Source organism: Hevea brasiliensis, chromosome 7 (genome assembly GCF_030052815.1).
Source record: "Hevea brasiliensis isolate MT/VB/25A 57/8 chromosome 7, ASM3005281v1, whole genome shotgun sequence".
NCBI lineage: Eukaryota > Viridiplantae > Streptophyta > Magnoliopsida > Malpighiales > Euphorbiaceae > Hevea > Hevea brasiliensis.
This window is the reverse complement of record NC_079499.1, coordinates 85,175,246-85,247,334: the sequence shown is the minus strand read 5'-3', so window position 1 is coordinate 85,247,334 and position 72,089 is coordinate 85,175,246. Positions and strand designations below refer to the sequence as shown.

The 72,089-nt window shown below is 33.3% G+C and overlaps 1 protein-coding gene across 1 annotated transcript; it reads left to right on the top strand.

The window, feature by feature from the left end:
* Positions 1-34,830: 34,830 nt before the first annotated feature.
* LOC110648263 (uncharacterized) lies at positions 34,831-47,503 on the top strand. Its single transcript, XM_058150134.1, has 12 exons — positions 34,831-35,098; positions 35,929-36,090; positions 36,674-36,739; positions 36,928-37,071; positions 37,280-37,393; positions 38,317-38,418; positions 38,518-38,703; positions 43,463-43,585; positions 44,823-44,908; positions 45,375-45,960; positions 46,092-46,169; positions 46,295-47,503. The coding sequence occupies exons 1-12, from the start codon at positions 34,871-34,873 to the stop codon at positions 47,327-47,329; spliced, it is 2,910 nt and encodes a 969-aa protein (XP_058006117.1). The 5' UTR covers positions 34,831-34,870; the 3' UTR covers positions 47,330-47,503.
* The last annotated feature ends 24,586 nt before the right edge of the window (positions 47,504-72,089 follow it).

Below are 72,089 nucleotides of genomic sequence, written 5' to 3'. Positions count from 1 at the left end.
ACCAGCAGCTGAGGCACCTGCCTAACCTCAGTTTGCGTTATTTCAACAAATGACTGAATTTTACTGGCAAATGATGGGGGCAATTCCACCACCACAACCTCCATCAGCACCACAGAAGTCCCATTTAGAGAAACTGCGAAAACATGAGGCTGTGGATTTCTTTGGAAAGAAGGAGGATGACCTTATGACAGTGGAAAACTAGTTGGATAGAACAATCAGAGTGCTGAAACAGCTTCATTGCACCCTCGAGCAGAACCTAGAGGGTGATGTGTCCCTACTTCAGGATGATGCATACCAATGGTGGGACACAGTAACCAGTGAGGTGCAATCAGATCAAATCACTTGGGACTACTTCCTAACAGAGTTCAGAAAGAAGTATGTCAGTAAAGTGTATTTAGAAGAGAGAAGAAGAGAATTTATCAGTCTGAGACAGAGGCAACTATCAGTGGTGGAGTATGAGCGTGAATTCGTCAGACTGAGCCGGTATGGGAGGGAGATAGTCCCTACAGAGGTAGAGAGGTGCAGAAGGCTTGAAGAAGGGCTCAATGACAATATCAAATTCATGATAACAGCATTGGAGATCACGGATTTTGCCAAATTAGTAGATGCTACATCAAAAGTAGAAAGAGTCCGAATAAATGAGCAAAATAGAAGGGAAAGACAGTAGAAGAGGGGTCCAGGTCAGTCCAGTTCATTCTCTGCTCCCAGTAAGAAGAGTAAGGGTCCTCCTACTCAGGGTTCAGGACAACCACAAGGCCAGGGTCAATCCCAAGGGCCCAGACCATTGTTCACACCTAGGAGAGGTCAGTCAACACCATCAGTGGGCAGCTCTCCAGGGACAGTGTTTAGGGGACCAGCCCCAGCATCTTCTGCCTGTCTATACTACCAGAAGTGGCACAAGGGGGACTGTTGGCGAGTGACTAGTGCATGCTTACGATATGGATCTACAAAACATCAGATCAAAAATTACCCAAAGAGGACTACTACAGTTGCCCCAACACAAGCTGATAGGCCTACCCCTGCACCTTAAAGGGGTAGGAAGCCCGGTAAATCTGAGGCAGCTGGTCCATTACTGAGGCCTACATCTGAGTCAGCTGAGAGGCCAGAGGCCAGAGTACCTGCTAGAGCTTATGCCATGAGAGCCCAGGAGGAGCAAGATGGCCCAGATGTTATTAGGGCTACGTTCTCCCTCTACAACACATTTGTGCATGCATTGGTGCATCCAAGATCCACTCATTCATACATCTGCATCAAACTACCCGTAGAGGGGGGAGTTTCAGTATAGGAGAGTGATCAAGACATTCTGGTCACAGATCCACTAGGCCATAGTGTGGTAGTGAATAAGGTGTATAAAAGTTACCCGTTGAGGATTCAGGGTTATGAATTCTCAGTAGACCTAATTGAATTGCCCTTCCACGAGTTTGACGTGATTTTGGGAATGGACTGGTTGTCACGTCATCAGGCAATAGTTGATTACAAATTGAAGAGGATTTCTCTGAAAACTTCTAAGGGTAATGAGATTACTGTTGTGAGTGAAAGGACAGATTTCCTGTCCAATGTTATCTCAGCCACAGTTGCAAGAAGATTGATGAGAAAAGGCTGTGAAGCTTACCTAGCACACGTGGTTGATACTAGGCAGGCTAAGCCGAACTTGTGTGATATACCCACAGTAAGAGACTTACCAGATGTGTTTTCTAAAGAATTGCCTGGTTTACCACCAGAAAGGGAAGTCGAATTTGCTATTGAGGTAATGCCAGGTATAGCACCAATTTCTATTGCTCCTTATAGGATGGCAACCACTGAATTGAGAGAGTTGAAAATTCAGTTACAAGAGTTGCTTTATAAGGGGTTCATATGCCCCAGTGTGTCACCATGGGAGCTCCGGTGCTATTTGTGAAGAAGAAGGATGGAACCTTGATATTGTGTATTGATTATCAGCAGTTGAACAAAGTAACTGTGAAGAATAAATATCCATTGCCCATAATTGAGGATCTGTTTGATCAGTTAAAGGGAGCTGGTGTATTTTCAAAAATTGATCTCAAATCAGGGTATCATCAGTTAAGGGTAAAGGATGCAGATGTGTCAAAAATTGCATTCAGAACCCGGTATGAGCATTATGAATTTCTGGTGATGCCGTTTGGGTTAACAAATGCACCAGCAACATTTATGGACCTTATGAACCGTATCTTCCATCCATATTTAGATCGGTTTGTAGTGGTCTTTATTGATGATATTCTGGTGTATTCCAAGACCAGGAAAGAACATGATGAACATTTGAGGATTGTTCTGCAAACCCTATGAGAAAAGAAGCCGTATGCTAAGCTGTCCAAGTGTGACTTCTGGATGAGTGAAATCTCTTTCCTTGGACATATAGTATCAGTAGAGGGGATTAGAGTGGATCCCAAAAAGATAGAAGCAGTGATAGAATGGAAGCCTCCCAGAAATACAACTGAGGTCATAAGTTTCTTGGGGCTAGCTGGGTATTACAGAAGATTTGTGAAGGGGTTTTCTCTTATAGCTGCTCCAATGACTAAGTTGTTACACAAAAATGTAAAATTTGGCTAGAATGACAAGTGCCAAGCCAGTTTTGAGAGGCTAAAGGCTATGTTAACAGAAGCACCAATGTTAACACAGCCAGTGTTGGGAAAAGACTTTGTGGTCTACAGTGATGCCTCGCATAATGGGTTAGGGTGTGTGTGACACCCCTTACCCGTGTACAGTATACCCGAGTAAGTAATACCACACGGTGTACCGGCACACTCTAATATACCTTAATTAATTTATATCATGCTTGTGAATATAATTTATGAAATATAATTTATTTTAGCCATTTATCAAAAGTATTATTTATTTGAGGTTCCGAAAATTTTAAAGAAAATCCGGCGGAGTACCGGCTAAAAATGGAGAAAACAGTTCTTCGGAACCTGTTAAAAACACTTCCAAATAATTTCCAAACAATCCCAACTTCAATTCATCAACAAAGTCTCAATATCAAAATCTCAACATTTTTTTCAGTTTCAGTTCTCAATCATCATTTCTCAAACATCCATTTCTCAGAATACTCATATACAAACAACAAATAAATGCTCAAATTTTGCATTCATGACCATAACTTTCATTATTTACATGAACATCAAAATGCATTACATAGATCTAAATACATATGAGAAAATAAAAATTTAGTTACAAAATGACAAAATGACACCTAGTGCCCTACCAATGCACTGAAGGTAGTGAGGTGACACGGACACTGTGCAGAACTGCAGGATGGACTCACCCAGTCTGCGGTCTACTGGGCTCACGATCAGTATCTCCAGTACCTACGCGTGGCAAAACCAACGCGCTAAGCAATAATGCTTAGTGGTGCAATAATAAAATAACATGAAATAACAGAAAATAAATATGTATTGCATGTGCATGTTTTGTTTGTCTTGTATTTGTATATCCATTCATTTATTTCTTTTACTTTGCCCATTTTCATTCATTTGGTTGCCCAAGTAACCTACACTAGACGACTGGACTGGATAAGCGGGTAAACTGGCACTGGGTATCAAGTACCTCGGGCCGTCACACCATCGGTCACATATGCATCTCCCGGTGTGCATGAGCACTAACAAGTGTAAATAATATCGAGCACAAGGCCAAATCTCAATACAATGTCGAATGGCTAAAAGCCATAAAATCACAGAATGGCATATTGCCATGTGCGATCGCTAATGAACCCTATTGGCATGCCAAACTATCCAAACCAATCTTGTTAGGTATACTAGGGCATTTGAAACCTTTAAATTCTCCAATTTGTGAATTTCAAGTTTTTGGTGTCACTATTCACCTCATTGATCAACAAAAATGTTGACTTTTGGATAGAAAATATGTACATTGACTTTGGCACTCCCAATATACCACATTTGGCATTCAAAACTTGTTGGCATTAAGCATTTATACCATTTCAAAGTTTAAACCAAGGGAAGCAGAATTTTTAGTTTTTGTAGCTCAACTTTACTGTTCCATTGGACACTGTTGCAGTGGGAATTTGAAGAAATGGAAAACATAAAAGTTGTTCCTTATTTTGTCTAGTTGAATTTTGATTTTTTGAATCACTCCATTTGGAGTTTTGTAGCTCTAGATATGGTCTAAAAACCACAGCTGGCCGGATTGCCAATCTGCAGAATTGACCATATCTACAGTAACATGAACAGTAATTAGAGTCACTTGGTTGAATGGGTTCTGGACATAATTTGAGGTAGGTTCCTTCACGAAAGTTGTTTTTCTATGTCTTAACTTGTTGCTGTAAAAATTTCAGGTCAATTGACCATATCTACAGTGAGTTATGGCCAAATGAACAGTTACTGTTCATTTGGTCATTTCTGCAGTCTTTATTCTGGTATCCGGATTGGGGCCAAGTTTTGGTCCTCTTGCTTTGGTCTTTTGGGCATGGTTTCTTCAGCAAAATTGTGCCATTATAAGCCTAGTTTCATGTCCAATTGGCCAAACACCAATTGGACCAACACAGCCAAAGATATGGCTGTGCAAGTGGACTGAAATTTCAGTCACCTTGCTGCTGTCTTTAGGCAGCCTACACATTCACTTTGCCATGCATTATTTCAGTCCAAATTGTGGTCAACTTACCTAAAATGGTCACTAATTGACCATTAAAATATTCTCTAATAATTTCCTAAGCCAAGTCAAATTTTCACTTCTCAAAACCCTAATTTCCATATGAGTTTTCACAACATGCTTGAATTAACTATCTCATTCACTATCCACATGCATATATGGTTTAAACATAATCTCTAATCCACTTTAAGTCCATCAAAACACTCCATTATTGTTCCTTCAATAGGGCAGCCGAAATTTATGGTATGTATACACATAATTATTGTTCATTTAAGTTACAAATTCTTACTCAATTCAAGTTACTAATCATGAAAATAAAGAGTTTTAGGTATCTAATGCACTAACCTTTAAGTGGCACTTTTTTCCCAAGTTTAATCTTCACTTTTCTTGTACTCTCTTGGCTGCCAAACACTTCCTCTAAGTCCAAGGATTCATTTTAGTGTTGGGGTCTTGAGGAAATATGGTGAGGAAGCATGAGAATGAAAGCTTGCAAAGAATGGCTATGGTGGAAACCCTATCTTCTCTCTCTCTACGCTTTGGCTGGTTTGAAGGAGGTGGCTGCTGTATTTTTGGTTAATTTGGTCTTCTATTATCTCTTTTATTAGTTAGTCAAATGGTTACTTAATTGTGATTGGTTATAATTTTCTTAATGACATCACCATGATGTCATAAAAAGCATTTTCCTCATTTTCTTTTCTTTTCTTCAGTACTCATTTTCAATTTAATTTCTAGTAATGTTTATTCATATTTTATGTCATATTAATTATTTACTCAACTGGACAAGTCGGCCAAAAATCACCTCTGAAGGCGAAATGACCAAAATGCCCTCTGTTTGGCTTAACGGGTCAAAATTATGCATCTGGATTGAAAAATTTTTCTAGGTATTTTCTTGGCATTCTAATGCCATGGGAACCTCAATAACCCTTCTCTGGAGTCCCAAAAATTATTTTATAATTTTTCCCCTGGGTCTAGGGCTCCTCGTTGTGAGAACCGCAACTTCCCTCTGGTTACCCCTCGCTAGGGCACCGACTCGTTTAATTTGGTTGTATTTTATTTCTAAAATTTTTATTAAATTTTTCTTATTAATATTTGAATTGATTATGGTCTCTCACTTAAGTTTAAATATTTTTCCGAACATTCTAGCTGTCCGGATCGACACTGGTCACCGGAACAGTAGAACGTACGGAATTGCTATCGGGAGGGTGTTACAACTCTTCCCCTCTAATTTAAATTTCGTCCTCGAAATTTACCTGATGCAAACAGTTGAGGGAACTGTTGCCTCATCGTCTCTTCACTTTGCCAAGTTGCCTCCTCGGTGTTGTGGTGCCTCCAAAGCACTTTCACCAGTGGAATCTGCTTGTTCCTCAACTCTTTCACTTCCCGAGCTAGGATCCGTAGAGGTTCTTCTTCATATGTCAAATCCGGTTGTATTTCAATTTCTTCCCTGGAGATGACATGTGAAGGGTCTGAGCGGTATCTTCTAAGCATGGACACGTGGAACACTTTGTGGATCTTGTCTAGCTCTGGTGGTAAAGCTAGCCTATAGGCCACTGGACCCACACGTTCAATGACTTCATATGGGCCAATGAACCTAGGACTTAACTTACCTTTTCTTCCAAACCTCAGTACCTTCTTCCACGGTGACACCTTGAGGAACACTTTGTCGCCAACCACATATTCTATTTCTTTTCTCTTCAGGTCGGCATAAGATTTACATGCATCCAAGCAACCTTCAAATTGGCTTTGATTAGTTTCACTTTCTCCTCAGTCTGTTTCACCAGGTCTGGCCCTACCAATTTGTCTTCGCCCAATTCAGTCCAGCACACTGGAGTTCTACATTTTCTCCCATACAGTGCTTCATACGGGGCCATTTGGATACTAACTTGGTAGCTATTGTTGTATGCAAATTCTGCCAGTGGGAGGTATCTGTCCCAACTTCCCTCAAACTCAATGACACAACTCCTCAGCATATCTTCAAGGACCTGACATATATTTCACGTTATTGGTATCATTTTAATTCAATATTTGTATCAATTTCATTGGTTTCAATTGTTTACCTGGATTACTCTTTCTGATTGCCCATCCGTCTGAGGATCGACAACTGTGCTGAAATGGAGTTGTGTACCCAAGGACTCATGCAACTTCTTCTAAAATCTCGATGTAAACCTTGGGTCTCGATCAGATATGATGGAAAGTGAAATTCCATGTAGTCTAACTATCTCACTGATATACAATTCTGCTAACCTTTCCAGTGAGTAGTCAGTCCTAACTGGCAGAAAGTGCGCTGACTTCGTCAATCTATCTACTATCACCCATGCTGCATCATGTTTCTTCTGGGTGAGAGGTAGACCACTTACAAAATCCATGGTGACCCGATCCCATTTCCATTCAGGTATGCGTATAGGCTGTAGCAAACCTGATGGAACTTGATGTTCTGCCTTGACTTGTTGACATGTCAAGCATTTAGTCACGTAGTCAGCTATGTCTTTCTTCATACCAGGCCACCAATACTGAAGCTTCAAATCATGATACATTTTTGTACTTCCTGGGTGCATAGCATATGCACTGGTGTGTGCCTCTTTTAGAATACTGGCCTTCAATTCCCCATCATCTGGTACACACAGTCTTCCTTTATGTCTGAGACACCCATCTGCCTTCGCCTCATAGTCAGTTGCTTTTCCTTCTGGGATTTTACTCATAATAGCCATTAGCTTCTCATCTACCTTCTGCCCATTTAAAATCTGCTGTAACAGGTTTGGCCTCAATTGCAACTCAGCCAAAATAGCTCATCTCGAATCAAAGATAGACGAGCATTCAATGATCTCAAAGCTGTCATGGATTTTCTACTCAAAGCATCAGCAACTACATTTGCCTTCCCAGGATGGTAGTCAATTACACAGTCATAGTCCTTCAGGAACTCAATCCATTGCCTCTATCTAAGGTTGAGCTCCTTCTAGGTTGGCAAGTATTTCAGGCTTTTGTGGTCTGTAAATGTAGCACTTTTCACCATACAAGTAATGCCTCCATATCTTCAGTGCGAAGATAATTGCTGCAAGCTCTAGATCGTGGGTAGGGTAGTTCTGTTCATGTGGCCTTAGCTGTCTGAAAGCATAAGCGACCACCTTCCCCTCTTGCATCAATACACACCCTAACCCATTATGTGAGGCATCACTATAGACCACAAAGTCCTTTCGACCTTTGTTTGTGTTAACTGCGGTGCCTCTGTCAACATAGCCTTCAATTTCTCAAAAGCTGGTGCGACACTTCTCATTCCATCCGTCGACATTCTTGTGTAACAACTTGGTCATTGGAGCTATTAAGGAAAATCCCTTCACAAATCTTCTGTAATACCCAGCTAGCCCCAAGAAGCTTCTGACCTCAGTTGTATTCCTAGGAGGCTTCCATTCCATCACTGCTTCTATTTTCTTGGGATCCACCCTAATCCCATCAGCTGACACTATGTGTCCAAGGAATGCAATCTCATTCAACCAAAAGTCACACTTGGACAGCTTAGCATACAGCTTCTTTTCTCTCAGGGTTTGCAGAACAATCCTCAAATGCTCATCATGTTCTTCCCTGGTCTTGGAATATACCAAAATATCATCAATAAAGACCACTATGAACCGATCTAAGTGTGGATGGAAGATACGGTTCATAAGGTCCATGAATGCCGCTGGTGCATTTGTTAGGCCAAAGGGCATCACTAGAAACTCATAATGCCCATATCGGGTCCTGAATGCAGTCTTTGGCACATCTGCATCCTTCACCCTCAACTGATGATACCCTGACCTGAGATCAATTTTAGAAAATACTCCTGCTCCCTTCAACTGATCAAACAGATCATCAATTCTAGGCAACGGATATTTGTTCTTCACTGTCACTTTATTCAACTGCCGGTAATCAATGCATAGCCTCAAAGTCCCATCCTTCTTTTTCACAAACAGCACTGGAGCTCCCCATGGTGACACACTGGGGCGTATGAACCCCTTATCAAGCAACTCTTGCAACTGAGTTTTCAACTCCCTCAATTCAGTGGGTGCCATCCTATAAGGAGCAATGGAAATGGGTGCTGTACCCGGCAGTGTCTCAATAGCAAATTCAACTTCCCTTTCTGGTGGCAAACCAGGCAACTCTTCAGGAAATACCTCTGGGAAGTCTTTTACTGTGGGTATATCACTCAGGTTTGGCTTAGCCTGCCTAGTATCCACCACATGTGCTAGGTAGGCTTCACAGCCTTTTCTCATCATTCTTCTTGCAACTGTGGCTGAGATAACATTGGACAGGAAATCTGTCCTTTCACCCACAACAGTGATCTCATTACCCTCAGAAGTTTTCAGAGAAATTCTCTTCAATTTGCAATCAACCATTGCCTGATGACGTGACAACCAGTCCATTCCCAAAATCACGTCAAACTCATGGAAAGGCAACTCAATCAAGTCTGCCAAGAATTCATACCCCTGAATCCTTAACGGGCAACCCTTGTATACTTTGTTCACCACTACACTGTGGCCCAATGGATTAGTGACCAGAATGTCTTGGTCACTCTCCCCTACTAGTATCCCCTGCAGATGTATGAGTGAGTGGATCCTGGATCCACCAATGCATGCACAGGAGTATTGTAGAGGGAGAACGTACCCCTGATGACATCCGGGGCATCTTGCTCCTCCTGAGCTCTCAAGGCATAAGCTCGCGGATGGTGCGTTATCGGCCTCTCTGCCGCTCGGATGCGAGCCTCTGTGATGGTCCAATCGCCTCAGATTTACTAGATTTTCTACCTCTCTGTGGTGCAGGAACAGGTCTGTCTGCTTGTGTTGGAGCAGCTGTAGTAGTTCTGCGTGGACAGTTCTTCAATTGATGCTCTGTTGACCCACACCTTAAGCAGGCACCAGTCACTCTCCAACACTCCCCCTTATGCCATTTCAAGCAGTGTGGACATGCAGAAGATGCTGGGGCTGGTCCCCTGAACCCCATCCCTGGAGAGCTGCCCACTGATGGTGTGGACTGACCTCTCCTAGGGGTAAATTGTGGGCTGGGCCCCTGAGACTGACCCTGACCTTGTGGTTGCCCTGAACTCTGTGCAGGAGGACCCTTGAACTTCTTCCCAGGTGCAGGAGATGAGCTAGACTGACCCGGTCCCCTCTTCTGCTGTCTCTCCCTTCTGGTCTGCTCACTTATTCTTACTTTTTCAACCTTTATTGCAGCTTTCACTAACTTGGTAAATTCTATGATTCCCAGGGCAGTGAGCGGGATCTTGATGTTGTCATTTAGTCCCTCTTCAAATCTCTTACATCTTTCAGCTTCATTAGGGACTATCTCCCTTCCATAGCGGCTCAATCGAACAAATTCTTTCTCATATTCGGCCACTGACAGCTGTCTCTGCCTCAGGTTAATAAACTCTCTTCTTCTCTCTTCCAGGTATACAGTACCCACATATTTCTTCTTGAATTCGGAGAGAAAGAAGTCCCAAGTTACAGCTTCTGGCTGCACTTCACTGGACACCGTATCCCACCATTCATAGGCATCATCTTGTAACAGAGATATGGCAGCTTCCAGGTTTTGCTCTGGAGTGCAGTGGAGTTGTTTTAGAACTCTGCCCGTTCTGTTCAACCAATTTTCGGCTGCAACAGAGTCATCTTCTCTCTTGCCATAAAAGTCCACTGCTCCAAACTTCCTTAGCCTTTCCAGGTGTGATTTCTGCTGTGGAGCTGGTGGTGGTGGTGGTGCTGGCATTACCCCGGCCATTTGTCTAAAGAAGTCAGCCATTTGCTGAAACATGGCCTGTGGAGGCTGAGCAGGCTCTGCTTGAGCTGGTGGAGTAGGTTCTCCCCTACCCCCAGTCTCAGCTGCTGCAGGTGGAGCATGACTCTCCACTTCCTCCTCGACTGCTCTCTGCGATGAAGAGTCCATATCCTATTCAAAATAAGAAAAAACAAACAGATCTGCATTAGTGTCACCTCGACTCTTACAAATGCAATGCATGGTATGGACTCAATCTAGGCCCAGAAACGCCTAAACCGTGCTCTGATACCACTAAATGTGACACCCCTTACCCGTGTACAGTATACCCGAGTAAGTAATGCCACACGGTGTACCGGCACACTCTAATATACCTTAATTAATTTATATCATGCTTGTGAATATAATTTATGAAATATAATTTATTTTAGCCATTTATCAAAAGTATTATTTATTTGAGGTTCCGAAAATTTTAAAGAAAATCCGGCGGAGTACCGGCTAAAAATGGAGAAAACAGTTCTTCAAAACCTGTTAAAAACACTTCCAAATAATTTCCAAACAATCCCAACTTCAATTCATCAACAGAGTCTCAATATCAAAATCTCAACATTTTTTTCAGTTTCAGTTCTCAATCATCATTTCTCAAACATCCATTTCTCAGAATACTCATATACAAACAACAAATAAATGCTCAAATTTTGCATTCATGACCATAACTTTCATTATTTACATGAACATCAAAATGCATTACATAGATCCAAATACATATGAGAAAATAAAAATTTAGTTACAAAATGACAAAATGACACCTAGTGCCCTACCAATGCACTGAAAGTAGTGAGGTGACACGGACACTGTGCAGAACTGCAGGATGGACTCACCCAGTCTGCGGTCTACTGGGCTCACGATCAGTATCTCCAGTACCTACGCGTGGCAAAACCAACGCGCTAAGCAATAATGCTTAGTGGTGCAATAATAAAATAACATGAAATAACAGAAAATAAATATGTATTGCATGTGCATGTTTTGTTTGTCTTGTATTTGTATATCCATTCATTTATTTCTTTTACTTTGCCCATTTTCATTCATTTGGTTGCCCAAGTAACCTACACTAGACGACTGGACTGGATAAGCGGGTAAACTGGCACTGGGTATCAAGTACCTCGGGCCGTCACACCATCGGTCACATATGCATCTCCGGTGTGTACAGAGCGACTAACAAGCTGTAAATAATATCAGGCACAAGGCCAAATCTCAATACAAGGTCAGAATGGCTAAAAGCCATAAAATCACAGAATGGCATATTGCCATGTGCAGTACTGCTAACTGAACCCTATTGGCATGCCAAACTATCGAAACTAATCTTGTTAGGTATACTAGGGCATTTGAAACCTTTAAATTCTTCAATTTGTGAATTTCAAGTTTTCGGTGTCACTATTCACCTCATTGGTCAACAAAAATGTTGACTTTTGGATAGAAAATATGTACATTGACTTTGGCACTCCCAATATACCACATTTGGCATTCAAAACTTGTTGGCATTAAGCATTTATACCATTTCAAAGTTTAAACCAAGGGAAGCAGAATTTTCAGTTTTTGTAGCTCAACTTTACTGTTCCATTGGATACTGTTTCAGTGGGAATTTGAAGAAATGGCAAACATAAAAGTTGTTCCTTATTTTGTCTAGTTGAATTTTGCTTTTTTGAATCACTCCATTTGGAGTTTTGTAGCTCTAGATATGGTCCAAAAACCACAGCTGGCCGGATTGCCAATCTGCAGAATTGACCATATCTACAGTAACATGAACAGTAACTGGAGTCACTTGGTTGGATGGGTTCTGGCCATAATTTGAGGTAGGTTCCTTCATGAAAGTTGTTTTTCTATGTCTTAACTTGTTTCTGTAAAAATTTCAGATCAATTGACCATATCTACAGTGAGTTATGGCCAAATGAACAGTTACTGTTCATTTGGTCATTTCTCAGTCTTTATCACGAGTATATCGGATTGGGGCTAAGTTTTGGTCCTCTTGCTTTGGTCTTTTGGGCATGGTTTCTTCAGAAAAAATGTGCCATTATAAGCCTAGTTTCATGTCCAATTGGCCAAACACCAATTGGACCAACACAGTCAAAGATATGGCTGTGCAAGTGGACTGAAATTTCAGTCACCTTGCTGCTGTCTTTAGGCAGCCTACACATTCACTTTGCCATGCATTATTTCAGTCCAAATTGTGGTAAACTTACCTAAAATGGTCACTAATTGACCATTAAAATGTTCTCTAACAATTTCCTAAGCCAAGTTAAATTTTCACTTCTCAAAACCCTAATTTCCATATGAGTTTTCACAACATGCTTGAATTAACTATCTCATTCACTATCCACATGCATATATGGTTTAAACATAATCTCTAATCCACTTTAAGTCCATCAAAACACTCCATTATTGTTCCTTCAATAGGGCAGCCGAAATTTATGGTATGTATACACATAATTATTGTTCATTTTAGTTATAAATTCTTACTCAATTCAAGTTACTAATCATGAAAATAAAGAGTTTTAAGTATCTAACGCCCTAACCTTTAAGTGGCACTTTTTTCCCAAGTTTAATCTTCACTTTTCTTGTACTCTCTTGGCTGCCAAACACTTCCACTAGGTCTAAGGATTCATTTTAGTGTTGGGGTCCTGAGGAAATATGGTGAGGAAGCATGAGAATGAAAGCTTGCAAAGAATGGCTATGGTGGAAACCCTATCTTCTCTCTCTCTACGTTTTGGCTGGTTTGAAGGAGGTGGCTGCTGTATTTTTGGTTAATTTGGCCTTCATTTATCTCTTTTATTAGTTAGTCAAATGGTTACTTAATTGTGATTGGTTATAATTTTCTTAATGACATCACCATGATGTCATAAATAAGCCTTTTCCTCATTTTCTTTTCTTTTCTTCACTACTCATTTTCAATTTAATTTCTAGTAATGTTTATTCATATTTTATGTCATATTAATTATTTACTCAACTGGACAAGTCGGCCAAAAATCACCTCTGAAGGCGAAATGACCAAAATGCCCTCCGTTTGGCTTAACGGGTCAAAATTGTCTATACAGATTGAAAAATTTTTCTAGGTATTTTCTTGGCATTCTAATGCCATGGGAACCTCAATAACCCTTCTCTGGAGTCCCAAAAATTATTTTATAATTTTTCCCCTGGGTCTAGGGCTCCTCGTTGCGAGAACCGCAACTTCCCTCTGGTTACCCCTCGCTAAGGCACCGGCTCGTTTAATTTGGTTGTATTTTATTTCTAAAATTTTTATTATATTTTTCTTATTAATATTTGAATTGATTATGGTCCCTCACTTAGGTTTAAATATTTTTTCGGACATTCTAGCTGTCCGGATCGACACTGGTCACCGGAATAGTAGAATGTACGGAATTGCTACCGGGAGGGTGTTACAGTGTGTATTGATGCAAGAGGGAAAGTGGTCGCCTATGCTTTCAGGCAGTTAAGGCCACATGAACAGAACTACCCTACTCATGACTTAGAGTTAGTAGCAATTATCTTCACATTGAAAATATGGAGGCATTATTTGTATGGTGAAAATTGCTACATCTATACAGACCACAAAAGTCTAAAATATCTACCAACCCAGAAGGAGCTCAATCTTAGACAGAGGCAATGGATTGAGTTCCTGAAGGACTATGATTGTGTGATAGATTCCCATCCTAGGAAGGCAAATGTAGTTGCTGATACCTTGAGCAGAAAGTCCATCACAGCTTTAAGATCACTAAATGCCCGTCTGTCCTTAGCTCAAGATGGAGCTATTTTGGCTGAGTTACAAGTGAGGCCAAACCTGCTACAGTAGATACAAGATGGGCAGAAGGCAGATGACAAATTGATCGCTATTGTGGGTAAAATTCTAGAGGGGAAGGAAACTGATTATGAGGTGAAAGCATATGGGTGTCTGTAATACAGAGGAAGAGTGTGTGGATGATGGGGAACTGAAGACTAGTATTCTGAAACAAGCACACACTAGTGTTTATGCTATGCACCCGGGAAGCACAGAAATGTATAATGATTTGAAGCCTCATTATTGGTGGCCTGGTATGAAGAAGGATATAGCTGACTATGTGACAAAGTGTTTGACATGTCAGCAAGTAAAAGCAGAACATCAAGTTCTATCAGGATTGCTACAGCCTATAAGCATACCTGAATGAAAATGGGACCAGATCACTATGGATTTTATTAGTGGTCTACCTCTCACCCAAAAGAAGCATGATGCAGTATGAGTGATAGTGGATAGATTGACAAAGTCAGCACATTTTCTGCCAGTTAGGACTAACTATTCACTGGAGAAGCTAGCAGAATTGTATACCAGTGAGATAGTTAGACTACATGGAATCCCTTCCTTCATATCTGATCGAGACCCAAGGTTTACATCGAGATTCTGGAAAAAGTTGCAAGAAGCCTTGGGCACACAACTCCGCTTTAGCACGGCTTTTCATCCTCAGATGGATGGACAGTCGAAATGAGTAATCCAGGTAAACCTAAAACTAATTGAATTTTCACAATTAATAAATTGAGATGATAGTAATAATGTGAATTATGTGATAGATCCTGGAGGATATGCTGAGGAGTTGTGTCATTGAGTTTGAGGGGAGTTAGGATAGATACCTCCCACTGGCAGAATTTGCATATAATAATAGCTACCAAGATAGCATTCAAATGGCCCCTTATGAAGCACTGTATGGGAGGAAGTGTAGAACCCCAGTATGTTGGACTGAATTGGGCGAAGATAAGCTGGTAGGACCAGACCTAGTGAAACAGACTGAGGAGAAAGTGAAAATAATCAAAGCAAATTTGAAGGTTGCCTCAGATAGACAAAAATCTTATGCCGACTTGAAGAGAAAAGAGATAGAGTATGCAGTTGGCGACAAAGTGTTTCTCAAAGTCTCACCATAGAAGAAAGTACTGAGGTTTAGAAGAAAGGGTAAATTAAGCCCTAGGTTCATTAGCCCATATGAAATCATTGAACGTGTGGGTCCAGTGGCGTGCAGGCTAGCTTTACCACCAGAGCTGGGTAAGATCCACAATGTGTTCCATGTATCTATACTATTAAGATACCGTTCAGATCCTTCACATGTCATCTCCATGGAAGAAATTGAAGTACAACCGGATTTGACATATGAAGAAGAACCCATATGGATCCTAGCTCGGGAAATGAAAGAATTGAGGAATAAGCAGATTCCACTGGTGAAAGTGCTTTGGAGGCACCACAACACCGAGGAGGCAACTTGGGAAAGTGAAGAGACGATGAAGCAACAATTCCCTCAACTATTTGCATCAGGTAAATTTCGAGGACGAAATTTTTATTAGAGGGAAAGAGTTGTAGCATCCTCACTTTAGCTAGTCCGTACAGTCTACTGTTCCAGCGACCAATGTCGGTCTGGGCAACCATAATTTTTGAAATTATAATTAGACTAGAGTGGGGAGTTAAAAAAAAAAAACAGGGAGTTGAAAAAAAAAAAAACTAAACAATGCTCATAAAAATCAAGGAAAATTTTTAGGAACGAAATACACTAAGGTTAAACGAGCCGAAACCCCAATGATGAGTAACCCAAAGGGGAAGTAGCGACGAAGGCCGTTAGCAATCCTAAACCCGGGGAAAACTTCATAAAATAATTTTTGGGATCTCAGGAAAGGATTATTGGGGTTCCCATGATAATAGAATGTTAAGAAAACATAAGGAAAATTTAATCAATCGGTACACACAATTTTGGCTCGTTAAGCCAAACAAAGGGCATTTTGGTCATTTCGTCTTCAGAGATTATTTTTTACCAACTTGTTTATTTATGTAAGTGAATTATATGACATAAAATATGTACAAATATTGATGAAAAATTATTTAAAAATGAATAGGAAAAGAAAGAAAAGAAATTGTAAATAAATGAGATTTATTACTTCATGCTTATGTAAGCATGAGGTAATTAAAAAGCTATGGCCAATCAAATTAAAGAAAGACAATTATAATACATTAAAAGATGAGGAAAAGAAGTAAAATTCTAGAAAAAGTTTAGCAGCCACTCTCTTCTTCTTCTTCTTCTTGTCGTCCCATACTCACTCCCTCACTCCTCCATTTTCAAATCAACAAAGCTTCCTTTCCTTAGTCCTCTCTCAATAAAACCCTAACTTAGCAACATAAAACCTTGATATTTCATCTTGGTGAAGCTTTTGGGAGCAAAAAGAAGTGTAAAGGAAGAACTCTAGCAAGTTTGAAATTTCCTCCATTAGAGGTTAGTGACTAAACTCACTCATTCTCTTTTGATTCATGTTAAAGGAGTGGAGTGGAATGTAAATTTGCATGAAAATTAAAAATATACCATGTGTAAGCTTTTATTAAAATTTCGATAGTTTTGGGATAGGTAGGGTTTGAAGATTTTCCTTGAATGGAAGTGGTACTCTAGCTGCCCTTAACACTAATATATTGATTAGGATAGTGAAGTGCAAGTGAATGCAAAAATCTGAAATGGGAGGGCTAGGGTTTGGACCCAAATTGAGACTTTGTCCATGTACTTGGTGAAAGAGAGTTTTAATGGTCAATTACTGACCATTTGGCTATGTGTGAATAAGAAATGAAGTGGTTTGTTTAGTGGGAATTGAAGTTAGTATGGCTGCCCTTGGTGACCTGCAGGACTGGGCATGAGTCCAGCAGGTTTGGGCAGCAATAACTGGAGTTATAGAGGTTCAATTGGTGCAAGGCCATTTGGATATAAAACTAGATACAAAATGACACAACTTCGAGTGAAGAAACCATGCCCAGAAAACTAAACTAAGTTGACCTAAAGATTGCCCTAATCTGGGTGACCTGCATTCTGCCAGGGCAAAATGACTAAATGAATAGTATTTAGTCATTTAGTCATAACTCAGTGTAGAAAGGTCTAATTGACCTAAAATTTTACCAGCAAATAGCTGAGACATAGATCTACAACTTTCATGAAGAAACCTAACCCAAATTTTGACCATAACATGTTTTAAAGGTGACCTAAAATTACTAAACAAAACACTGTAGATTTGGTCAGTCCAGAAAATCTAGGAAGTTGGCAATCCGGCCAGTCATGGTATTTAGGCCATAACTTGAGCTACAAAACTTCAGATGGAGTGATTCAAAAAAATAAATGTAACTAGACACAATAAGGAACAACTTCCATTGACAATTTTGCCAAATTCCCACCGCAAAAATGACTAATGGAACAATAAATACAAGGCTTAAAATCTGAAAATTTTGAACTAACATTAAGCTTAGAAATGGTATTGGAAACAATACCAACAATTTTAGAATGCAAAATGTGGTATGTTGGGAGTATTAAAACTAATGTACCTATTGTTCATGTAAAAGTCAACATTTTTGTTGACCAATGAAATGAATAGTAACACCCAAACATAAATTTCAAGAATTATATAAATTATGAGCGTAACATACCCTAGTACACCTAGCAAGATTGCTTTGGATAGGTTGGCATGCCAAGAGGGTTCTATTAGCAGTACTGCATATGGCTTCATGCCATTCTGTGTTTTATGGCCTCACGTGCCATTCTGTGATAAAATAGCCTTTGGCTATGTTGATTGAGTTATTATACTTGAGTTTTATCCCTGATAATTATTACAGCTTATTAATTGTTCTGTTGCACACCGGGAGACACAATGTGATCGATGGTGTGATGGTCCGAGGTACTTAGTACCCAGCGCCAGTTTACCCATTTATCTAGTCCAGTCGACTAGTATGGGTTACTCAGGCAATGATAATAAATCTTTTCAAATTTTAATCGAATAATACTATAATAAATGCTAGATATTAAGTCTACCAAAGATGTAAACATACATTCTGCATATTCACTTTATTTTAGTTATTTTATTTTATATTGTCACCACTAAGCAGAATTGCTTAGCGCGTCGCTTTTGCCACACGCAGGTACTAGAGACATAGCTGGGGAGTCTAGCAGACCTCATACCAGGTGATCTTTCAGATTTGCACACAGAGTCCAGAGTCACCTCACATTTGCAGTGCATTGGTAGGACGTTAGGCTACTTTTGATATTTTGTATTTTGTAAACTTTTGTAATGTATATTATAAACTCATGTAATTATGCTTTAGATGTAATTATCTATGAACCATGTTCAGTAATAAATTTGAGCACTTCTTATTGAATTGAGTATGATTTGAAACGAATTGAATTTTGAGATATTGAAGTCATTTGAGAAATTATTGAAAATATGTTGGTCGTTGACTGAGATTGAAATTATGAGTATATTGGAAGTGTTTTTAACAGATTTAGAAGAACTGTTTTTCCAAATTACAGCTAGCACTCTGCCGAATTTTCTATAAAATTTACGGAAAATTCAAATTAATCAAAATTATAAATAAATTAATTAAAAAGGGTAAATTGTAATGAAAATATGGTTTAGTGCTCCGGCACACTGTGTGGCATATCTTGCTTGGCTACACTATAGACGAGTAAGGGGTGTCACACATATGATATATGTATTCATCAAATCATTTATGTTAAGTACATATCACATTTCAAGTCATTTTTGTGAAAGTTTAATGAATTCCAGAATTGATGGTTTAACTTTCCCTAGCAATTTGGCCAAGGTGTAGAATCAGTTTGGCTTCACTTTCTTCATGAAAGTTGTTCTCCTATGTTTTAACTTTAATTCCCTTTTTCAATCATTCAATTTGAAGTATTGTAGCTCTAGTTATAGTACTAAACCTTGCACTTTCCTTGTTTTCCAGAATTTCACCAAATTTTGCAACTAATATCTGAGCGCCTTAGGCTCAAAATTGGCTTTAGGTCCCTGAAACAAAGTTTTAGGCCTTTGTCTTAGGTTTCCAAATCATTTTGAATCACTTCAATTGGAGTTTTATAGAGAAAGTCATGGCAACCATTCGAAGCTCATAAGACAAAATGCTTTAGGTGCAGGAATTCCAGATTTGGCATTCTTGACTTATCCTAACAAATACCATACTTTGCTCTAAGAACTAAGTTCTGATCCAAAGAGAAAAGTTGTAGTCCTATGTTTCAGGAGAAATTTAGCTTTGGAATTACTACATTTGCAATTTTATAGCTTGAGTTATGGCAATTTTTCCCTAACTGATCGGGTACCTAAATGATTAGGATTTCAGGTTCAGTCTAGAACCAGAATAGGTTTTCTGGACCAAATTTGTCTAGCAATTTAGTTGAGTTAGGATCATAATTTGGCTTTAATTTCATCATATGAAATGTTCTCCTATGTCTCGGAATTCCATAGGTTCAAAAATCACCTAAATTGGAGTTTCCTAGAGTGAGTTATGACTAATTTACTAAGTACTGTTCATTTGATCATTTTCTTCAGGTCCAAAATTTCAATTCTGGATTCAATCCTTAATTTGGATAACTTATGGTCATTTTCTGAGTAGGCTCTCTCCATGAAATTTTTAGTATTGTGTCTAAGATTTCATCTCCAATTAGTTTCACACCAATTGGAGCTATGTAGCTCAACTTATGGCCAATTAACCATACTGGACTCAAGCTGTCTAGAATCAAGTTCACTACATAACTTCACTTTCCATCAACCAATTTGATATCTTCTCAACATACTCAAATAATTAACACATCTAAGAGTTATAATAAACATTCAATTGCATCACTTAGGGCATAAATAAGAAAATTCATAATTATAGCAAACCCTAACAAAAATTCATAAAACTTTAAAATTGATCGGGATTGTTAGCTCTAACCTTGTCTTCAAGCTCTCCCTTGCCTAAATCAACCTTTAATCCAACTAAATCTTCACTCCCCCTTATGGAACCCTCTTAGCTAAAATTTCTTCTTACTCTTACTTCAAAATTCTTGTGGTTTCTTTGGTGTTCTCTTCAATTTAAGCTTTGGTTTATGGTTGGCTATGGATTTTCTAAGGAAATTTTGGTTGAAACTTAGGATTTTAAAGCTTGGCTTATGAGTTTTAATGGAGAATTTAGAGAGAAAAGGAAGAAAGCATGGGTGGACAAGAAACAAGGAAGAAGATGGCAGAATTCTTTGATCAATTATTGATATATATTAATTTAATATTCAATGGCATATTTGTAAATAAGTGAAAATAGCAATTTTATAATTATTTTGAAGTTTATAATCATTATAATTTGACTTTTCAATAATTATATTTAATTTTTATAATCTCAATTAATTAAACTATTCCAGCTTTATTAAATTAATAACTCTCATTTTTTTATCAATATTGGACCTTTAAATTTTATTGACCAAATTTTGCTCTTACTGGGTTTATGTCCATACTTCCCATAATACCCGATAATTCTTTATCTTCCTTTGCTTTGTGTTTATTTCTTTTCATTTTCTTGGCCTATTAACTCATAGAAATCCCCTTAATTAAGTCTTCATTAAGGGTCTTATAGGATTCTGCTTGAATTTAGAGTTACACCGAACTCATTGTCATTTCCCATTGAGTTCACCCAACACTGGGACTTGTGCTCATTTAACCGATTCCTACTTCACTTCTTTTATTTTTCTACACCCTTAATTGATCTTTATTTGATTTAATTATGATTTCTCACTCTGATTTAAGTGTGGTTCTATACATTCTAGCTATCTGAACAGACCTTTGTCACTGGAACAGTGAAATGTATAGAACTGCCTACAGTGAGGTTCTTCCCCTCTAAAAGAAAATTTTGTCCTCAAAATTTACCTGATGTAGATAGCTGAGGAAACTGTTGCCTCATTATTTCTTTGCTCTCCTATGTCACCTCTTCAGTGTCTGGATCCGGCTCCTCTCAAGCCTTAATGGCATATACGCGTGGTGCTACTCTGGCTTCAGGCCTCTTAACTATCTCAGAAGTAGCTTTCTGTGAAGTACCAGCCGCTTCTGTCCTAGCAGGTCTTCTACCCCTATGGGCTACTGGGGCAGATCTCTTTATCTGTGGTAGAGCAGTGGGAACACTCATCTATGGACAATCCCGCAAAAAATGGTCTACAGCTCCATAACGGAAACATCACCCAGTCGACAGTCAACATTCCCCTCTGTGTCTCCTACCACAGTGTGTACATTCTAGCACTAGGGCGGATCCCCTTGCTACTATGTTCAGAGAATTGGCCACAGATACTTCAGACTGGCCTCTCTAGCCCTGTGAACCTTTAGGCCTCTTACTAGCAAAAGTTGGCATGCTAGACTGCCCCGATCCAGATCCTCTCTTACGCTGCCTATCTCTCTAAGTCTGCTTACTATCCCTGACTCTCTCCACATTTAGGGCTGCTACCACTAACTGGGAGAAATCAGTAATCCTATGTGCCATGATTAGAAGTCTAATATTATCATTTAGCCTATCCTTAAACCATCAGCACCTATCAACCTCTATAAGCATCATCACCTAAGCATATTTGTTTAGCCGTACAAACTCTCTTTCATACTCAGATACAGTTAGTTGCCTCTGCCTTAGGGCCAGGAACTCTCTCCGTCTAGCCTCTAAATAGACATGGCTGATATACTTCTTATTGAATTCAGCCTAGAAGAAGTCCCATGTAATTTCTGTGGGCTGCACAACTCTGGACACCATAACCTACCACTGGTAGGCATCCTCTTATAGTAATGAGAGAGCACACTCCAACTGCTGCTTAGGTACACAATGTAGCTGTTGTAGTACTCTCTCAGTCCTCTCTGACCAGTGCTCTACAGCTACTGGATCATCCTTCTTTGTACGCTTAAAATCGATGACCTCATACTTCCTCAATTTCTCCAGTGGGGACCTCTAAACTGGCTGTGTCTGTAGTTGCGGCGGTGGCTATGGTTGTGGTATAGCTCTGATAACCTGACGAAGCATCTAAGTCATCTACTCTAAAAATGCCTGTTGTGCCCTACCAATAACACCCTTCGATGACTTCTCTCTCCTGTCCCGATCCTGATTATGGGCAAGTACATGACTCTGAACCTCTTCCTCCACATGTCTAGGACACCTGTGCTCCAAAGGATCAGACTCCATCTAACCTATAAAACAGACAGAATAACATATCTGTATTAGTGTCACCTCAACTCCTAATTAAAGGCCCATGCATGTCATGCACACTATTTCTTTCTAATTATCTAAGTTTAGGAATGCCTAACCTCTGTTCTGATACCACTAAATGTAACACCCCTTATCCGATCTACAGTGTAGTCTAGCAAGGAATACCACATTCTGTGTCAGAGCACCTTATCTTATCTTGCTTTATTCATTAGTAATTTTAATTCCATTATTAATTAAATCATAATATTTAAATAGAGAAACTATCAGAGTTTTCCCTATTTTATTAACATTTGACGTGTTAGAATCAATTACCTGTTTAAATAAATCCATATCAATCTCGATTTCCATCATAAATTTTCAATAATTTCAAATCATGTATCATCTTCATCCATAACATTTCCATCTTTTCCATCTCAAGTTTGCAAACTCATTTCATGCATAAAATTTACAAAATTTACTGACTTACATAATGTATAAAATTATTATACAAATCCAGAATTTACATTACAAACTTAATGATTAATTACAATGTACAGTGATAAAATTTCCTGTAGCTCACGAGCCCTACCAAAATATAGTGATGAGGTGACACGACACTTCTGCAAATCAGATCTCCACCCTCAATTCAATGCCTCTACTGGACTTTGTCTCTAGTACCTACGTGAGGGAAAAATCCTTCGCGCTAAGCATATTGCTTATTGGTGCAATAATAAAATGAAAATAAACTAAATAATTAAATATAAATGTTTCCTGTGTGTACTGTCAATAAAAAAAATGCATTTTCATTAATTATGAATCATAGCACGTTTTTATTGATCTTTAGAAGCAATTTAGTTCATTGGGATCTTTTCCATTCATTTATTGGATATCCAATCTTCTTAATTCATTACAATGCCTAAGTAACCTATAACAGACTGTTAAGACTGGATACACGGGAGTATACTAGTTAGACACCCCATGTGCCTATCAGGTATACATCTGTCAGGCATAAAGCCAGCGGGTAGGCATAAAAGTCAGTAAAACGTGTCAGACATAAAGCCGGTGGGCAGGTATAAAGCCAGAAGAATAACCATATCAAACATACATTGTCTATCAATGATCATCCATGAAGTAGGCTCGAAAGCCATGGGCAGTACTGCATCTTTGGTCCCTAATTGGCATGCCAATCGATCCAACCCATACACTAATGTCTAGGCATACTTGGGCAATTAAGTATCATTATGTATTCATAAGTCTCATTATTTCATTTCATGTGTTATTCATGCTCATAGCATTTTCATTCCATTCATGATGGGAACATAAGTCCCAATTACATATTCATATGATATATGTGTTCATCAAATCATTTATGTTAAGTACATATCACATTTCAAGTCATTTTGTGAAAGTTTAATGAATTTCAGAATTGATGCTTTAATTTTCCCTAGCAATTTGGCCAAGATGTAGAATCAGTTCGGCCTTACTTTCTTCATGAAAGTTGTTCCCCTATATTTTAACGTTAACTTCCTTTTTGAATCATTCAATTTGAAGTTTTGCAGGTCTAGTTATAGTACTAAACCCTGCACTTTCCTTGTTTTCTAGAATTTTACCAAATTTTGCAACTAATATCCGAGCACTTTAGGGTCAGAATTGGCTTCGGGTCCCTAAAACAAAGTTTTAGGCTTTGTCTTAGGTTTCCAAATCTTTTTGAATCACTTCAATTGGAGTTTTGTACATAAAGTTATGGCCTATAAACCATTCGAAGGTCATAAGGCAAAATGCTTCAGGTGCAGGAATTCTAGATTTAGCATTCCTGACTTATCCTAACAATTCCTCTACTTTGCTCTAAGAACTGGGTTCTGGTCTAAAGAGAAAAGTTGTAGTCCTATGTTTTAGGAGAAATTTGGCTTTGGAATTACTACATTTGCAATTTTGTAGCTTGAGTTATGGCAATTTTTCCATAACTGGTCGGGTACCTAAATGATGAGGATTTTAGGTTCATTCCATAACCAGGATAGGTTTTCTGGACCAAATTTGTCTACCAATGTAGTTGAGTTAGGATCATAATTTGACTTTAAGTTCTTCATATGAAATGTTCTCCTATGTTTCAGAATTCCATAAGTTCAAAAATCACCTAAATTGGAGTTTCCTAGAGTGAGTTATGACTAATTTACTAAGTGCTATTCATTTGGCCATTTTCTTCAGGTCCAAAATTTCAATTCTGGATTCAATCCTTAATTAGGGTAACTTATGGTCATTTTTTGGGTAGGCTCTCTCCATGAAATTTTTAGCATTATGTCTTATGTTTCATCTCCAATTGGTTTCATACCAATTGGAGCTATGTAGCTCAACTTATAGCCAATTAACCATACTAGACTCAAGCTGTCCAGAATCAAGTTCATTACATAACTTCACTTACCATCAACCAATTTGATGTCTTCTCAACATACTCAAATAATTAACACATCCAAGAGTTATAATAAACATTCAATTGCATCACTTAGGGCATAAATAAGAAAATTCCTAATTATAGCAAACCCTAACAAAAATTCATAAAACTTCAAAATTGATAGGGATTGTTAGCACTAACCTTGTCTTCAAGCTCTCCCTTGTCAAAATCAACCTTCAATCTAACTAAATCTTCACTCTCCCTTATGAAACCCTCTTGGCCGAAATTTCTTCTTACTCTTACTTCAAAATTCTTGTGGTTTCTTAGTTGCTCTCTTCAATTTAAGCTTTGGTTTAGGGTTGGCTATGGATTTTCTAAGGAAATTTTGGTTGAAACTTAGGGTTTCAAAGCTTGGCTTATGGGTTTTAATGGAGAATTTAGAGAGAAAAGGAAGAAAGCATGGGTGGACTGGAAACAAGGAAGAAGATGGTAAAATTCTTTGATCAATTATTAATATATATTAATTTAATATTCAATAGCATATTTGTAAATAAGTGGAAATAGCAATCTTGTAATTATTTTGAAGTTTATAATCATTATAATTTTACTTTTCAATAATGATATTTAATTTTCATAATCTCAATTAATTAAACTAATCTAGCTTTATTAAATTAATAACTCTCATTTTTTGTCAATATTGGACCTTTAAATTTTATTGACCAAATTTTGCTCTTACTGGGTTTATGTTCGTACTTCCCATAATTCCTGATAATTCTTTATCTTCTTTTGCTTTGTGTTTATTTCTTTTTATTTTCTTGGCCTATTAACTCATAGAAATTCCCTTAATTAAGTCTTCATTAAGGGTCTTATAGGGTTCTGCTTGAATTTAGAGTTACACCGAACTCATTGTCATTTCCTAGTGAGGCCACCCATCATCGGGACTTGTGCTCATTTAACCGATTCCTACTTCACTTCTTTTATTTTTCTACACCCTTAATTGATCTTTATTTGATTTAATTATAATTTCTCACTCTGATTTAAGTGTGGTTCTATACATTCTATCTGTTCGAACAGACCTTAGTCACTGGAACAGTAGAATGTACAGAACTGCCTATAGTGAGAGTGTTACAAATATTGAGAGGGTTTTCAATTCCTAGTCTTTGTTGCTTTAGTAAATTGTTAGTTTATGTTGCTTTAAGTCACCTTGTTCACTAGCTCTGCACATTGCTTGGCATTTGGCTTAGGTGTTGGGAATCCTATCTATGTTTATCATATCCATATATTATTATGGTGACAAATTAGTCACTACATCATAAGTTGAACTTGATTTTCAAAATATTATTGATATAGGCCAAACCCATAATATGAGGACAAACTTCGAGTCCAAACAAGGGATTGAGTTTCACCCATCAAGTGGATAGCTATCAGCTACTCTAGATCAATTATCAAACAAAAGAAGAGTGTCGGAAACATACAATATGATTAATAAAATAAAAGCTAGATGTTTTCTCTCGGTCAATAATGAAAACTTAATGATATGTGAATAATTTTTTGCTCTATTATTTGTTGCTATTTTCTACTCTAAAAATAAGATTCCAAATTGCTCTATTTTTGCCATTTGCTAATAGCTGTAGTTTTCTCCTCTAAAAATAGACACTGGTGTAGTTTCAATTTCTTACGTGGCCTTTGTGGTTTCTGGCTCTCTCCTCTTCTTCTCACCACTAGCATTTTCTATATTCCTGGGCCCTAATATTGCCATTTGCCAACCTACTTTCCCTAATTAGCCTATGAGAATGAGAGTTACTTGGTTTGGTAGTTTTATTGCTAAAGCCTCGAGCTATGTAAACAACACTCTTCTCCTTTTCATTTACAGTGATTTTAGAATGGAAACATATTTTTATGTGTAGTTAGTAATGCAATTTATTCAAACCCATTTACCCAAACAGAATTGGCCTTTTGGTAGACATTGTCAAGTCAAAGTCATTTGTATCTCACTTTCGGGGCTATCTTCAATTTTGTGCTTATGTGTCATTTTTTATTGTTTTCTTAAGTTGAAATGTGTGATGGGTCACGAAAATAGTTCATGTATCTAATATGTAAAAATGTAATAATACAACTGTTTAAGGATGTAATTGGCCTTATTATTATTAGTAGTAGTTATTGTTGTTGTTGAAGCACGTGCGATAAATAATTTATAACTATAAATATAATTGTTTTATTTATTTATTAAATTTAATTATTTATAGTAAAACATTAATTTTAATGTTAGTTAGTTAGTTAATTCAATAAATAAAATATTTATTGATTTAAAAATTATTATAATTTTATAACAAGTTATATGTTAATCTAATTATAACATAAAATATTAAATCAATAAATAATTTAAATATTATAAAATAATATAATATAATATAATATAATATTAATGCTTAAAAATATGAATGTGTAAAAGTATTATTTAAGAATTAAAATGATAAATAATATTGTATGCAAGTTTTTTATTGTATTAAATTTGTTTAAACTCTTTTTTTTTATGTTTTGTTTACTTATATTTTAATATTTTTAATAATTTAAAATTAATATGGATTTTTTTGTATTGGAACTATATATATGTGTTAATCTAATTGTAACATAAAATATTAAATCAGTTATTAATTTAAATATTATAAAATAAAAAAATAATATAATATAATATTAACGCTTTGAAAAATATGAATGTGTAAAAATATTATTTAAAAATTAAAATGATAGATAATATTGTATGCAAGTTTTTTATCGTATTAAATTTATTTAAACTTTTTTTTAATGTTTTGTTTACTTATATTTTAATATTTTTAATAATTTAAAATTAATATGGATTTTTTTTTTGTGTAGGAAATATATATATATATATATATATATATTATTTTGATCGATATACTCATACTTTCATCAACTTACATCTATAATAATATTTTCTTAATTCCAAAAAGGAACTATATACTCTTATAATAATTTTTAGGAGCAATTTCAAAAATATACCATATAATTAGTGCATTATCATTTAAAGGATAAAATTTTTATTTTTTATTGAATTAATAGCATGAGATTTTTTTTAATGTCACAGTAATATTAACTTTCTGTTAGAAATTATTATGTGAATATATTTTTATGTGATTTATCGAAATTTATTTTTATAATAATTAAATTATCCAAAACTGAGAATAGCTCTCATTGCATTCAAATTGGAACAGGATACATATGTCTGTCATGATATTTTTATATTTATATTTTAATATTTATCTTATTTAGATTTAATAATGTACTTTTTTTTAATAAATAATAAGATTTTCTTATAATGGCTAAGAATAAAACATTAAAAGCAATGAAAATTGTCTTAAATTTTTTTTTTTTAGTAAAATCCTTCACTAATTAAAATTTAATAATTTATAATTACATATATATTTGTAAATATAAATTAAAATTATGTTCTTTTTAATTAATTTATAAATTTACTATCTCATTTATATTTTTATATACTGTAGATAGATTATAAAATTAGAAAGATTATAAATTATATGTAAAATATAAATTAAGATATTTTAATAATTAATTAAAAAATTTTGGCCTTAGAATAAAAAGGCCATATAATTAAAGTTAGAAAATTGGATAGGAATCCAAATTCAAATTGATTTCTTTTTTAAAACATAATAAATATTTTTTTAGGAAACGTGATTTTATGATTTTATATTTTTTTATAAGATTTGATTTTAAATTATAATAGAAAGTATATGTAGATTAAAAATTTTAAATTTATTAAAACTTTTAAGTTAATTTAAATAATAAAAAATAATATAATTATAAATAATATAAAAAAGTAAGAATATTTATATCCGTACATAAGATCGCCTATCCACATGTATGTGTGTGTATACATACACACAGACTAGCATTTGAATTAATGCATATATATAAAATAATCAAATATTAATTTAATTACTTAATTAAAATATTAAAATTTTTATCATAATTAATATTATAATTTAATTAGTACAATATAATATATAGATATATGAAATGTTTTCATATCTATTATTTTATTGTTGTTAGAAATTTTCTTTCATATCTACAATAAATTTTTTTTTAATATGATAATTTTTTTTTTGAAAACTATATGTTGTTTTAGTATTTATTTAAATGTTTGTCTATTAATAATTTATTTTGTGTTAAATAATAATAATAATAATAATAATATATTATCATTATTGATTACTATTAAGATTGATAATTCATTATAAAAGAAAATTTTAGGAACCTACCATACTCATTATAAAGAATTATGAAAACCTACGATATAAAAGTTACTCATATTATAATAATAATAATAATATTTATACATATTTTTAAGAATATATTTATTAGTTGAACTTTATAAGAAATTTTTAAACTAAAAATATTATTTTTTACTTTAGAGGTTTATAGATTGATATCGTGCTATGGACAATTTTTTAGAGAATTACAAATACTAATTTTGATATATTTTAATTAATTTTTTATATGAATCTTTAATAAAAATTAGTTTATATTAGGAAATAGCAATTAAATAAATTTAAGATTATGTAGATTTTATTTATTTAAAAAAAATATTATATAGTTTGTAAATATTATGATTATTTATTTTTAAAATACATTTTCATACATTAATAAGATATTATATTATAAATAGTATAAAAATTGAAACTTATATTTTTAGAAAAGTTTATATTTGCGAATTTTTTAAATTAGTTAATTAAAAAATTTTACAAAATTTATTAGAAATAATTAATTTAGAATACAATTTAATATTATAATTATTTAAAATAACAAAAATTGTTTAAACATTAAAAATATTTTTATCCTTTTATAAATTTGTCTTCCCATTCATTTTTTTATAGATTGAAATAAAAGTTTTAATAGAATATTTATCTATTTAAATAATAAATTTTGAATTAAATTAGAAATTTTAATTTTAATTTAAAATGATTAGGAAAATAATGAAATTTTTTTTTTTTAAAATTTGGATACTTTTTAAGTACTAATATTATTTAACTCAATAAAACGTAATTTTCTTTAATTAACTAAAAAAAATCTTCTTTGTTGTAATTACTAATTTAAAATAAAATTTAGAAATAAAATAAAAATATAAGTAAAAAGTAACTATAAAATAATGTACACTAATTTAAATATAAAAATAAATTAAATTTATAAATAGAATTTTAATTATTTTACAATTATTTATGAAATCAAAATAAAAATTATAAATATTTTTTAATTATTTATAAATAAATATTTTTAAAAATTCTATTTATAAATAAGTTTTACTTTTTAAGCAACCTACCTTACTTTATTATAAATATGCTTTTTTTAATATGAATTTATGATTTTAATTAATTTTTTTAATAAAATTTTCTTAAATTAAAATTTAATTAATAAATAGAGTTAAGTATAAGTAAAATTAAAAATTTTAAATTTATATAAATTTTAAAATTAATTTAAGTAATAAGAGTTAATATATTTATAAATAACATAAAAAAATTAAAGATATTTTTGTTTTTCCAAATTTTGTCATACATTTATATATATTAGTTTTTTTTAATGTACGTTATATATTATTTATATTCGTTATATGTATTTATAATTTAATTTTTCATATATAATTTTTTATTAAATTTTTTATATAATATAATATTACTATAATATATTAATTTTTAATAACAAAATTTTAATATGTTACGTTCTGAATTTTTTTATTTATGAATATAAATAATAAAAATTTTATAAAATTTCTTTTTTAATAAAATAAAGTTATTTATATTATAATATTTTTAAAGTTTTTATTTAAACATTTAATACATAACTAACTCTAAATAAATATATTTAGCATGCAATGCATATTATTATTTTTCATTATACATACTTGTGATTTAATTTTTTATATAATTTTCTGTTACCTTTTTATATATGATATAATATTATTATTATTATATTATAAATATTATACTTAATTATTTGAATTAAAATATTAATTTTAATTTTTTTAATTAATTACATGCATAAAAATATTTATTAATTTAAAATCATTATATATAGGAAAATCACAACATAATTATAATATAATAAAAAAATATAACAATAAGTTTTAAAAATATAAATGGGTAAAGATATTTAAAAATTAAAATAATTTAATAAAAAATAAATTAAAATAAATTAATAAAAAATACAAATTTAACTATTGAACTCAATTTATTCAAACTTTGTTATTTTATTATTTAAAAAAAAAGTAAGTTTGATTTACCCATATTATATTTTTTATAATTTAAAATAATATTAATTTATATGATGAAGTTACGAAAGAAATTTATGTATAAAATTAGAAAATAAGATAATTTTTAAAATGTATTATGTAATTTAGTTAATTATTATTATAAAATTTTTATTTTCTTTATATTGATATATTAAAATTTTATATTATTATATTGTTTAATATAAATAATTTTAAAACCTATTTAATATATTATTTAATATATTTAATGAGTATTTTTATTTTTTAATTATAGATTATATTATATATGTTATAAATACATTATAGATTAAAATATAAATATAAATTTAATAATACATTTTTAATGAATTCATATTAATTATATAATTAATAATCTCAAGTAGTTCAAATTTTTTCTTCTAATCCTTTTTATACTTTCTTCTCGTTTTTATCATTGTAAAAATTTAAAACATAATAAATTAAAATTAAAACTGTGAGGAGCATATCTTTCCACATAAATATATACAAAATGTAATTAGACTTTTTGTAACCTTTTGGTCAAAATTAACAACTTAATTAAAATTTTTTAATAAATTACAAATAAAAAAATATGTGCATATACATGAGGATATTAACTAGGGGTGTAAATGAACTAAGCTACTCGTAAGCTACTCAAGGTTTGGCTTGATAAAAGTTTAACTTGGTTCAGCTCGTTTTCTAAATGAGTCGAGCTCGACTAGAATTTTAGGTTCGTTTAATAAATGAGCTGAGCTCAAGCTCAGCAATATTCGACTCAAGCTTGAGTTTGAGCTCAGTTTATTTATAGGTTCACTAGTTGGCTCATTGAACAAGTTTGCGAGTTAGCTCATTAAACAGGCTAGTTAGCTGACTCATTAAATAGATTCGTGAGTAGGCTCATTTATTTGCTCATTTACAAAAGCATTTATATTAGTTATTGTAATTTTATAACGTTATAAATATATTTATTTTGTTTATAATTATTTTTAAAATAATAAATTATTTAAAAATATGATATAAACAATATATAAAATATATTTATAATTATATAGTTATTTGTGCTTTAGATTTATTTTCTTACAAAAATAAGTTAATTTTTATATGAGAATAAATTTAGAATATTAGATAATAAATACCTAAAAATTATTATGAACTATTTTATCTATATTAAATTACTAAAGAAATTAAAATTGCATACTTTTGATGCTGGTGTGATTTAAACCATAAAACATTATCTCTCTCCCTCTCTTCCTTCTCTATTAAGATTTTGAACTTTTAAAAAATTAAGCTTCAAAATTAACACTAATATATCAAGTGATTATTATTACTTTCTCTCTATATGTAGTCTTTCTTCCAATCTCTTTCACTATTTTTTTTTATGTGAATTTTAAGTCTTTAAAAGATTAATATTTAATTTTAATACTAAGCCATCCATCCATTATTATTCTCCTCTCTCTCTAAATACTTTCTCTTTATGCATCCTTTAAAAATTTCTCTATCTTAAATCTTTTCCTACTTAATATTGTCCACTTATTCTCTAAAAATTAAATTATTAATATATTAAATTTAAATCATATTACTATTGAGTTTAGTTAAGAGCCATAAATTAGATTATGTGTGCGTGTATATATACACATTTATGTAATTGAGTTTATTATAATTGTCATTAATATATTAATATCATATAATATCTTGTATTTATATCACATAATAAACTTTTTAATTAAATCATAATACTATTGAGTTTAGCTAGAAGTTATGGAATTAGATTGTGTGTATATATATATATACATGTAATTGAGTTAATTGTAATTATAATTAATATATTGATATGACATAATATCTTAAATTTATATCACATGGTAACCTTTTTAATTAAATCATAATACTGTTAAGTTTAGTTAAGAGCTATTAAGCATGTATATAATGTAAATATGATTTTTAATCAAATTTAAACCTTAAAAATTAATAAATGTAATAATAAAATTTTAAAATTTTAATTAAGCATTTTTTTATGTAAAAATGATATTAATCATCCCTAATATTATAGGATGCATCAACATTAAACATAAAAAAAAATAAAAATATCAATCTCTTTTAGCGTATATACATATCATTAAATTTGCAAAGGATATTGGTTTTATTTAGTATTGGCAATAATAATAAAATCTTAGTGATCACATTCACATGTAACTAACCTCATAATAATGATATCACATAAAAGCTTAAAAAATTTAAAGATTTATAAATAGATTTTGCCCATTGAAAAAAAAAAACATAAAAATATAGTGAATAAAGAAAAAAAAAATCATATTATAAGTTCAAATTAATTGAACTTAAATTTTATTGCACGAAGATAGAGTGTGTAAATATAAAAGTTATCTGTTACTAATATTTTAAAATAATAGTTACAAATTTATAACAAATAAAATATTTTTCATTGAATAGGATTATAATTTTATATATATTGATATAAATGTAAATATTAATTTAATTAAATAAATAATTTTTAATAATAATTTTACAATAATGTTAATTAAATAGTTGTTGTTAACAGTAATTTTATCATTTAACATTATAAATATGTAAATATTTAGAATAATTAAAAAAAATAAATTAGCATAAGTGAAATTCAACATTTAGTTTTGTTATTTATTGTAATAAACTAAATAATTTTTAATGAATTAATAATATTTATAATAGGATTAAAAATATAAAATTATAATAAAATTTTTAGTATGAGCGCAATTATTATTAAAATAATATTAAAATTTTAATTTATATTAATTGTAATAATGTTAGAAATTGAAATTAATTATAGATTTAGTGACGGATAATTCATCACTATAAAATTAATGACAAACTTATATTGAATAACTTAAAGCATTAGCTATGGATCACATGTCGCTAAAACTTGTCAGCGATGACTTTATATAAAATAGCTACCAAAAGCATTAACAACAAATAAGTCATTGGTTCTCATTTCTTAAGCTATTAGCGACAGGTAATTATCACTAAAAGTAATCAGCAATGCATTTTCATCACTAAATCAATAAAAATAAATTATTATTTATTAAAAAAATCTATAAAAATAAATTATTATTTATTAAAAAATTATTCCTATATAATAAATTAAAAAAACCAATAATATATAATTCTACTTTAAAAATTATTATTATTATTATTTTAATTCTATGATACTTTTATTTTATTTAATATTTTTTCAAAATATATTACACATACTTATAAACTTAAAATAGAATTTTAGAAAAAGAAAATTTTTTTCTCTTTTGAACGATTTTATAGTTTAATGAAGTTTTAAAAATTTTTTAATATCTTAAATAATATAAAAATAATCCTATTCATTTTAAAATTAATTTGAGTTTTCATCAATCAATTAAATTTAATTATTTATTATTATAATTAATTTTATTACATAACTAATTAAATTTAATCATTTATTATTATAATACTAAAATATTATTGGTATTTGGAAATCGCATTCTGCCTTCTTTCATATATTTATTTACTATATAGATATTTAATTTTATAATTAATTTTACTTAAATATTTCAAATTATAAAATAACTTAATTAATTAGAATTTAAATATAAATAGAATTAAAAATTTTAAATTTATATAAATTTTAAAATTAATTAGATGATAAAAAATAATATAGTTGTAATATATATATGTATTTGAATAGATTATTATTATTATTATTATGAGAGTCTTAATTCAGTAATTTGATTCAAAATATAAAGGGGTAATTTCGGTCTCCATATAAACAATGATCATGTAAAACTCAAGACGACAGTGAATGATGGAAAAGGTGCTCAGTACTGCGCCCTCCTCCTCCTCCTCCTCAGGGGCCAATACCCAGGGAAGCAATTCAGGGAGACCGATACGGTTCGTGTACTATGCTGATAATGGCAAGTTTCAGCTGGACCCAGATGCCATTCATGTTCTTCACCAAATTAAAGGGCCCGTCGCCGTTGTCTCTGTATGTGGCCCTACTCGTCAGGGTAAAAGCTTCATCTTGAACCAGGTAGTTCCGATTAATTCTTCAACATTTACTATGATCAATCTTTTTTATGATCAATCTTTTCTCGCTTTTTATATCAGCAAATGGGTGGAAGATAGCAAAACTATATATATAATGATTGTTTGGATCATTTGGAGCCTGTTGATGTTACCCATTTGGTGGTTTTTGGAAGTTGTTGTTATTGCTTGCTGTATTATTGTTGTCATTGCATGCTGTATTTCAATTTGTTATTCTCAATCTTTTATTTTCCCCCGTGCTTGTAAGTACTGCAGAATGTGGGAGTTGTTGAAATTCCTGGGAATTGTTAGCGTGGTGCATTATGTAGCATTTTCTTTCTTAAAATCCTATTATCCATGTTGTGCCTTTTGGGGATTTTGGGGCTTGCTGATATTGCAAGTACTTATGTGTTTGCTGGTTTTTTTTTTTTTTCGCTGCTGATGAAGTATGAGGGAAAGGAATGACAAATGCTTGTAATTGTTTTTCATCTTCAAGACTTTCTTCTTCTCCATATGCTTTCTCATATTTGCAAGAAACAAGTTCAAAGTTATGGTTTTTGTAATTTTTTAGATTCTTCCATCTGTTTGGTTCCTGAGAAACCTCGGAAGGAGGAAATGAAAGATAGTAAATGTTCTTAGCAGAGGTTAGGTGAAGTATTGATTTATAACTTATATCCGAAGTAAAATAACCAGAGCATATTTCTGTGGAATTAGCAGAGGTTAGGCAGTGCAAATAATCACACGATGGATCTCATTTTACTCTCTGCACGTTGATCACAATCTTTCCCACTTGTTCCCTGAAATTAAAATGTGCATCTTGTGTGAAACATGCTGTAGCTTCTTGGTAGGAGCACTGGATTTCAAGTTGCATCAACCCATCAACCACATACTAAGGGGCTTTGGATGTGGAGTGTGCCATTGAAGAGGACTGCATTGGATGGAACTGAATATGGTCTTTTACTGTTGGACAGTGGAGGAATCAATGCTTATGATCAAACAGTTAAGTTTTTCTTTTTCTTCTGATTTATGCTATCACAGAAATGTGTCAGTGGTGATTTGCATTTTTTTAGTATTTAAATCAATTAAAGATCATATTGTGCTTATTTGAAAGAGATTTCTTTGGCTACTTCTGAATTCCTGTACAAAGAAACTTAAAATAGCCCCTAGTTTTTTTCATTTCTTTGAACATGCTTAACATCAATGGCTGGGCTGTAAACCTGTAAGAAAGTGGTTTAGCCACTTCTTGCTGTTGTCAAAAAGAATGAATATAAAAGGAAAGGGTTGGGAAATATCTTCTGTGGTTGCAAATGTAATTTACTTTTAGTTAGAAATGAGAATATTAAACATATATGTCAAGTGATCTTGTTTGATCACATATTGCTTCTTCCTTCTTTTTTATTTATTTTTTTTTTCTCTCTTTTGCTGAAGATCATTGCATGTCTTTTGGTATTGATGTGCACATCAGGTTTACCTATATGTCCATCCTTCCCCACCCAAAAAAGAAAAAATCTCCTGCTCGACCAAATGCCTTTGGCAATTATGTAAATTGTGCCATTTTTTTCCTGACTCTTCTTTCCAACAGGGAATGTACAACATCCACATATCCTCCTTGGCAGTCCTCTTATCAAGCTTGTTTATTTACAACCAGGTCAGCACATATCTTGCAGATGATTTTCTAACTTGGTTTCCTTGTACTACTTCTTCTAGCATGGCATGGTTAACAATTATTTTTCATATTAGTGTAAATGTGATCTGTGTATCTTAACACTGATTTCAATGTTAGTATTCCCAATTCAATTATGTCCTGTTTATTTTTTTTTTCATCCTTATTTTCAGGGAGGTGTTATTGATGAAGCTGCACTTGATCGTCTCTCTCTTCTCACTGAAATGAGTAAGCATATTCATGGTAGAGCCTCTGAAGGAAAGGACTCAATCTCTGAACTTGGGAACTTATCTCCAGTCTTCGTGTGGCTTTTAAGGGTGATGATTTTTGCATCATTTTTATATTTTTTCTATAATCATTTTCCAGCAATAGCTTGATGGCATGTTGTCATCATTTTATGTTTGTTTTTGTTTGATTACTCTTTTCTTCAATTTTTTTTTTTAATACCTATAGGTGCTTCCTAGCTTTGTTTTTCAAAACTAATTGGTTTTATTTTTTTATACCACCTTTTGGTTTTTCCCTCAGGATTTTTACCTGGACTTGATTGAAGATAATACAAAAATAACACCTCGTGATTACCTAGAGCTTGCCTTGAGGCCAGTTCTGGGTAGTGGAAAGGATACTGGTGCCAAAAATCAGGTATCTTTTGACAGAAATATTGTAAATATAGCAGTAGGGTGAGTTTTGTCACAGATACTAATACCTGCTAACTGATGTCTCGGCTCTGAACAATCAATTATAATAACACTGTAGACTAAAAATAAGTTGTGGTGTGAAAAATGAGTTACATTATGTCATTGATAGATTATATTCTAATAGCTACAACTGAGCAGCTCAAGTTATTTATAAACCATGTTTTAGTCCACATTTAGTTCATTTCTTACTCTATTAAATTGTATTTGGTCGTCAATTAGCAGTCAGGCCTTCGGCACTACTTTCTTGTCCATGTATGCCCATAAGGTTTTGTTCGAATGAGAAGTTTAGCCTTTTCTTAACACTTTTTCCCAATTTTTTTATAGCCAACTGGGTTTTGGGTGGCCTTTTAAAGGTAATCTTCACCATATCTTTTCGGTTATCACATTACTCTTATACTATATATATATATATATATATATTGTTATTGATTCTAATATATGAGCCTGTCTTCCTTCAAGTTGAGCATATCTTGGTTGTAATATGAGTCTCTACCTGTTGTTTTCGTTCTGTTTTTAGAATTAGGTGTTAGGATTTGTAATCTAGTCAAAAGGAAAAAAGAAAAACACAGTTTTGATGATGCTCACTAAGCTTCTTATGTGTCTAAAATTTTCCCTTATGTAATAGATTTGAATGTTGCAGGAAGGATAAGTGGATCTTCTTTGGCACCATTGTCCGTAGGTCATATTTTTATATCATCTCGATTTCACCAACTTAAGTCATATTTGAGAAGAAACCCAATAAACTTCGTAGAGATGTACTAGTTCGTTGATTGTTGATGTTCATTTCTCATATAAGTGGACCTGAGTATCTTTTCTAGTTTTATGTTCTTTTATGCATTTGGTCATTTGTATATATAATAATACCAGATTCGTGAGTCCATTCGAGCTGTTTTTCCAAATCGTGAATGCTTTACTCTTGTCCGTCCTTTGAACAATGAGATTGACCTTCAGCATCTTGACCGAGTTTCAGTAAGTAATTGGTTGTGTCAGTTCTTGTATTCCTGCCTAGGGGTTAAGAACTTATCATACCTCTCCTTTCTATTGTGACAATTTATGTGGTGTATCCAGTTGGACAAATTTCGACCAGAATTTCTATCTGGGCTTGACGCATTTACAAAGTTTGTTTACGAAAGAACTAAGCCCAAGCAAGTAGGAGGTACTGTTATGTCAGGACCTTTTCTTGCTGACATCACAAAATCTTTCTTGGATACTCTTAACAATGATGTCATTCCCAAAATATCTTCCTATTGGCAGGTTAGTAACTGATCACTTGTCTTGAAATTTAATTTCTATTTTCCCTTCTTCTATTCTTTAATAATTATCCAGCAGTTGACATGCAGATGCAGTACCCCTTAATGTTTCAATTTCTGTTTAATATACTTTTCTCTTGTTTACTCTGGAAAAAATTAAGTTAATATTTTTGCTTATTTTGCTTATGAATCAGAACCTTATGCTTTATTCTTTTTCTCATTTATACTTATTTGTTTAAACTGAACTAAATAATGCTCAATACATGAAAAAGACTTCAAAAATCCAAGTCTAAATTGGCAAAAGACTTGCAAAACTAAGCAACTCTTAAATAAGTGAACGAGATAAAAGAAATAACTAAACTCTTGACCAAGAATCTTGCGACCATAAAATTTAACTTTCTAAAGCTGAAAATTATGAAGCAAAGCTAGGAATTCTAAAACGTAGTACTGGAGGTCTGGAACCAAATTGTTCTAGAAGTATCTTTTGACATGTATACGTATGGAAAAACCAGTCAAGTGGAACAATATTGCCTTCATAATAGTTAGGGCCTGTTTATTTGTGGAAAATAGTTTTTTGTTTTCCATTTTCCATTTTCCATTTTCTAAGAAAACTCAGTTTTCATTTTCTATGGAAAACAAAGAAAAACATAGAAAATGTTTTCATATGCAAATAATAGAAAATGACTTTTTAATTCAAAGAAATAAAAAAAATTAAAAAAAATTATTGTTGAATATATTTAAAAACTTATTTTAATTTTAAAATTAGTAATATTTGCTATTCATTTATTTTATAATAAAATAATTCATTTTTTTATTATTGTAAATATTTTTCTAGAAAAATTATTCAATTTTTAAATAACAAAAAGTTATAGTTTAATTTTGGTTATAAAAAAGTTACTGTTTTCCATTTGGTTCCAGCAGTTTTCTGTTATAAAGGAAAACATTCCACATCTTAGTTAAATTTTGGAAAACTGGTTTTCCAGTTTTCCATTTGGAAAATTGGCACATGTGAACACTAAAATCTGTTTTCCATTTTCTTATAGAAAACTTTTCTAGAAAACTACCCTAGTTTTCCACAAGTGAACAGGGCCTTAGAGTTGCCTTTTGCATTTGCATTGTTTTTTGGATTCTAATAGGTTAAAATGTGATTTTGTTCTGCAATAAATTATGTTTTCTGTTTAGTGAGTGCTGTCAGTTGAATATCTGTCATGGATAAAATTTTCTACTGGTCTAGATTTCTGACAACTCCGCCTAAGTAGTTTGCGCTTAGTCGGTCCCAAGCCCGGATAAAGAAGGAGGGTTGCGGTAAGTGACAACCAGCGTAAAAATTTTGTCACACTTTATGATATGGATTTAAATGATATAAACGTTGGGGCGTTCTTTACTTACGACGCACTACATCGGAGCCTGGGTGTAGTGAAAAATATGCAAGGGTGTAGGGCATTCACTGAAATCGACTCGCCATGCCGGCGCTTGGGTGTGGTGTTAAGTGAGCAAGTGTTCCCACATCATGGACGGGTGTGGGTAAAGAAGTTAGTCCATAGGACAGATGGTAGAACAGATAGTGGAACAGAACACTAGATAGACATAGAAAACAATAGAAGATATCATAGAATGAGACCAATTAGGAAGAAACAGGATAGGAGGAGGATCAAGGTTGATACTTGGAATGTTGGATTACTTACTGGAAAATTAATGGAGCTTGTGGATACCTTGGAAAAGAGAAGGGTGAATATTGCTTGCATTCAGGAGACTAAATGGGTAGGAGAGAAAAGTAAGGAAGTGGGTAATTCAGGGTACAAACTGTGGTTTACCGGAAAAGAGAGAAACAAGAACGGAGTAGGCATAATCATAGACAAGACATTGAAAGACCCAGTAATAGCTGTGAAAAGAGTAGGAAATAGAATTATACTAGTAAAGCTAGTACTAGAAGGAGAAATAATAAATGTAGTTAGTGCTTATGCCCCACAAATAGGACTAGACAGTGAGAGTAAATAAAGGTTTTGGGAAATTATGGATGAATTAATGCAAAACATACCGAATGAAGAGAATGTTTTCATTGGTGAAGATTTGAATGGACATGTAGGAAGTGATAAACAAGGTTATGAGAATGTTCATGGAGGTTTTAGTTTTGGTTTTAGCAGTCGAAATGAGAAGGGAAAAAACATCCTGGATTTTGCTATGGCATACGACCTAATACTAGCAAATACCTACTTTATAAAAAGAGAGTCACATTTAGTGACTTTCAAAAGTGGGCAACATAGAAGCCAAATTGACCTCCTCTTAACCAGGAAGACAAATAGAGCTCTATACAAGGATTGCAAGGTCATTCCAGGAGAGACTTTAACAAGTCAACATCAGTTGGTGGTCTTGGATGTCAAGTTTAGGAACAATTCAAGTAAGGTCAGAAGAAATAGTGTAGCTCGAACAAAGTGGTGGGAGTTCAAAGGAGTAAAGCAAGTGAAGTTCAAAAATGAGCTTCTCGAGGTCGAAGTATGGAAGCTGGATATAGAGGCTAATGATATGTGGATATAGATGACATCAAAGATTAGAGAAGTAGCTAGAAAAGTACTTGGAGAGTCTAAAGGACATGGATCACCCTCAAAAGAGAGATGGTGGTGGAATGAGGAAGTACAAAAGGCAGTGAAGAGAAAAAGAGAATGGTATAAGAAATTACCTAAATGTGATAATAATGAGGCATATGAACAATGCAAGATAGCAAAGAAAGATGCAAAAAAGGCAGTTAGTCAAGCAAGAGCACAGGCCTTTGAAAAGTTATATGAGAAACTTGGAACTAAAGAAGAGGAGAAAGATATTTATAGATTAGCAAGGAGGAGAGAAAGGAAATGTCAAGATCTCAATCAAGTTAGGTGCATTAAGGATAAAAAAGGAAAAGTGTTGGTGAAAGATGAGGATATTAAAGAAAGATGGAGAAATTATTTTAATGATCTCTTTAATAATAGTCAAAATGGTAATAGCGTGAATATAGACTATAGAACAATAGAAAAGAATGTGAATTATACTAGAAGGATTAGATCTTTAGAAGTAAAGGAAGCACTTAAGAGAATGAAAGTAGGTAAAGCCTGTGAACCCAATGAAATACCAATTGAAGTGTGGAAGTGTTTGGGAGATATAGGAGTGGCATGGTTAACTAAATTATTTAATAAAGTTTTAAACTCAAAGAAAATGCTTGATGAATGGAGGATGAGTATTTTAGTACCTATTTTTAAAAATAAGGGAGACATACAGAGTTGCTCAAACTATAGAGGAATTAAACTCATGAGCCATACTATGAAGTTGTGGGAGAGAGTTGTGGAGCATCGACTACGTCATGATACTTCTATCTCTCTCAATCAATTTGATTTCACGCCCGGTCGTTCAACTATGGAAGCGATCTTTCTCATTAGAAGCTTGATGGAGAAATACAGAGATGTGAATAAAGATCTACACGTGGTTTTTATTGATTTGGAGAAGGCTTATGATAGTGTTCCAAGAGATGTCTTATGGAATGTGTTAGAACAAAAGAGGGTACCTATTAGGTACATACAAGTATTGAAAGATATGTATGAATAAGCTACTACTATTGTGCGCACAGTGGGAGGGGACACAAAAGATTTTCCGATCTCAATTGGATTGCACTAAGGATCAACCAGAAGCCCTTACCTTTTTACATTAGTTTTAGATGAATTGACGAAACATATACAAGAGAGTATTCTTTGGTAAATGATGTTTGCGGATGATATTGTTTTGATAGATGAGACACGAGAAGGAGTCAATAGAAAGCTAAAGCTTTGGAGAAGTACTCTAGAGTTAATGAGTTTTAAGTTAAGTAGAACGAAGACAAAATTCATGCATTGCAAGTTCAGTGAAGGCCAAACTGGTGATAGGGAAGGAGTTAGTTTGAATGGAGTGGTACTGTCCCAAAGTAATCACTTTAAATATCTAGGCTCAGTCCTTCAAGTAGATGGGGGATGTGAGAAGGATGTTAGTCATAGGATTAAAGCCGGATGGTTGAAGTGGAGACGTGCCGCGGGAGTTTTATGTGATCGCAAGATTTCCAATAAGTTGAAAGGAAAATTTTACTATACAGCCATACGACCGGCTATGTTATATGGTAGTGAGTGTTGGGCACTGAAAGAGTCGTATGCGTCTAAGATAAGAGTTGCAGAGATGAGAATGTTAAGGTGGATGAGTGACCATACTAGACTAGATAAAGTCCGTAATGAGAGTATTAGAGAAAAGGTAGGAGTGGTGCCAATTGAAGATAAGTTGAGAGAAGGGAGATTGAGGTGGTTTGGTCATGTGAAGCGTAGACATATGGATGCTCTAGTTAGACAAGTAGAGCACATTAGGTTAGAGGATAGAAAGAAAAAAAAGGTAGACCTAAATTGACTTGGAGGAGAGTAGTACAACATGACCTAGAAGCATTACACATTTCTGAGGATTTAACCCAAAATAATTTAGAGTGAAGAAAACGAATCCATATAGCCGACTCCAAATTTTTGGGATAAAGGCTTAGTTGAGTTGAGTTGAGTTGAGTTGGTCTAGATTTCTGACATTCTTTATTGACATGGATTTTTGAAGATTGTATAACAGCTTGACGTATGACATACATTTTGATATTTCCATTGTTTAATGAAATGAAAATAACTTATTTCAAATGCCAAGGAATTCTGTAAATAGTAGCATTAGTTCATGGCTATTTTGGCAGTTGCTTACTGTTGCAGGCTGGTTGATGCCTTCTTTTGTTTCTACTGGTGCAGGACTATGCAAGAGATGCATTTGTGGAGGCAGATTTACAATGTTCATATGCTATACAAAGCATGGAAAAAGAATTGCAAGGAGCATGCCTAGTTGCTGATGCCAAAATGGAAAATGTTGTTATGGTAAACCCATTCACATATTTTCGTGTTCCCTTGTCTCTAAATGTTCTGACAAATCTTTTATTTTCTAATATTTCATATGAATTTCCATCTCTAACCCATTTTGCTGAGGGTGAGATAGCAACATGATATGGTCTGATGTCAGAGCTGATAGTAGTGTCTGATTTGGGATATACTTGCGCCTATCACCTTCCTAGCAATGACTTGCAAATTGCAGTGAATGTTTTGTTTTCTATCGATAAATATACACTTTATATTCTCTATTGTTTCTATTGTGATACGTTCCTAATTTTAGGGGAAAATATGGAAAAATATCATGTGGTCTCATGCTTTCATTACTTAGGGCATGAGGCTTTTTTTGTCGACACTTTGTTGCCATATAATGAAGCATTAGCACTTCTGTGCTAAATGCGCTAACACCATGTGAGATGCTGAACACATGGCTCAAATCATGAAAGAATATAACCATGTTTGGATCAGACAGTAGAGAGAAGAAATTTGGTGGTATTGGAGGAAGTAAAGCAGGCCCTGGTAAAAGAATTCAAGGAAACAAATTACCTGATCTCTTCATCACTTGGCCCATTTCTACCCCTTATGATAAACCCACATCGCTGCTTGCTGGCTTACTATTCTCCTTGGGTGATTTCGCCTTTTCTATTGTTGCATACCTTGCCGCCGGTGATATTGTGCCATCTTCAATTGTCATTAAAAGGATTACACGTCGAATACTAGTAGTAGAGGTTGAACAAGAGGATGAAGAAGAAGATCAAAGATGAGCCTGTGAAGAGTTGGACAAGGGTCTTGAAGTTACTGGGGTTTGTGTGGGTCACTTTTGGTGAAACTGTGTAGATTATGATCGGTGGCCGTGGCCCTGTTGGTTGCTGAGGTTCTGGGGTGCGGGGTGGGGGAGGGAGGGGTTGGTTTGGGATATATATATATATTTTTTAAAATTTTCATGGAGTGGGACCCATCTGATGATATCTCAGAAAAAAAAAATTGCTTATACCAGGTCAGCACTTCACACAGCATCAGGGAATATGACACTGAAGTACTAAAAGTGCATTAGCATAGGGTACCAAAGTGTACTAAAACCTCAGGCCCTATTTAATAAAAATGTGAAACTACAAAGTATTTTTCCGCACTTTCCCCTTAAATGTTAATGTTAATGTGCAGAGGGCACTATAATCAGTTATCGGTAATATTATTTATCTATTTGTAATAATTATGATGAATTGCTCAGGTTCTTGAAGGTCTTTTGTCTGAGTATAAAGCATCCGCTCATGGTCCAATGAAATGGCAGAAGCTGTCCTCCTTTTTGCAGAAGAGGTTAGCGTCTGTTGATTCTTTGCAAATATTAAACCACTGTTTGCAATCTGGTCCTTTTACTATGGTGAATAGCCAGATCGCCAATGTCTTGGATTGTTGCATAGCTAATGCTTCTGGGTTATGTGGTTGGAGTGCCATGACTCTAGCTATTATCCCAGGATCAAGCATTTAAAATATCCACCAAAAAGTAATTTTTATTTTTCTACCCATGTATTTTTACTGCATCATTTGAGCTGCCTGGGCATAAGAGTTATCAAATTCTTTAGCCTCAAACAATTCTATATATTTAATAACAGGGAAAAAGAAAGAATTCTTGATATTTTATATTTTAAACCATTTAGTTTTCTAGATATTTTATATTTTAAACCATTTAGTTTATTTCCCTAATAGAAACCAAGCCGTCCTAGCCATTTAAAGCCTCCTACAACCAAGTTATCCTGTGCCTTAACTTTCATGTTGTATTTAGTTTGCAAGGGCCAATACTCCACCATGCTAAGAAGCTGATAGATGAGGTTTCTTCAGAGAAGAGCTCCTTCATGGTGAAATGTAACTCATTTGAACATAAGATTGATTTGCTTCAAATGCAGCTGCAAGCAAGTGAGAAGCTAAAAGCTGAATGTCAAAAGTATTATGAAGATGCCATAAAGGACTTCAAGAAGCTCTCTGATCAATATAAGAGCCGTATAATTGAGCTGGAGCACAAGTGCGATATATTAGAGGAGAGATGTTCTAGTTCACTTGAAATGTTGGATTCTGCAAAGCAGGAGTCCGTGGAATGGGAAAGAAAATATGAAGCAATTTTGACCAAGAAAAGAACAATTAATGACAATGCCAAATCAGCAGTTCTCGAGTCTGGAATTGGTGAAGCAGAAGCAAGAATTGCTGCTGCAGTTGAACAATCTAGGCTGGCTTGGAAAGAGGCTAATGAATGGAAACAGAAGTGTGATATTGCTGTCAATGAAGCCAAAGATGCTGCAGAGAAGGCTGCTGAAGAGGCAAAACTTAGAGAAGAAGCTCTGAGAGCTGAATTCACCCACAGTTTGGCAGCAAAGGTTGAGTGCATACATTTATGCATTCATATGGATTTCGTTTATTTCTATATATTATCTGTTTAGTAAATGCTAGATAAAGTTTTATGCTAGATAAAGTTTTAAGATAGTTTCTGCTAGTTTTAAAATGGCAGGATGAAGAAATCAATGAGAAGGTAGCTAAACTTCATGAGGCTGAGCAAAGACTAACCACTTTGACTTTGGACTTGACGGTTAGCATCTTTAAACTTCTTTAATCTTTGATCATTGTCATATGGTAGTCTCCAATTTCATGAAGTTTTGAGAACATCTTTTCATCCATGGGAACATAATTTTGGTGCTTCGTATGTGCATGCAGGCTGCTGAAACAAAGATGAAAAATTATGACTTAGAATCATCTGCTTTAAAGCTTCAAATCAAAGACTTAGCTGAAAAGTATGAGTGCGCCAAAGCTGCTGCTCAATCAATGGAGAGGGAAGCTCAGACGCTGGTAGAAGACAAAATCCAACTGGAGCAGAAGTACCTTGCTGAATTAAAAAGATTTGAGGAAGCACATGAAAGATGCAAAGCTGTAGAAGAGGAAATTAAGATAGCAAATGCGGTCATTGAAACAGCACAATCAGAAGTGCTAACTTCTCAAAATGAAAAGCATGACACTCAACAGCTCACAATAGATAGATTTGCCCAGACTAGAAGTGCACATTGTTATAATGAGATCTTGGAAAGAGAAAAGATGGATCCTACAGGTGAAGTAGAGAGGTCTGTTGCATCTGAGGGTTATGCCATGTCTAAGGTTGCTTCGCTAGAAGCAATGGTCAGAGAGAGAGATCTAGAGATAGAGTTGTTGAAAAAGAAGTATGAGCAATGTGTAAGCTCAGTTCAGATCCTTGGGAGTAGTTCGGAGTCTGAGCATACGGCACATGCAGAGGCATACAAAAGAAAGGAGAAAGCACCTTCCTTCGAGTTAGAATCGATGCAGGAAAGACAAAATTTACTTCAGCAGAAATTAGCTTCTGGCCATTTAAATGAATCTGCACCAGGTTTTGGGCTGAGAACATACTCTGGTAGGAAACGCTCAAGGCTAGTTCCTGATGTGGGTTTTTATTCTGCTGAAGAAGGAAGTTATGAAGAAATAGCTGCAGAAACGGAAATGCCTACGAGCACATCAGCTCTGCAAAGATGCACAACAACAGAAGTTTATTCTATTTTTAAGGGAAATGAAGAACACAGTGAATATCAGAAGGCTCCTTCAGCTGACTACACCAAATTAACTGTGATGAAACTGCGGCAAGAGCTTAATGAACATGGTTTAAGTAGTGAATTGCAAAAGCTGAAGTATCCCAAGAAGAAAGATATCCTTGCTCTTTACAAAAAACTTATCCTGGAGAAGTAACAATTTTAGGCTTCCTATACAGGGATTTGTGTACTTCTGATTCGTTAGAAGAATTGTTTGGAAAAGGTCCAGGCATGTGTATATGCGTGCGAACTTATTAGCTATAGCATTGGTGAAGTTTTTTTGGCATGGATTGGAATCATTTAATCAAGTGGGAAGAAATTATAGAGCCTAGATGTGACCTTCATGTGCAATATACTGTTAGAAATGTGAGAAAAAACACTAACGCACCCAATTGATTGGCTCAGGTTCAATGCCTGGGGATCCTTTGGGGTGGGTTGGGGAGCTGTTGAGCGCCATTGGGCTGAGCCCAATGGACAATCTATAGCCCCATGATCATAGGCTTCACAAAGAGACCCATACACATTATTGATTAAAAGAAAATATTCTAAATTTCTTTAATTTGATTTGAGAAAAATAAAAGACAAAAACATGATGCGATTGATCTATTGATGAGTTGGATGAATTTGATTTAATGACCTAAATAATCAAAGGATATTGAAAAGCTCAAGCATCAAGGTGATTGAAAGATAGCTATCAAGAAATCAAGGGATGATAAAGATTCAAGAACTTCACTTGTAAACAAAGATAGATCATATATGTAAACTAAAGCAATAAATCAACCCCACAATACGATAGATTTCAGAATCAGACATCACCAGTTGAGAATCAGACATCACCAGTTGAGAAATTAACCATATTCTGCAATTTTCTTTCTTTTGTGAGAAATTAATCTTGTTCTGCGTTCAGACATCACCTCAACCTTGCTCACAGTTCAAAAATTAATACTAGCACTCCAAAAATACATTAAAATTTTGAAAAAGAATAAACTAACATGGAAGATGAGTTTGGAAAGGCTCAAAGGGAGTTCCACTTGCCTCCAGGTGATTTCCCAAATGTTGAGTACTAGAAAGAGGTTACAATATTGACAAGTTTGAAAAGTTAAAGCCTAAATGATACAAGCTGTTGATGACATGCTTGGTTATGACATTCCAGAGCTCTTGAAGAACTTCAGAAATCCCTACGACTTAGAAATCATGAATTAGCAATTTATAGGGTATGTAATCTTTGTCAAGACTAGATAGAATTTGAATCTTGTTATCTATTGTAGGAGCATTGCATAGCTAAAAAAACAAATTTATGTTCACCATTACATCTAAGGGCACATCGAATTTTTTGATCTGAAGGCTTGAATGCATTGATTTATCTAGAAACAAACGAAATTGTAAATAACCTTTACACAGTCTTGGAGTTCTACAATCTTACATCATCATTATCGTAAAGTTCAAAAGAACATGTAGAAATCAGATGGAACTGTATATCTATTATCTATCTATTTATAAATGTATGAAGGGTGACATTGAAATTTTTAAAAATATCCATAATAGTTTACTATTAATAGTTTACTATTATAATAATGAATGATTAAATTTAATTAGTTATTGAAATTAATTTATTTTAATTTTTATTATTTAAATTAATTTAAATTTTATATAAATTTAAAATTTTTAATCAATAAATATTAATCTAAATACAATTGAGCTAATAATTAAAAAAAAAAAAAAATAGAAACCAACGTTGAAACAAAAGAGACAAAATTATCTTATTTTAATTAGAATATAAATCCTCATATAATTAACTGGAATTCTATTTAATAACTAATTTTTAATATATAAATAGTGGAAAAATTTGTAAATAATATTAATTAATTAATAAATAAAAATACAACTCCATATTAATTTTAATAAATAAATATGTAAATATAACTAATAATAACTAACTAATTTTATTTGAAATCTTATTTATATATGCATGTAATCATAATATATATTGAAATCACTAATTTAATGAGTAAATACATATTTTTAATGATCATAATAAATATTAGATATTTTCAATGTGATAAACTTTTAATTTATATAATATATAATATCATTGCTAATTTTTAATAATCTGAACTGTAAAAAATATTTACCACATTATAAATTAAAATTTGTTTTCATATATCAAAATAATTGTCTCATTAGAATATATAATTATTTTACTTTGAAAATTATATGTATATAATAACATGAAAATTATTTTCAAAATTTATGAAAATCGGCATATAAAACATGTCTTATGATTTTTTATTAAAATTCTAAATTTTTTGGTAAATGTCAATAATTGCAGAAGAAAGAAACTACATGCGTACTTGTTTTGATCTTCATCACATACCTCTTGGGTTCAAATTAAGAGAGTGCTCTAAAGTGATTTTCCTTCACCTAAATATAAAAATGTTCATAATTTTTAATGCTATGAAAAATAATTAAGCTAATATATTTAAAATTGTAAAAAAAAAAAAAAGATTATAACGCAACACTAAAATTATTATTTCAAGACTAAAAATTTTTTAGTCAAAAAACTATTTATTTGCCTCTATATATTTTTAAAGATAAATACTTATTTATCTTATTTATTATTGTCCCTAAATGTAATTCGAGATAAATATGGAAATAAATATATATTTGACACTAATTTAACCTTCAGAGATAAATATATTTATCTACATTAATAACTTATAAAGACAAAATAATTGTCTCTCTTTCCATTTGAACATACAATATTATTTGCCCTTAAATTTATTTTTAAAGATAAATTAAATTAACCTTAATTGTTTATACTAAAATTTTTAAATTTATTTTTAAAATTAAATAAATTTGTCTCTAATAATATTTTTTTTAAATAAATTATCTTATTATTATATATTAATTTCTTCATATCATTAATTATTAATATAAATGTATTTATTTCTCTTTAATAATATAATATTTATTTCCGATAATAAGAATCCTACATAACGTTTACGGCTGTGGAAGGGTGGTGATGATTTCTGGTAAGCATACTGTGGAAGTTGTATTCCGTTGTTGCTGTAACTTCTTGGGTGGAAATATGTAAGATTTCTCTATCTGATTTGTGGTTTTGTGTGGTAAATGCCGTTGTCACTTGCTATCATCACGTGTGACAAATAATAACACAACTAGCTTCAATTGATATTTAATCCAAAATTTTCCATTTTGAAAATTTATTTCAAATTGAAATATTTTGTTATAATTTTATTTAAACGTAACTACCTATTGAATTATTCTTAAAACATCACTTATAATATATTCATGACTCAGTTTTTTTTAAAAGAAAATAAATAAATATGTTTATCATGGATTGGCTTACAATGTGTAGAATAATGTTTCAATTTTTTATTTTTTTTTATTTTTTTTTTATTTTTTACAAATGGTTTCTATTGATATTCGAATTAGAGACTTCGTAGTTTTGGAAACGACTTCAATACTATTGCATTAAAAGTGTGAGTAGAAGTTTGAAGGAGTACAATTGCAGTGCCATGATCTATTTTTGGGCTAAACTAAAAGGGTGTTTGACTTAATTTATGAAAATCAATTTATAAGCACCAATACTTATAAACTAATTTGAGTTTATAAGTATTTAAAGTTTTAAACAGTTATATATTTGATTAAAATATTTATAGGTGACTGATAAGTAATTAATGTATTTAATAAAAAATAACTTATAAATATATTTATTATTAAAATGACTAAAAATAATATTAAATTAGATTTATGATAAACAATTTTAAAAATTAAATAAAAATAATATAATAAAATACTTGGTCAAACCAATTTATAACACAGGCCTTATAAGTATTAAAATAAAAAGTTAAGTTCCATAGTTTATTTAGTTTATAAGATTAACTTATAAGTCTAAAAATTATTATAAATAAACCGGCTAACCTATTTTTAGAACTTATAAACTAATTTGAGTAGTTTATAAATTAAGACAAGCACTCTAATTCTAAGACTTGAATAAATTTAATTCATTATTAAAACTTATAGACATAAGCATGATAACATCAATACAATTTATATATAATATGAATAATAATTTAATTTGTATTTATAAATAAAGATCATAACTTATAAATAATACTAAGACTTAAGTATAAATTTAATCCCTTTGTTTTTATTTAAATATTAACATGACATTAAATTCATAAAAACACAAACAAGTATCAAATAATTTATGCTTATTTATTCTAATATTAATTCTTTAATATACAACTAGGTGATATAATATATCAACATATTATTAAGCTACTATTAATGCCATAAATTAAGCACTATTTAATATATATTCACAGTATGCTTGCAGAAGAAATGCTTATTCTCTCATTTATTTTCTATTTTCATCATTCAATTCTTCATTTTGACTTGAGCTAATCACTCGATGTTCTTTATTATTTTACAAATTTATACCCGTGAAGATTCTTCAAACAACATCACTTCTTCTCTTATTTTATGGAGTTTATTTTTTAACTTCATTCTTTGACACCAGAAATGGAATTTCAACAACTGGGTATTAATTAATGTAATTACTAACAAAAAGAAAAGCCAACTCTCCATAGTTCATTGTTTTCCTCCAAATCATTTTCATCCATTGCTCTCTTTGTATTTTTCTAGGGTTTTTTTTGTTTGAGTTGATGATTAATTTTGTATTTGGTTTTGATGGATTTGATCAATTATTTTTTGTTTCATTCTTCAAATTCATATGGAAAAAGTTTGAGTGATCAAGTGGATCCATATTTAATATGGATCAATATGATCATTTATGTAATTTCATTCATTAAAAAATTATACTTTTATACTATTGCCCTTATAGAGATTTTTCTAAAATAATATGCATAATTTAAAATTCAAATTACAAATTCTTTCTCATCCATTAAACATTACAAGTCTCAAGGTAAAGTTACTGCCTTTTATGCACATGCCAATTAATTATGTTTGCCACTTTAATTTTTTTTTAACTCTACATTTATTTATTTTTTTTATTTTATCTCCTCCTCCTATATGCTCTCTTCTTTTATACACCCCCCTCTCTCATTTTTCTTCAATTTTTATTCAAAAACATCATCTTCATCTTCATTCCTTCTATACACTGCCCCTTTTGTAAGCCCTCCTTCCTTCCCTCTCTCTAACAAGAAAATCTCCATCTTCTTCTTCTTGCCTAACATTTACTTGAGATATGCCCCCTCTATCTTCATCTTCATCTTTTTTTTTTTTTCCACTTCCTCCAATTTTCATTAGAGTCGTAGTTGATTTCATCTTCAAATAACATAATATCATTTATTTGAATCCTCTTTTTTCTATTATTTTTCATTTTTCAGCTTACTATGGATAAAGGAAGAAGAATACAAAGTATTATATTATTTTTGAAGGTGTTAATTCTAGAATATACACTTCATGGCATGAATTTGTACTTAACGTTATTGGAGTTAGTAAAAGTTTATACAAATCTTATGATACGGAGGCAGAGGCTATTGAAACTTATAATTATTATTTTGAGTCAAAGAGAAATGTAAGTACATCTTTAGATGGAGAAACTTTATCATCTAATGTTACTGCATCAATATCAAATGTAGAAATTTAGGGAAAGAGAATGTATCTAATAATTCATATTTCAATCAATTGATAGTTGCTATATTTATTGGGATGTATATTAGTTTGTGTTCATCAAAGAAATATTCAATATTAATGAAAATTAATATTTTTTCCTACATTTTTTGTCTATTAATTGTTTACTAATTGAATTATAATGTCAGCAAATGAAATTAAGTATAAAAAGGATAGTGTTGTTTTCTTAAAAAAGAAAACATGACAATCTAAAAAAATAAAAAATAAAAAAGAATTACAATGATGTTTAGTTAAGAATTTCATTATAGATTGTGACAAGATTTGCTTAACTGTTAAGATTTATGTAACGGCATAAGTTTGAAAATGAATTGTATTATAACTTAGTAAGAAATTTATTGGTGTAGTGGATCTTGTTTGTAGTTTTTATAGTATTGAATGCTGTCAAACATATTATTACTTCCTCAATTAATCTACATCAATATAAGCTGAAAAAAAGAGATAACAAAAAAAAAAAATTGTGGTGGTGGATAGAAATCATTTTTGGAGTCTTATTAATGGGTCAGCCAAGGAAATTTTTTGTTCCTCGTCTCTGTTTGGAGAAGCTTGGGCAATGCTGGAAGCAATCCAATTAGCAAGAAAGATAGGAGGCTAAGTCAATCATCCTAGAGTCAGATTCAACAGTCCTCTTTTTCTCTCAGCGTTGTGAAATGAGAATTAATATGCATGGGATGTTGCTGTATTATAAACTTATAACATTATTTAATTCTTATTTTATTATAGTACTTAACACTATATATTGTACTTGACTAAAGAACTATAACTTAAGTTTATTAATATAAGAAACTGTAATAAAATAAGATTAATATAACAAACAATAATATAATAATATTAATATAAACAACTATAGAACGTATAAAACTTGAATATAAAATCACAATAACTAAGTGAGATGAAACATCCTCCATCCACATTTTAAAAGTATATACAAGCAAAAAAGGTTTTAAAAGTTTAGTTCTTTAAATAAAACACACACACACACACACACACACACACATATATATTGTTCTTATGATAAATTAAAAAACAACATATTTCTAATTTTGCCTTCTAATTATGGTGTAAAAGAGAACATATTTTGATTCATTTGTAGTCATAATGAACTCCACTGTATCAATTTTCTTCAAGTTGTGGACTATTACAAATTAGATCCATCCATTCTCAATCATTCCTTTCTTCATCATTCCTTTGGCATTATTCCTTGGCACATACTCACACCTCTAATATATTTGCTTCTCAATGATGTAAACATACAACCTCTTCCTCACAGCACCAGCATGATTTCTAATTAATTCAATGAGAATGTTTTGTTGTATAATATGAAAAAGAAAAGCAAATTATGAGTACAAATGGAAAATATTTATAAAACTATAATAAAAATCACCTATAATGACTCATCATATAAAGTATATTAAAGATTTACTAACCACTTTGTATTTGTAGTCATATTTGTTCAGCCCACAAACAAATCTTGAATCCCTTGGTTTCAATGGAGTCACATATAAATGCACTAAAAAAAGTATAGCTTTGTATTATTAAAATATGTACGCTTAACTAATCTTATAGGGGTAAAAAACTTGAAATGGATAGAAATTTAACAACACTTTATTATCAAGATGCCAATTCTCATTGTCTTCGTCACTCTCTTTTTCTCTGTCCTCATCACTATCTTTATCACTATCTTCCACACAGCCTCCATCAACAAGTATTTCTACTACATCTTATTGTAGTTCATCAGCAGCATCATTAACAAGTGGAGGAGGTGTATCTCTATATTTTGCCTCGTACCCATTTCTTATGAATACAGATACATCCACAATCTCATGTGAAACAATCTTGAAACATATGATCCATAGAGGTTTCATACCATATCATTCTAGCATATTCTTAAGACCTTCATTAAGAAAAGTAACATAATAATCTCTATTTGGAAAATTTTCTAATGTGACTCTTGCTTTCCAAGAGTGTTCCTCATAACCTTGCACACGATAAATGACATAATCTCTTAATGGCTGGCCTAATTATTGGATGATGTGTGCATGAATTTTCTGTGAGAAAATATTCATATTTGGATTAGGGTGATATATAATAACAAAGGAAACTATCACAATCATTGCAATCAACTTATGATGAGAAAAATGCAATTTGACAGAGGAGATTATCACAACCAAGCAATCAACGTTCTAAAGAAATGATCACAATCAAATTATAACAAATTAAACTATAACAAAATGACTATCCTACGAGTGATTTTTTAACCCAAAAAAAGCACTTAACGCATTATTACACATCAACCATTGTTGAACAAATTATATTAATAAATGAGATTGAGGTAGTTTCAAAAAAAAACATAAAAAAATTAACATTTTACTTTATATTAAGGTATATCTAGAAAAAAAAAAACTTAATTTTGCCTACATTATATAGTTTGGTTCACATGCAATCATCAACTATATTTTTTTTCTATTATATAAATTCGGAAGAAAAAAAAAAGGATGAATGGGTTTTGGAAAAAAAAAAAAAAGATAAATGGGTAAAAAAATTGTGCTCATACCAATTTGTGATCTCTATAAATAAATTTGTGGTAAAAATTACAACTCTTGTATGCCACTTCGGTTTCGTCCTACTGTAGACTCTGCAACAAAGAGATGAATGGGTTTAGGTGGCCCTAATGCATCTTTGATTTATTGCTAATAGAGTACTTTGTGAACTCATATTGTCAAAGAGAATCAAAGAAAACAATTGATGGAGAAATAGTTTTGCATGACAGAAGAGAGAATTAGTTTGGGAGAAGAAAGGGTGTGTTTAAATGGCTAGAAGATTTTCTCTTCTTCTAAAAGTGAAAGAAAATGTGCTTGGTTTTGGGAGAAGTAAAGTCATTTTTAAGTCTAACTAATAGAGGTTCATCGTAAATATGGAAACAATATTATAGCAATTATTTTTTTTTAGATTATAAAATGGCTCTTTTAATTATGTTGACTATTAACTAAAGAATCTCTCAAATTATACTCTTAAACATACATTCCCCTCCATGCCATAAAATATTGTCATTCTTCCTAAAATATTTAGCTTACAATAAATTTGTTCTCTATGTTTGGTAGTATATGCAAACATTTTACTCTTAATTTTTTCAATAATATAGCTATTTATAAATACTAAAAAATAAAATAAATATATTTATATTTTTATTAAAAACAACATATTGCAATATGTGTATGTGTGTGTGAGACATGTCATATTGTCAATTATTAAATTGATCAATGTAAAATTAATCATATGAGCCTTAACTTGTGATCGATGTGACATGTCACGTAGTCAATTATAAAATTGATCAATGTAAAATTAACTATATAAGTCTTCACATCTGATCTATGTTACATGTTACATAGTCAATTATTAAATTGATCAATTTAAAGTTAAATGTATAAGCCTTCACCTCTAGTCTATGTTACATGCTAAATAGTCAATTATTAAATTGATCATTTTACAATTAACTATATGAGACTTAATCTCTTGTAACACCCCAAAATTTTAAATTTTATTATTTTATGAGAATTTTTGGTATTTAATTTTATTTAAAATTTAGGATTTTTTTTGAGATTTTTCGAATTTTAAAAATCGGGTTCGATTTTCCGAAAATATAAACTTTGATGATTTTTAAAAATTAATTTAAAGACCATGTGGCAAAACTAAAAATATATTTGGAATCTACGAATTTTTCTGAGTTTTTTGAAATTTTTTCGAAATTTTTGGACCTCGTTTTCGGTCCCGAGGCAGAGTAAAAATTCAAAATTTTGTATCCTAAATCGAACCGGCTGAATCGAACCGGACCGGATCAGACCGGTTGAATCGGACCGGCCTTTTCTTTTTCTTCTTCCCTTCCCCGCGCGCGTCCGACCTCCTCCCCTTCTCTCTCTCTTTTCTCTCTCCTCCCTCCTCCCCTTGCAGCCCCGCCACCTCCCCTGCCTCCCCACCTCGCCGGCGCACCGCCTCAGCCCTCCCCCACGGCCGGCAGCCTCCTGGAACGCCGGAAAACGGCTCCAGAAGCGACGCGCAGTGCGCGCAGCGCGACCATTCACCTTCCCGGCCAAAATTCGGCCGATCCGGCCACCAATCGGACCGGGTCTTGTGTCTAAACTCATCTACTCGTCGAGAGCTTTCCATAGACACCAAGAACACCGAAATCCATCGAGCGGTTTGTCCAATTTTTGTCTGGGAAGTTTTAGCCCATTTTGACTTTCGGGCTTGATTTCTCGCAAACCGTGAATCCCACGAGAAAACCGAGAGTACCAGAGCGCTCCACTCGTCGAGAGCTTCGCGGCGACATAAATTTCAAATTTTTCCGACACCGTTTTTCGGTGGGTCCCACGGAACTTCGCAGTGTCTTTTCGAGCATTAAATGAGCTTAGAAAATTCTGAAAAATTTATGTACTAACCCCCGTGTCGTGGGCTTCGTGTAGGTATCTTTAATTCGTGGAAATTCGACAGTTGCACGGGTCTATGAATTTCCGGCCAGACAGACCCGTTACCGGAAAAGTCTCCGAATTGGACCGAGGTTTTGGCTACCCCCCCATTGTCAGACGTCCCGAGCGCGTTCCCAAAGTCGGAATCGGCAAAGGTAAACCCGAACCTTGCTTTTTCGTAATTTTCTAGTGCTTAAATAGGATTAAAAATTCATAAAATATTCGTGGTAGCTCAGAAAATTATGATTCTTTTTGCAATAGCCTAGTAATATTGCTAAGGACCGCGGGGCAAAGTTTTAGAATTTTTAGAGCTTGTTTGGGTAGTTTTTGCAAAAATGATCAATTATAAGGACTAAATTGAAATTTTACATATTGTGATGGATGACTGATTTGATGGGCCCAGGAGGGGCTGTGTGATGTGATTGAGTTGTGGATATATGGATTGTGAATATAGAAGTGTGTTTTGAGCCATTTTGCAGGTTGGGTAGGTCCTAGGTATAGGGGAGACTCTGCCGAATTTTCGGCACGACTTAGGACGTATTTGGTCTTTTCTTGATTGTATTGAGTCATTTGTATTAAATAATTGTAATGTAATTGTCAGGTGAGCCGGGACAGCCTTCTTCCTCCGCCCAGCCGCCACAGTAACCGTTGTCAAGTCTGTGAGTAAAATATTAATTTTAATTGTAATTTCACTATTATTATATGTTCAAGCATGCCCATGCATCACTTATATGCATATATCTATGTAGATAAACTTTAGGCACGATTTATGTTGCATTCATAACTGTGAAAGTGCTATGTATGTTGCTGTGGTAATTTGGAGCAGTGTGCGTGCGTTGGCATGCGTGTGATGTGGTGTGGACTATGGATAGGACGGGTAGTCATGGCTTGAGATCTTCGCTGGGACCCGATCCTTCGGGGGGTAGTCACGGCTTGAGTTCTTCGCTGGGACCCCCGATTTGATTTATTAAGTGAAAGTCCGGCTTGAGTTCTTCGCTGGCACCAGGTTGGATTTAAGAGAGCTGTATAGGGGATCAGCTCCCATATATTATGATTGAAATTACTGGGTGTGTGAGTGCTCCAAATTACCTTTATGATGTTATGATATGAAAATGTTGTTGATGTTGCATTTCACTCCATAGGGTGCATTAGTTTTAGATAGTTATAGAGATTATGGTTAAAATTGATATTTTACTCTCTGAGTCGAACGCTCACTCCTGTTTAATATTTTTTCAGGCCACATAAGGATATTTTTGAGATTAACCTGCTTTCTTCCTCGTAGGTCGATTATTAACATTTGCATAAACTTGTTAAATCTTAGAATTTCCGCATGTGTTAGAAATGTTTATTTGATAAGGGTCTGTAAACTAAATTATTATTTTGGACCTGTAAACTTAATATTCTATGCATGTTTGATGGATTGGATGAGGGAGCTGAGCTCCCATTTATTTTTATGCTGATGAGTATGTGGAGGGTGAGCTGAGCTCCCCAATTGAGTATTTATTGTGTTTACAGGTCGGGTGAGTCAAAAACTCCCCATTGAAAGGTCCATTTTATGGCCGGACTCTGTCCGGTTGATTTCTTGAAATTGGGCCCAAATGGGCCTTAGAGTTGGGTTAAGTGAATAGTTAGGCTTACTACGGGCCTCGGGGGCTTTAGGCTGGCCCAGGTCCTAGTGCCGGTCCGGCCCATAGGTTGGGTCATGACAAATGTGGTATAAGAGCTTAGGCTCCAGATTCTTAGGGAATGTTTATCTAAAGTGTTGGGAAGAGTCTACTAGGAGTCACATGCGGAAAAATAGGGTCCACATTCGTCTTGCATTGTCATCTTTGCTTCTAGTTTCTGCTTCATATATTATGTGTAAATATGAATCTATAGAGCTGTGTAATGAGTAATTTTTAATTTTGTAGGCTAATGCTGCTGAATTTCAGGAAAATGCGTAGAAGCAGGAGAGCTGCCACTGCACCAAAACCAGATGTGCCTGACGAGGTGTCAGCACAAGATAAGGCGCCTGCCCCGAGGAGGCGGGGTAGGAGGCCTAGAGCTGCTCAAGTAGAAGAGCAGCTGCCAACAGTTCAGGATCAGTCTTTCATGGCACAGGGTCCTATGGACCCCATGGCAGCTACTCTAGCTGGTTTGCAGAGGACCATCGATATGATGGCGCAGTATATGGTCCACCCTCCACAGCAGCAGCAGTCCACCGCACTAAGAGGAGAACCTTACAAACAGATCATCAATTTCAAGAAGTTGGTGCCTGGTACTTATGATGTGTCAGACGATGCATATCGGTTTTTGGATTCCTGCAGACAGGCAGGAACAGAATTACAGTTGACTGATAGAAGACTAATAGAGTGTATGCAGCATGTCATGGGGCCTATGCCTAGACAATGGATGAATGACTATATATTACCTCGGATGGAGGGTTTGTCGTGGACTCAGTTTGTGGAACTGTTCATCAATCGGTTTGTGCCATAAAGCTTCAGGGATCAAAAGCAGTGGGCCTTTGAGGCCTTAAGACAGAATGGCAGGTCTGTAGATGAATATGCTATAGAATTTCTGGAATTGAGCAGATATGCCCCTACAGCAGTAGCTACAGAAACTATGAAGGTGAAAAGATTCCTAAAGGGGCTTGACAGAAGGTATGCGAACCTGGCCATGATGTCTGATCAGTCTTTTGATGGGTTCAGGAGTATGCTTCAGGTGTGGCCAACCAGGTCACTTTGCTAGGGAATGCCCCGTGTTCAGTGAGCCACAGATGGGGTCACAGGGTTCTGTTGCAAATGTTCCTCGCCAGTTGTATTCGGGTGCTTCCAGCATGGCAGGTAGTCAGTTTAGTGGCCAACAGGGCTGAGGACAAGGGGGACGTGGATTTGGAGGCGGTCAGAGGTAGAAGTCGATGTCGAGTTACGCCACTCAGGGTAGGGGTCAAGCTCGGGTTTTCACCCTGACCCATCAGGATGCTCAGGCTTCAAATGCAGTTGTGGCAGGTTTTCTTCTGCTCTGTTCCTATGAGGCTCGTGTTTTAATAGATCCAGGTGCTACGCACTCATTTGTCTCCCCTGTGTTTGCAATGAGGTTGGGTAGAAACCCTACAACCTTAGAATGTCCTTTGTTGGTAGCTACCCCACTTAGTGACAACATAGATGTAGATATGGTTTTTCCGGGTAGCCCAGTAGTAGTGGATGGAAAGATTCTCCCAGTAGACTTAGTTCCTCTACCAGTAATGGATTTTGATGTAATCTTGGGGATGGATTGGTTGGCAACTCATTATGCCACTTTAGACTGCAGGAACAAAAAGGTGTATTTCCACATACCCGGTGTGGAAGAGTTTAGCTTTGATGGTGACAGGAGCCTGGCTCCATATAACTTGGTGTCAGCAATTAGTGCTAGAAAAATGTTGAGGCGTGGATGCCAAGGGTATTTGGCATTGGTGAGAGATACATCTGTAGAAGGTGTCAACGTGAAAAATGTTCCTATTGTCAGAGAATTCATGGATGTCTTCCCTGAAGAGCTTCCAGGGTTGCCACCAGAAAGGGGAATAGAGTTCTGCATTGATGTTGTTCCGGGTACAAACCCCATATCAATGCCACCTTACAGGATGGCCCCAGCAGAATTGAAAGAGTTAAAGGAGCAACTACAGGAGCTGTTGGACAAAGGTTTCATACGTCCGAGCACTTCACCTTGGGGCGCTCCTGTTCTATTCGTGAGAAAGAAGGATGGGTCATTGAGGTTGTGTATTGACTACAGACAGCTGAACAAGGTGACTGTGAAGAACAAGTATCCACTTCCTCGGATCGATGATCTGTTTGATCAGCTTCAAGGGGCTAGATTCTTTTCCAAGATAGACTTGCGATCAGGCTACCATCAGTTGAGAATCAGGAATGAGGACGTGTCCAAAACGGCATTCAGGACAAGATATGGTCATTATGAGTTCTTGGTGATGTCTTTTGGACTCACTGATGCACCAGCAGCCTTCATGGACTTGATGAACTGGGTGTTCAAGCCATTTTTGGATCGTTTTGTCATCGTATTCATAGATGACATTTTGGTATACTCTCGGACCGAGGAAGAACACGTGTGGCACTTGAGGATGGTGTTGTAGACGTTGAGGGAGCACCAGCTATATGTCAAATTTTCAAAATGTGAATTTTGGCTAGAAAGCATCTCATTCTTGGGACACATGGTTTCTAGTGACGACATTCAAGTGGATCCCAAGAAAATTGAAGCTATAACTGATTGGCTTAGGCCTACAACAGTCACTGAGATGCGAAGTTTTCTGGGTTTAGCTGGCTACTATAAGCGTTTTGTGCAAGATTTTTCCAGGATAGCGGCTCCCCTAACTAAGTTAACTCGGAAGAATGTTCCATTCATTTGGACAGATGACTGTGAGAAGAGCTTCCAGAAGCTTAAGGAGTGTCTAACCACCGCCCCTGTGTTGACACTACCTATGAGTGGTGAAGGATACACCGTGTACTGTGACGCCTCCAGAGTTGGCCTAGGGTGTGTTTTGATGCAGAATGGAAAAGTAGTGGCTTATGCTTCAAGACAGCTGAAGAGGCATGAGCAGAACTACCCCACCCATGATTTGGAAATGGCAGCTGTAGTCTTTGCACTAAAAATCTGGAGACACTACCTGTATGGTGAAGTGTGCGAGATATACACCGACCACAAGAGTTTGAAATACATCTTCCAACAGAGGGATTTAAACTTGAGACAGAGGAGATGGATGGAGCTTCTGAAAGACTATGATTGCACCATCCAGTACCACCCTGGGAAAGCCAATGTAGTAGCAGATGCTTTGAGCAGAAAATCTTCTGGCAGTTTGGCGCACATTTCAGCAGAGAAGAGACCGTTAATTCTGGAGGTACATGAGTTGATGGATCAAGGTTTAATCCTAGATCTTTCAGATGAGGGGGTATTACTGGCTCATTTTTCAGTGAGGCCAGACTTGAGAGACAGAGTTAGAGTTTCCCAGCACAGAGACCAACAATTGATGAAGATCATAGAAAGAGTACAACAAGGTGAAGGTGGTGACTTTGGATTTGCAAATGATGGCGCCCTAGTGCAAGGTTCAAGGATATGTGTGCCCGATGTGGACAATCTCAGAAATGAAATCATGCAAGAGGCACACTATACACTGTACAGTGTCCACCCAGGTTCCACCAAGATGTACCATGATGTGAAAGATAGCTACTGGTGGAATGGCATGAAGAGAGACATAGCAGACTTTGTGTCCAAGTGCTTGACTTGTCAGAAGGTGAAGTTTGAACACCAGAGACCGTCAGGGAAGCTGCAAGAGCTCCCTATCCCAGAATGGAAGTGGGAAATGATCACTATGGATTTTGTGACTGGGTTGCCTCGTACCACGTGAGGATATGATTCGATATGGGTAATTGTGGACCGTCTAACCAAATTAGCTCACTTTTTGCCTGTGAAGACTACGTATTCGGTGGCACAGTACGCCCGACTCTACATTCGAGAAATAGTCAAATTGCATGGAGTTCCAGCTTCCATAATATCTGACAGAGCGCCCCAGTTCACTTCTCGGTTTTGGAGAAAGTTACAGGAGGCACTTGGCACACAGTTGAACTTCAGTACGGCCTTCCACCCTCAGACAGACGGATAGTCCGAAAGCACAATCCAAACACTGGAAGACATGCTTCGCATGAGTGTTTTGGATTTTGGAGGTCAATGGGATGATCAGCTAGCTTTGGTGGAGTTTGCCTACAACAACAGTTATCATTCCAGCATAGGGATGGCACCCTATGAGGCATTATATGGAAGAAAGTGTAGGTCTCCTCTGTGTTGGACGGAAATGGGAGAAGCGAAGGTGCATGATGTAGACCTAGTGCAGTATACTTCAGAGGTAGTTCCTTTAATTAGGGAACGATTGAAAACAGCTTTCAGTAGGCAGAAGAGCTATGCAGACCCCAGACAGAGGGATGTGGAGTTTGCAGTAGGCGACTATGTATTCCTGAAGGTTTCTCCGATGAAGGGAGTCATGAGATTTGGAAAGAAGGGCAAGTTGGCACCTCGGTATATCGGACCTTTTGAGGTTACGGATAGAGTTGGAGCAGTTGCCTACCGGTTGGAGCTACCACCTAACCTTTCTCACGTTCATCCCGTATTTCACATCTCCATGCTCAGGAAATACATTCCAGATCCTTCTCATGTACTACAACCAGATGTAATAGAGCAAAAAGAGAACTTGACATTTGAGGAGCAACCTGTAGCCATAGTGGACTACCAAGTGAGACAGCTAAGATCCAAATAGATCCCTATGGTTAAGGTGTTATGGAGGAGTCAGTCGGTGGAAGAGTGCACCTGAGAGTCAGAACGGGACATGCGTAGCAAGTACCCTTATTTGTTCAATGTGTAATCATGTGCTTTATTCTGCCTTGTGTAAAATTCGAGGGCGAATTTTCTGTAAGGGGGGAAGAATGTAACACCCCAAAATTTTAAATTTTATTATTTTATGAGCATTTTTGGTATTTTAATTTTATTTAAATTTTAGGATTTTTTTTGAGATTTTTCGGATTTTAAAAATCGGGTTCAATTTTCCGAAAATATAAACTTTGATGATTTTTAAAAATTAATTTAAAGACCACGTGGCAAAATTAAAAATATATTTGGAATCTACGAATTTTTCTGAGTTTTCTGGAATTTTTTCAAAATTTTTGAACCTCATTTTCGGTCCCGAGGCAGAGTAAAAATTCAAAATTTTGTATCCTGAATCGAACCGGCAGAATCGAACCAGACCGGATCGGACCGGTCGAATCGGACCGGCCTTTTCTTTTTCTTCTTCCCTTCCCCGCGCGCGTCTGACCTCCTCCCCTTCTCTCTCTCTTTTCTCTCTCCTCCCTCCTCCCCTTGCCACGTCGCCACCTCCCCTGCCTCCCCACCTCGCCGATGGGCCGCCTTAGCCCTCCCCCACGGCCGGCCGCCGCTTGGAATGCCGGAAAATGGCTCCAGAAGCGACGCGCAGCGCGTGCGCGACCGTTCACCTTCCCGGCCAAAATTCGGCCGATCCGGCCACCAATCGGATCGGGTCTTGTGTCTAAACTCATCTACTCGTCGAGAGCTTTCCATAGACACTAAGAACACCGAAATCCATCGAGCGGTTTGTCCAATTTTTGCCCGGGAAGTTTTAGCCCATTTTGATTTTTGGGCTAGATTTCTCGCAAACCGTGAATCCCACGAGAAAACCGAGAGTACCAGAGCGCTCCACTCGTCGAGAGCTTCGCGGCGACATAAATTTCGAATTTTTCCGACACCGTTTTTCGGTGGGTCCCACAGAACTTCGCAGTGTCTTTTCGAGCATTAAATGAGCTTAGAAAATTTTGAAAAATTTATGTACTAACCCCCGTGTCGTGGGCTTCGTGTAGGTATCTTTAATTCGCGGAAATTCGACAGTTGCCCGGGTCTATGAATTTCCGGCCAGACAGACCCGTTACCGGAAAAGTCTCCGAATTGGACCGAGGTTTTGGCTACCCCCCCCCATTGTCAGACGTCCCGAGCGCATTTCCAAAGTCAGAATCGGCAAAGGTGAACCCGAACCTTGCTTTTTCATAATTTTATAGTGCTTAAATAGGATTAAAAATTCATAAAATATTCGTGGTAGCTCAGAAAATTATGATTCTTTTTGCAATAGCCTAGTAATATTGCTAAGGACCGCGGGGCAAAGTTTTAGAATTTTTAGAGCTTGTTTGGGTAGTTTATGCAAAAATGATCAATTATAAGGACTAAATTGAAATTTTACATATTGTGATGGATGACTGATTTGATGGGCCCAGGAGGGGCTGTGTGATGTGATTGAGTTGTGGATATATGGATTGTAAATATAGAAGTTTGTTTTGAGCCATTTTGCAGGTTGGGTAGGTCCTAGGTATAGGGGAGACTCTGCCGGATTTTCGGCACGACTTAAGACGTATTTGGACTTTTCTTGATTGTATTGAGTCATTTGTATTAAATAATTGTAATGTAATTGTCAGTGGCGAGGAATGACCTTCTTCCTCCGCCCACCACGAGAATCGTTATCAAGTCTGTGAGTAAAATATTAATTTTAATTATAATTTCACTATTATTATATGTTCAAGCATGCCCATGCATCACTTATATGCATATATCTATGTAGATAAACTTTAGGCACGATTTATGTTGCATTCATAACTGTGAAAGTGCCATGTATGTTGCTGTGGTAATTTGGAGCAGTGTGCGTGCGTTGGCGTGCGTGTGATGTGGTGTGGACTATGGATAGGACGGGTAGTCACGGCTTGAGATCTTTGCTGGGACCCGATCCTTCGGGGGGTAGTCACGGCTTGAGTTCTTCTCTGGGACCCCCGATTTGGTTTATTAAGCGAAAGTTCGGCTTGAGTTCTTCGCTGGCACCAGGTTGGATTTAAGAGAGCTGTATAGGGGATCAGCTCCCATATATTATGATTGATATTACTGGGTGTGTGAGTGCTCCAAATTACCTTTATGATGTTATGATGTGAAAATGTTGTTGATGTTGCATTTCACTCTACAGGGTGCATTAGTTTTAGATAGTTATAGAGATTATGGTTAAAATTGATATTTTACTCTATGAGTCAAACGCTCACTCCTGTTTAATATTTTTTCAGGTCACAGGAGGATATTTTTGAGATTAACCTGCTTTCTTCCTCGCAGGTCGATTATTAACGTTTGTATAAACTTGTTAAATCTTAGAATTTCCGCATGTGTTAGAAATGTTTATTTGATAAGGGTCTGTAAACTAAATTATTATTTTGGACTTGTAAACTTAATATTCTATGCATGTTTGATGGATTGTATGAGGGAGCTGAGCTCCCATTTATTTTTATGCTGATGAGTATGTGGAGGGTGAGCTGAGCTCCCCAATTGAGTATTTATTGTGTTTAAGGTCGGGTGAGTCAAAAACTCCCCGTTGAAAGGTCCATTTTATGGTCGGACTCTGTCCGGTTGATTTCTTGAAATTGGGCCCAAATGGGCCTTAGAGTTGGGTTAAGTAAATAGTTAGGTTTACTACGGGCCTCGGGGGCTTTAGGCTGGCCCAGGTCCTAGTGCCGGTCCGGCCCATAGGTTGGGTCATGACATCTCTGATCTATGTTATATACCACATAATCGATTATTAAATTGAGTAATATAAAATTAACTATATGAGCCTCAACCTGTGATTTATGTGACATGTTACATAGTCAATTATTAAATTGATCAATGCACAATTAATTATATAAACCTTCACCTATGATTTATGTGACATACCACATAGTCAATTATTAAATTGATCAATATAAAATTAACTATATAAGCCTTAACCTGTGATTTATGTGACATGTCATATAGTAAATTATAAAATCGATAAATGTAAAATTAAATATATAAGCCTTCACCTCTTATCTACTTTACATGCCACATAGTCAATTATTAAATTGATTAATGTACAATTAACTATATGGACCATCACATATGATCTATGTTACATATCATATAGCTAATTATAAATTGATCAATGTATAATTAACTCCATTTAATATAATCTATGATTATATTTATGTAATATAAATTAACAAAAAAATAATTAATTAATATTATAACACATAAATTATACTTCATATTAGCCTTGATTTATAATATATAGTAAAAAAATCACCGTTTTTATCACTATTACATGCACTATTTGATAGTTTCAACAAAAAAATAAAATTTTTTCTTGAAAATGAAAACATAATTTATTATTGTTTGCTAAAAAAAAAAACAGAATGTGGTTGGAGGGAAATTATTGAAGGAGGGAAGAGTAGAAGATGGAAGGAAATTTTACCTCTAAAAGTATCAAGGGTAAATAAGATATTTTATGTTACTGAAAACCTTTTGATTCACATTAAATGTTGATCCACTTGATCCCTCAATCATAGTCCAATTCATATATTGGATTGTGATTGAATTGCCAAATTCCAAAATTTTGCTTTTGCTAATTTTTCTTTATTCAATGCTTTGAATTCATATATGGGAGAAATCCCAAAACGGTGAGCATTTCATCAATTAGTTATCCTTCGATTGTAAATATAGATTGCAGATTCTTGGTCTTGTCCAGTCAACAAGTCAATAACAAAGAAATGTATAAAATTAAATATTCTTGAGCACCTAAAAAAGAATGTAATACAGAGAGAGACACTAATTCTATGATGTTAAGTATTATGAATGATGGGTGAGAAAAATAAGGAAAAGAGATACCATCAGACCCTTCGACCAGTATAAGTGTAAGTGGAAGAACAATTTCTTTGAAAAACATAGAGGAAGACACTGAATAGTGAAATTAATTTTTCATTATTTAATTGTAATTTAAATGGGATTTTAATTAAATATTTAATACCACATCTGATTAATTGACGATGTTAGAGGAAAAAAAAACTTAGGAATAAGTACATTTTAGGGTTATGTGGTTTGCGCATTTTATTAACAGGGGTTTGAGATTTGTTTTTCACATTTAAAAGTTTGTGTTATCTTATTATTAATATTTAAAAATAAAATTACTAAATAGCATAAATATATATTATTGTGGCAAGTCTCTCTGTGCTTTTAAAGTGACGTGACAAGTGGGTCCTACCTATTTAGCTATACAAGTTTTTTTTTAAACGTACATTGCATATTTTCTGTACTCATTGTATGTAATCGTAATTTAATATGTTTACATATTATTTTTTATTAATTTTTTATATAATATAATATTGTTATAATATATTAATTATTATTAAGGAAATATAATAATTTTTCATTTACACTTATATTTTTGGATTAAATTAAAGGAAAGTATATCAATGAAAATAAGAAATTGTAGAAGTGAAATTTATAATGAAAAAATTATTGTTATAATATAATTTTATAATTGTAAGTATTTTATAAATATATAAATTTAACTATTTATTATTTTATTTATTAATAAATGTTGAGTTTATTGAGGATAATTAGTTTTCACCATTTTATAATTTTTATAAAACATATAATTAACATGAAAAATCTAAACTTTTTTAACACTATTTAAGAGTTTATATACATAATAGAAAATAAATTCAATTTGGTATAATTTCATATAAATGCTATTTTTTTTTATTTTTAGTTATTTTCAATTTGATTTTTTAGTTTTATTTGACAAAATTAATTGTGCATATCTATATCAATAAGTATCAATATTAATAATTTTTATTTGATATATAATATTTTAAATAATTTCATTTTTTTATGATAATTTCATTTTTTTATGATATGGAGAAAAATTTTAAAAATAAGATTGAAAAATATATTAATACTAATAAATTATTTATAAATAATAAATTAATAACTAAAATGTTCTTTTTGTATAAAAAAATTAAAAAAAATAATGCTAATAGAATAAAAAACACTAATATTAATATATTATTACTTTTAATTGAAATGATTATAGTCAGAAATGTATAGACAATTATTTGATTTAAGTAAAATATTTTGTTAAACTAACTTATAATATATTTTTAAATTAAATTTTTTTATAATTATTTTTTTAGGAGTAAATGTCATATTTCAATAAAGGAAGTTATTAAATCCAAATAAATAAAAATTCTATTAAAGGATGTAATGCTGCATTTATATTTAAATATAAATTTATTAAATTAAAATAACAATTCTATAATTAAAGTATAATTTTTAATTCTTTTTATACATATTTACTATTTACCAAGCTAAGATAACATTATAATATTAAAAAAATTAAAAAAAATATTTTTTTATATATTTACAAACATTAGCATTTATAAACTTTTAATAATGTATCATTTTAAAATAAAAAAAATTGGTATTATAAATTATAATCATCCGATTAATTATATTAATTTTATAATAAATTCAAACTTAATATATTCTTTTAATTATTAATTTTTTAAATAATATATGTTTATTTATTTAAATATTTTTTCTCATATATATAACTTATTTTTTATATTTTGTACGTAATTATATATTATTTAAAAATTTTAAATACATGTACTTTTAATATATACTGCATACTAATTAAATACTTTTTATAAATAAACGAATTTGAATTTTTTTTTCATTTGTTTTATATATATATATATATATATATATATAAAGCTTATCAATTAGTAGTATTTACATAAGGCATAAGAATTATAAATTCAATTTTAATTAGAATTAATTTATATATTAATATAATAATTAAGAATTTTAGAAATATATATAATTAAGAAAAATATAAATTTATTTTATATGAAATATTTTTAATTAACTTATAAGAAATTAAATTATATGAAAATTTCAAAAATATTAATAAAAAAATTCATATATTTGAGAGATAAAAATTAATTTTTTTTCTTATTCTTCTATGTTAATTTAAATATAATTATATTAAAATAATTTTATATAAATAATTATAAGATAGAGATAAAAATTTATTAAAATTCATTAAAATGTTATTCATATAAATAAAATACCTTCCTATTTTTAAAATAATATAAATCATGAAGGCATTTTTATAAAATTTTATTTTAAAATAATTTTAATTAATTTTATAATAAAAATAATCCATCTTAATTTATTTCAAATAATTTATACGTGTCAATTATAAAATTGAAAAAATAAATGATGTTAGATATTGTATAACCAGCATTATTTATTTAGGGTGAGTTTTATAATATTATTTTGAAGTTTGTTATCGAAATTAACTATTTAAAATTTAACTGATATCATTCATTTTTTAATTTATATTACGTGATTTAGATTTTACTGAATTATAATTTATTATAATTATTAATTGTATAAAAAAGTTCTTATAATTGGTTAATAGCTCAATTATAATTAAAAATATTAAAGGATTAGACTTTTATGTTCTTTCTGCTAAAATTTTATTATTATTATTATTATTATTATTATTATTATAGCAAGAAAATATTGCCTTGCCAAAGTTGAGTAACTTAATTGTAAGCAGGAAGAATTTCGTTAACCAATACACATTCTCATAATATTTCTTATTATTGTTTTTCACCAAATCAATATATTAAAAATGGCGTTCCCAATTGACGTTAATGTTTTAACTTTAATCATTTATAAAATATTAAAACATTGCATGCATCCCGAGTAGAATCAAAGAAATCCTAAACAATATAAATAATAGAACTAAAAAAATAATAAAAAAAATCTAATTTTATTTAGAACTGACAAATTAAACATACATAAAATTAAAAAATAGAAATCAACTTATAATACAGATATAATAATTTATTACTATAATAATGAAAAATTAAATTTAATTAGCTATTGAGAATTAATATACCATATGATAATATAATATTATATGCAAAAATTTATCAGAAAATTACATAAAAAAATTACACCAAGGATGATAGGCATTTGAGCTAGATGTAAAATTTGCCTTCTCAATGGATTTCTGGAAGAAGAAATTTATATAGAGCAGCTTTAAGGTTCCAAAGGAGCTAATGATAAGGTGTATTTGTTGAAGAAGGCTTTTTATGGCCTAAAACAGGCACCTCGAGCTTGGTCTGCAAGGATTGACAGTTACTTACTTGAGTTGGGTTTGATAAAACCTATAATGAAGCTACCTTGAATGTTAGACAACAAAGAGAAGAAATCCTCATTGTTTTAGTCTAAGCTGATGATTTACTTGTGACTAGCACCAACTTGAATTCAATTAAAAACTTCAGAGAGCAAATGAAGAAAGTCTTTGAGATGAATGACTTGGGTAGAATGTCATACTTTTTTGGTATAGAAGTTTATTAATCTTCTCAATTAATTTTTATTTCTCAAAAGAAATAAGCTGGAGAAATTCTAAAATGGTTTTGTATAGGCAAAAGCAAACAAATTAGCACACGTGTAGTCCAAGGAGAAAAGTTAAAAAAGGATAATGGTTCTATCTGTTAGACAACAAAGAGAAGAAATCCTCATTGTTTTAGTCTAAGCTGATGATTTACTTGTGACTAGCACCAACTTGAATTCAATTAAAAACTTCAGAGAGCAAATGAAGAAAGTCTTTGAGATGAATGACTTGGGTAGAATGTCATACTTTTTTGGTATAGAAGTTTATTAATCTTCTCAATGAATTTTTATTTCTCAAAAGAAATAAGCTGGAGAAATTCTAAAATGGTTTTGTATAGGCAAAAGCAAACAAATTAGCACACGTGTAGTCCAAGGAGAAAAGTTAAAAAAGGATAATGGTTCTATCTGTTAATGCCTCAATGTACAGAAGTTTGATTGGTTCTTTGTTATATCTTTTAGTCACCCGACCAAATATCATGTGTGCAACAAGTATGCCTTCGAGGTTTATGCATTCTCCAACTGAAATTCATCTCAAGGCAACCTAAAGGATCTTGAGGTATATCCAAAGCACTATAAATTATAGTATGTTTTACAGAAGGCTCATTAGCATGAAGTTGTTGGGATTTACTAATAGTGATAGGGCTAGGTCACAAGATGACATGAAAAACACCTCAGGATATTATTTAATCTTGTATCAAGTTTTGTGTTTAAGCACGAACAAGCAAGGGTCTGTTGCTCAATCAACAGCAGAAGCCAAGTATGTTGCTGCTGTTAACCAAGTTGCTTCAACAATGCAATGCTACTAACATTCTTTGTGACAACAAATCTATAATAGCTATGGTGAAGAATCCAGTCAACCTTTCATGGCACATCAAGATGAAATATCATTCTTAGAGAAGCTGAAAAAGAAAATGAAGTTTAGATTTTGCGTTGTTATGCTAAATACTAGCTCGTAAATAT

Bases quoted from the DNA above. Each gene is read 5' to 3' on its own strand.
- LOC110648263 (XM_058150134.1), top strand. From the start codon at position 34,871: ATGATGGAAAAGGTGCTCAGTACTGCGCCCTCCTCCTCCTCCTCCTCA. The intron at 35,099-35,928 runs GTAGTTCCGATT...AACATGCTGTAG, and splicing joins AAAGCTTCATCTTGAACCAG to CTTCTTGGTAGGAGCACTGG. The intron at 38,704-43,462 runs GTTAGTAACTGA...CTACTGGTGCAG, and splicing joins AAATATCTTCCTATTGGCAG to GACTATGCAAGAGATGCATT.